Source organism: Solanum dulcamara, chromosome 10 (genome assembly GCF_947179165.1).
Source record: "Solanum dulcamara chromosome 10, daSolDulc1.2, whole genome shotgun sequence".
Lineage (NCBI taxonomy): Eukaryota > Viridiplantae > Streptophyta > Magnoliopsida > Solanales > Solanaceae > Solanum > Solanum dulcamara.
Window position 1 is genome coordinate 6,954,028 of NC_077246.1, and position 72,089 is coordinate 7,026,116.

The following is a 72,089-nucleotide window of genomic DNA, read 5'->3' on the forward strand; positions in this document are numbered from 1 at the left end:
TCTCTTTTCTTTTTCTCAATTTTTTCATTTCAATTTGATTGTGAAAATTATAAAAAAAAAAATTGATGAAAAGAGAAGGGAAGAAAGGAGAGGATAATGTTATTTATATAAACAGGAGTTGTTCAAGCAATCAAGAGGTGTTATTTAAACAATCCTAGGTTGTTTAAACAATCAAAATTGTTTAAACAATCAAAAGTTGTTTAGTTCAAACAATCAGAAGATATTTAAACAACTCAAAGTTGTTTAGTTGTTTTTTATGATTTTTTAGTTAAAACAATGAGAATATTTTAAATATCAGCTAGTTGTTTGGAGAAATATGAAAATATTTGTTAATTGTTTTGAAGATCGAGATGTGAAAACATTTGTTAGTTATTTAGGCAAATATTTAAACATCTACTAGTTGTTTGGAGGCGATGATGACATGGAGGAAGGGAGGTTGGGGGAGGATGGGGCTGAGGGGTGGATGAGGGGCAGAAAAAAAGAGGGAATCTTTTGTAAATTAAAAAAATTATGAATCTTAAAATATGTGTCATTATCACTAATTAATGAAAAGTCTTTTTTATCTAATTTTTAAAACTTGTGTCCTAAATTTTTAAATAGATAACTCAAAAGTCTCTTGTGTCCTTTCCTCAGCTTTCCACAAAACAAAACAATCGAGCATTTGGGCTAATCTTTTAAACTAAAGGAATCCGTCAGTTATGACCCCTTAAGTTTAGGGATTGGATTTATTTATCCATTTTTACATGACAATGAACAAGTATGATCCTTTAAATGAACAAAGAGGGACGTTTTTGGTCCAACATAATGAAAATACATAAAATTCCTTTTTAACTTATACTATCTTTAATTAAGTAGGTGTTTTGACTTGCTATTTTATTACGTACTTCAAAATTAAGAGATGAAATTAATTTTTAGACATGCAATTTTATCTCATGAGATTAAATTTTAAATTCTCCAAAAAAATTGATTTGAGAATTTCATATTATTCAAATATAAAAATTGCCTAACAAGTTTATATATTATAAAAAGTAACACATCATCGTATATCTACCAACCTAAGATATGAAGACTAAGTGCACCATGAGGGCTAATACTTATCATGCAACTATTTCAACCAGTGCACCCAATCTACTTTGGTGTCTTAAGGTGCCAAAGAAAAATATATGTTCATATCTCAAGGTATATATACATAATTTTTTCGAAGTTAATGAATGCACGTGCACCCACACACTTTCGCGGGAAAATGAGGTAAAAGGGATTTTTGAGAGTGGAACAGGGGATTTCTATTTCTTTTTTCTTTTCTTTTGTTATAAATATTTAATTAGAGGTTAATTATGAAGAGATGGGGTTGAATTAGAATATTTAAAAGTTTAGGGTAAAAATTAAAAGATTAAAAACTTTTAATAAAACCCTAAATTCCATTCATTTACTCCATTTTTTTAAACTTTTGTTCTCCATTTCCCTCCTCTCTTCTCTTCTCATTTATTTTCTCCATTTTTTTAAACGCTCTTGTTCCTTTTTCCTTTCATCTTCTTCTTCCTTAACTTCTTTACCTTTTTTCTTCTCCGTTTTTCCCTTTCTTTTCAAACTTTTTGTTTTTTCATCTTCTTCTTCTTCGGATGTTGTCATTCTCATTTTTTTCTTCACTCCGATTTGATTGTGAAAATTATAAAAAAAAAATTGATGAAAAGAGAAGAGAAAAGAAGAGAGGATATGTTGTTTATATAAACAGAAGTTGTTCAAGCAACCAAGAGATGTTGTTTAAACAACCCTAAGTTGTTTAGTTCCAACAACATAAGTTGTTTAAACAATCAAAAGTTGTTTAGTTCAAACAATCAGAAGATATTTAAACAACTCAAAGTTGTTTAGGTGTTTCTTATGATTTTTTAATTAAAACAATGAGAATATTTTAAATATCAGGTAGTTGTTTGGAGAAATATGAAAATATTTGCTAGCTGTTTTGGAGATCGAGATATGAAAATATTTGTTAGTTATTTAGATAAATGTTTAAACATCTGCTAGTTGTTTGGAGGTGATGATGACGTGGAGGAGGGGAGGTTGGGGGAGGTTGGGGCTGAGGGGTGGATGAGGGGCAGAAAAAAAAAAGAGGGGGTATTTTGTAAATTAAAAAAACTTATGAATTTTTAAAATATGTGTCATTATCACTAATTAAAAAAGAGTCCCTTTTATTTCATTTTCAAGACCTGTGTCCTATTTTTTTTATTTACACTCTCAAAAGTCTCTTTTAATTCAATCTCCCCACTTTCGTCTCTGTCTATAACCTCATTAATTTAAAAATTATTTGCACATTACATTCACGGGGGATTAAATTAAAAGAGACTTTTGAAAGTGTAAATAAAAAAAGTAGGACACAAGTCTTAAAAATGAAGTAAAAGGGACTCTTTTTTAATTAGTGATAATGACACATATTTTAAGAATCCACAAATTTTTTTAATTTACAAAAAAAAACCTCTCTTTTTTTCCCTGCCCCTCAGCCCCATCCTTCCCCAACCTCCCCTCATCCACGCCATCATCACCTCCAAACAACTGGCAGATGTTTAAACATTTGTCTAAACAACTAACAAATGTTTTCATATCTCGATCTCCAAAACAATTAGCAAATATTTTCATATCTCTTCAAACAACTAACTGATATTTAAAATATTCTCATTGTTTTAACTAAAGAATCATAAAAAACACCTAAACAACTTAGGGTTGTTTAAATATCTTCTGGTTGTTTGAACTAAACAACTTCTGGTTGTTTAAACATTTTTTGGTTGTTTAAACAACTTTTGTTGTTTGAACTAAACAATTTAGGGTTGTTTAAACAATTTTTGGTTGCTTGAACGACTCTAGTTTATATAAACAACATATCAATTTTTTTATAATTTTCACAATCAAATCGGAGTGAGGAAAAAAATGAGGATGACAACATCCGAAGAAGAAGAAGATGAAAACACAAAAAGTTTGAAAAGAAAGGAAAAACGGAGAAGAAAAAAGGCAAAGAAGTTAAGGAAGAAGAAGATGAAAGGGAAAAGGAAGAAGAAAAGAAGAAAAAGAGAGATGAGTAAAAAAAAAGAGATGGAAGGAATAAGAAATTTTGAATTTTGAAATATGAAAGGAACAAGAAAAGAAGAAAAAGAGAGATTAGTAAAAAAAAGATGGAGGGAATATAAAACTTTGAATTTTGAAATATCAAAGAGGAGACTTTTTGGGGTTGCGCTTTTGATCTTTTAATTTTTTACCCTAAGTTTATAAATATTTTAAATCAATCCCACTTCTTCATAATTAACCCCTAATTAAATGTTTATAACATAAGAAAAGAAAAAAGAAATAGAAATCTCCTATTCTTCATTTCACTCTCAAAAAGTCTCTTTTAGCTCATTTTCCATACATTCACTGTGTGTATGGATATGTAAGGATCCCGGATTTCTTGGGACCGGACCTACCCGACACTCGACTCTTGAGCAAGATCATCCGTTATAAAGGCATTAATACATCCAACTTTCCATTTTGAATGAACTTTGGACTTGTTGACTCACAATGTTTGTGAAGATTGTGTTGAATAGTGGACATTTGGACATACATTTATATAGTAGTAGAATCAGATCAGGTCCTCAGTAGCATCAAAGCACAACATGTTTAAGCCATAACAAGCAAAATGATCATCATTTCCATTTGTGATGGCAACTAATACAACCATTTACTATGGATGAAAATTTTCTCTGTCAAATGCAAACCTTTTGCTTGTTTAAAACACATGTCCAACTTTGCATAAAATGAGTAATAGTACACCAAATAAACACTAGTCCCAATTTGAATTAGCCTTCTATCGCGGTGAACAATGTTCCATTAATTAAAGCATAAACAAGATTCAAACATGCAATCTGCAGGTCATGAACCTAAATGAGTCAAACAAATTTGTCCACCTAGTATTCGCTTTCTTTGATGACAAAGACACCACGCACTTCTGCGAATAAATTCCTTGAAAAATCGAACACATTGTCATTCCATGCACAAAGCAACTCAAATGATCAACAATATGGGCTAACATGTATCATTTGTGTTGCCATTTTATGAAGAAACAATACTGTTTTGCCAAGAGAGGCATTAAGAGAAGGAAATGAAGCAACCTTTACATGGTGTATAAAGCTATTTCTGTTAAATCTCTTACAAGTCTATATTTTTCTACTATGAACTACTACCTGACTGTTGTAAGCAAAAGCACATATTTCTACAAATTAGGATAAGATAGAACATTATATGAACCTCAAAACAGGAGTAGGCACAAGATGAAGCAGCAGAAAAGAAAGATGGACAATCTGTTAAGAAATTTGTCCACCTGGATTTCTTCCCTTCTCATTCTAAGACCACTGTGTCCTCGGATGAGGTAAGATCTAGGATGAGGATAAGCAATTCCAAACATTCTTGAAGAAAACATTTCTCCAAACACACCAACCACTGGGCTGAACAAACTGGTCATTGCGGTGCTCCCAAAGCTAGATGGAGCCATAGCTGCATAGCTACCAAGGGCTTGGGGCAAGTATTGTTGGTGATGTTGAAATGTGGAGGGTCGTGGAGGGTAGAGAGAAGTTTGACGAAGTCGCTGATGTATGCGAGGAATTGGAGACACTGAATTACGCGGTGTGATTGTCCCAATCGCTCGAGGCCTATGAGGTATGTCCACATCTACCTCAGCCTTTTTGGGTTCAGACTCCAATGATGATATCCCACGACCATAGAGAGGCACCAACGAGGAGTTTGAAATGTGAGCTTTACAGACCGGACATTTAGATTTTTCTACTGATCCTGGTCCACCAGACCTCTCAACCTGGAGCCACTTGTAAATACAAGACCAGCAGTAGAGGTGACCGCAGAGGGTGACTACAGGATCATGTGCTGAGTCAAGGCAAATGTTGCAATCAAAACAGGAAGTTTCATTTTCAGAGGTTGCTGTTGGAAAAGGAACTGAGTTTCTCTTATCAACAGAAATATCTTCATCAGACCCAACGCGGATGATAGTCATTAAATCTGTCAAAGATGAAATTCAGAAATAATCACGGACATCACAATCACAAAATGCACCATAGAAATGAAACATCTGAGTATGAGCAAGCGAAACTACGTGAAATGGACAAATAGGACTAACAAACTTTTGATGAATGATAATTAGTGTGGTCTTCGTGAATTAATCAGTAATTCACTTGGGGTGCAAACTTAAAAAGATAATTAGGAAAGAGTCTCACTGTTTTCCTCCTTCTTTCTGTTTAAGATTCAAATGGGAATAAGAGTATGAAAGCAAGTAGTATGGATTGGATGCAAAACCATGTCCCATTTAAACACCTCTTTGTTCAGGCACTAAAACAATGCCCTACAAAGTTCCATTTCATTAGCTTGAGTCTGTCCTTTCTCGAAAACCATTCGGTGAAAAATTTAATAGTACAAGTTATTAAAGAAAATAAGAAACTTAAGATTGCTTCCCAAAATTTGAATAAATAAACCTGGATTAGTAATTGGGTTAAAACACTCCAACATCCATTTGGATCCATGGATTTGGAAACTTGCCTGAATAAAATAATTAACATGTAGTACCAGTCATTTTCTCAATATCATTTAGTCCGATGTAATAATGAAAAATATCAGATGGAAATATAACATGTCAGATAACATAAAACCAGTCTTCAACCCCAACCCCCCAAAGCTCATACCCAAGTACCAATGCTGTTTTCATTTGTGTGTTCCCTAAGGGATCATTTCGTACGGATATCCCAAGATTAAGCTTGACATAAAATTTATACCACATTTGGTTTAATCCTACGACATCCCACCTTATCCCATCCAACGTTGGCTTATTTTATTCCATCTCCCAGGTGGGATAAATTAGTCCCGGGATTATGATCCCACGATAATTTAGTCCGCATACCAAACCACCCCTAAATACACAAGGGTATACACTTTAACACCATAACTGAAGCTTCTACACAAATGCTTTAGACTATCACAATTTTACAACTGTTACCTTTCAATCCCAAGCTAGTTGCAGTCAACTGAATGGAACTGATGTATTAAACCTTTAAAATATCACAATTTTACAGGTAACTCAATCACAACTTAGTAACAGAATCTAAAGTTTGGTTTCAAAAATGACATGAACACCAGTAAGTTCTCCCAACCTATGCTTCTCAGATTCTTCAAAAATGCTAACGGGTGATTGTTGGATCCTCAAAAAGTAATGCACTTTTGGAGGATCTGACACGGATACGAGCAACATAGCTCCCAAGTGATAAATAAGAAACTGAAACAGCAAAACAGTAACATCTTGAACACCATTTTCTAAAGTTTGGTTTCAAAAATGACATGAACATCAGTAATGACTCCCAATGTATGTTGCTCGAACTCTTCAAAAATGTTGATGGTTGCGTGTCGGATCCTCCAAAAGTGATTCAACACAGGTACAGCAACATCTTTTTAAGAGTACGAGCAACATAGCTCCGAAGTGATAAGCAAGAAACTGAAACAGTAAAACAGCAACATCTTGAACACCATTTTCTAATGGAAACCAAAATAGCAGCAACACAAGATTCCATAAAAAACCATGACAATTAAAACCCATCAAAGAAAAATCATACAAACTGTGAAGAACCAAATTTTAATCACATAAAAGAGAGACTAGAACAAATATCAAACACCCAAATCTCAATTTTTCAAAATCCTCCAGAAACTTTTCAAAAAAACTGTTTCTTTGAGTGCTTCTTCCTTATTTCTCATCCCCTTTTTATGCTGATCAAATTACAATTCCACATTTTTCTATTTTGTAAAAGGTAAAAACAAAAACATTAACAAATCAAGAATACTAAAACCCCTTTTCATTGAAATTAAAGGCCTATAATCAATCTCAAACATCCAAAAAAAATCATACCCATCGGCAAAAAGTAATCTAGTGATAGAAAAAATACATTGAAAAAGATAGAGAAGAAAGAGAGAGAAAAATCATACCGACAAAAATCCAAAAGGAGACGAATGGAAGAACCGCTAGAGAAGAAAAAGGGCAATGAAATGAGTACAAAAAATACTGAAATCAGATAGGGTGTGATTTATAGCGTGAACCCCAAAAAGGATAAAAGAAACTCTTGAAGGCAAATATGACCAAAAAAAGCAAAAAATAAATAAATGTTTTATAGTGATGAAATATTTTATTCAAAAAATTGAATTCATTTTATATTAATTGGGGGAATAAGTTACTTCCTTCCTCCATTTTAATTTGTTTGTTCGATTTTAACATGACACAGAGTTTAACAAACTAAAAAAAACAAAATTTTAAGGTGTTAAACTAAAAATACATTAAAGTAACATAATATCATTTAATTTTGTGATATTAAATATGTCACATGAAAAGTTAAAATTAAAGAGCAGTAAAAAAGAGGAAGAGACAATTTTTTTAAAACAAAGTAAGAGTAAAAGTATGGCAAACAAATTGAAACGAGGGAAGAGTACTAGTTGTATACAAGATGGGTCGGAGTACTACACTCAAACCACTCTGAAATGACATGTATTTTAGCAGGCTCGTTGAACTTGATTATGAAATTTTGTTACGATAATATACGATAGGAATAGAGAAAAAGTCGATCATGATTGGTGTGGAGGGAAAGATGAAATTTGTTTGGCTCCCCTACAGACTTTCACTACGTTCATTGAGATATCGCGTGATTAAACTTCCTAAAAGCGTATGTTGATAGCTTCAGTCAATTCAATTCAAGGGGGAGTACTTTCTCTGCAAGTCAATATTTCATAACATAAATCTGTGCATTACAGGCCATTTATACAACGTAAATATTGAAACTATGTTATAACGAGTTAAAAGTTGTTCGAGAGTAGAACCATTTTAGTCAAAGTTATAATACTTTCATTCAGTTTTAATTTGTTTGTCATATTTTAATTTGTTACAGATCCTTTTAATCAAAGTAAAAAAAAATATTGAATCATATGATTTTAAATTAAAGATATGTCAAATGTATCAAAACATTTTTTAATCTAATGATCTTAAACATGTCACCTAAAAAACTAATATTGAAAAAATTTTGCGAAAGAAAATTAAAAAGGTTAAATGTGCTGTTACTATAGTGGGTGAATACAAAATTTAATGTTTATTAATTTCTGCAACTACCTATAAGTTAATACTTATAACGAACAATCAAATACTTTTGTAGATATTTAAAAGTCTTACCTAACAATTAACATCACCCTGTAGGGCTCCTAAAACTTATGGCTGAGATTAGAAGCTAAAATATTTTTCTTTTTTGCTTATACATATTCAAAATATTAGTTTAGTTTGTAACTGAGGCTGTGTAAGGTAAGCCATAAATTTTACGTGAAAGATTAATATGTGGATGTTGGTTGGTTAAACTAGAGCTCACAGAGAGGGGAATCCACATGTATATATTCTATACGTTCTCAGGCATGTTAAGAGTGAATCTGTGATGGGTAGTTAGAGGATCAAAAAAATAATCAATAGAGTTGAGAAGTGAGTTCTGATACCATATAACTAATTGAGCAAGATGAAGCAAAAGATACTTTGATGATGAATTGATATAATATATTATATATACGAAAAAAAAAAAGGAAGTGTCTTCATCAGAAACCTCGTCCTATGGTAGAAACTAACCAGAAATCAAGAAAAACAAAATATTAAACTTCTAAAATAATGGAAACAAAATAACAGCCAATGCAATAAAATAAAGTAGTAACAATAAGGAATAAGTATTCAAAAAGAATGATCTAATTTGACTTGGCACGAAGTTTAAAATAATAAAGAAGATTTTTCTAATTTGTGGTTTTAAATTAAAATTATGTCAAATGTTCTAATACACCCTTTAGTCTTGTGGCCTTAAATATGTCACGTGAAAAGTTGATATTAAAGTTTTACCAAAAAAAGAAAGGAGAGGAGACCATTCTTTTTGAAACAGAGAGCAAGTAATTAACAATGTTCTTATAATGCGAGTCTTTCATAACACGCAAGCATCCTTCGAGAGCGTTAATAACACTCAAAGGATCCTTCGGAGGGGAAAAGGCTCTAGAGAGCATTAATAACACGCAAGGACCCTTTGTATGGGAAAAGGCTCGAGAGAGAATCCTTATAAGGCGAAATATCTAAAAAAGTGTTAGTGGGGAGACCATCATATATCGGTAGGATATTGCTTCATTGATGGTGAATGAATGAAGCCAATATAGACACAAATTTACCACTGAAATTTGAACTTCAGAAACATAATGCCAAAAGAGGAAACGTAGCATATGACACAACTATACAGACGAATCTCAGGTTCATCAAGTTATAATTCTTGCAGTGCCATAGGCAAAGAGGGAAAATATAAAAGAGCTAAATTCTCATACAACATATCTACATATGTACCATTTTACAAGAATTTTTCTATGGAGGCCGTCAACGTTGTTTTGGGGACTGCACCAATGACTGCATCTTTCTTCTCTCCATCCTTGAAAATTATGACGGTTGGGATACTTCGAATCCCATATCTGGTCGCTATGCCAGGACTTTCATCCGTGTTCACCTTGAAGAATTTAAACTTGCCAGCAAATTCCTGTGATAGTTCATCAATAACAGGGTGAATCATTCGGCATGGACCACACCATGGAGCCCAAAATTCAACCAGAACGGGTAGATCAGACCCCATAACAAGAGTCTCCCATGTTTGATCATTAACACCAGGCACTGCATTGTACAACAAACATGTTAAATAAACTAAGAAGCTGATCAAATTGTTGGAGATACTACTAAAGCAATGGTTTTAGCTGTGTACTTCATGCTAATGCCTCAGCCATGAAATATTAGAACATAAGAAACTGATGCATCATATTTGTTATTACTCTTTGTAATTAGACAGAGGGCTGGCAATGAATATTTAACAAGAAGGAATATCATTTTTCTAACTAGGAGTAGGATGATTCATATTACAATTCCAACACTCGCATTCTCACACAATAAGTATGAGCCATTCATCCCCTTTTTGGTGAAGAATGAAAGGAAGGATGGCATGAAACAAACCATACTGATTCCTATGATCTGAAATTAGTTCCACAATGTTAGGGAGAAAGCAGATATTAGAACGTATATGGAATAATTGCTTTTACTAGAATAGTAATGTACCTCATAGGAGTTCAAATATTTAACAGCAAATGAAGTTCAAAGCAATACTAGCTTGGGTAGGTTTTACTCGCCTTTACCTTCTCCACAAATATGTACCCATTCCACGTTAATGGATTTACTTCAATTCTTTTACAAGCATCAGGTAATTCTAGTTTATGTTGCTTGGATTCTTCAAAAATATCGACAAGTGTGTGTCAGATCCTCCAAAAGTAGTAGCATTGTTGAAGGATTTGACACAGGTACGACAACAATTTTAGAGAGTTTGAACAACATGGATTCCAGTTGTCTTTCCACTCATTTGATTTCCGCATTGTTCATGAAAACTTGATTTACTCTTTAATGTGCAGTTGAATAATCAACTTGAATGTCCTGGAACTGACTGTTCGCTCAAATTTAAAATTGCATGATAATCTAGTTGACAATCGCAGCAGTAGATGGCTGAATTTCTTTGAATGGTGAAAGCAAGACTACTCTGCCACATGGGTGGATCATATGTAAAGGGGTACAAAGTACAAGGGTCAAAACATTTGATTTTAACTATGAATTCACTTAAAAAATTTTAAAAGAAAAATTTATTTATGAGAAAACTACACAAAGAAAACTATAAGTAAACATAGCTAACAATTTAAAACAACAAACAATAACACCATGCCCAATGTAGGAGGATAAAGTGTCCGCTACCATATCCCTACAACATGTTGGAGGTAGAGAGGTTGGTTCCGAAAGATCGTTTGCTCAAGTAATGCACATGAAAAGCAGTTTAAAAAGATAAATACAGAAGTAAAAAGGACATCAAATATTAGGGAAACATTCAGAAACAACGAATAATAACAATAGTCAAATAATGCAATAAGTGAAGCACAGAAAATAACGGAGAGTAACAGCAATCACAGAACAAGAAACTACGAGAATAATGCTACTACGACTGGTATTAACGTAGAAAAACAGGTATAGTACACCAAGCCCATCCAGCTGGAAAGCTGGACAATACTCAACTTGAATTCGTAAAGTTCAAATCCTGAATTAATTTTGCTTTGCCACTTGCAATTGAGTGTTTTAATCATTTTTTTGGCTCATCATTTAAGCTTAAGAAAAAAGACCCAAATATCTCAAACTATAGGCAACTCAAGTAGCTAAATATGAAATAATCACCTAGAACGGCAGTATCCTGAGCTTCACAGACGATTCTTCCTCCTCTACGTTGAACAGATTTTGTAAATGAGTTAAAGGACACTGATGAACGAGTCGATTGGATCTTAAGACCATTGAATACAGAGAATTTAATAGAGGACCGGCGACCGGAAACAGGAGCTAACGATGCTGACGACGGCAAAGCAGCAGCAGCAGTGGCGGCGGCGGCACGAGGAACGGCGATAGTTTCCAGCAAACCAGCCATGGCAGAGTGGATAGATTTGTGTGGCTGAATCTGAGTGGAGTGAAGTTTGTGTGATTTTTTTCAGAGTATTCGTTTTGGGTTATTGTTGATAAAATGGATGAGGTGATAAATGTGTGTTTGTTGATGATTGTATGAGGAGCTGGTGTTCAAGCAGTACACGTGTCACTTTCACTTCACTTTTGGACTTCTAAACTAAGATAAGAATATTTTTGGGGAAAATTTCATAAATAGTGGAATTATTGTCTATTTTTATATATAAAAAAATCTTCAAAATAGTTTTACCAAACTAAAGTTGACTAATATTTAAAGTTAAATTGAATTAGAATAATTCAAAATTTTAATGCTCGAAAATTATATGAAAATTATTATAAATTATAATTTTTTAATTATAAAGAAAAAATATATCAAAATTCATGTACTTTGTCTTTTGAAAAGTCGAAATGATATATATTTAATTTTGTGTTATAATTATATCGATAACTTATCCGATTTTAATATTATATTGTGAAATTTTTTTTATAAGAATAGATGATTTAATAGTATACAACATAACAATCTTTACATGAAGTGGGTAAACATTAGAAGTATATTGGATTTAAATCCGTAAATTAATTTAGACTATATTAAATTCTAGAAAATAGTCTAAATGATGTGGCAATCCAAGTCAAATAAATGATCCACTAAAAGCACATCATTGGAGGAGTGAAAGCCACTTGACTGGTTGGAGAGGAGCGAAAAGCCAGGATGGCACGCCCCCTCGGGACTACCAGTAGCTTCGGTTGTTGAATCGCTGCTGAGTCGTCGGACTTATCCACCAAGGGATTAGTCCGTTAGGTCTTTTCGGTCCGGAGCCTGTCAAAGTTATGTGGCAATCCAAGTCAAATTAAATGAGCCAGTAAAATCACACCACGTGTCAAAGTTATATGACAATCCAAGTCAAATTAAATGAGCCATTAGAATAATGTCATGTGCCAAAATTATGTGGCAATCCAAGTCAAATTAAATAAGCCACTAAAATCATGTCACGTGTCGAAGTTATATGGCAATCTAAGTCAAATTAAATGAGCCACTAGAATAATGTCACGTGTATATGTGACATGTTCTGACCAATCAAATTAAAGTTCTTGATCAAAGAAATCTGATTGGTCAGTTCAAATCAACGAATCAAATCACACCCTCATACCACTCTCTACAACTATAAATAGGGGCCCTCATTATTCTCAGAGGACAGTTTGAAAAGAACAAGAAGCAAGAAGAGAGCTCGTGGATCAAAGGCCACAAATTTTCTACAAAGCTACAAAGTTCAAGTAATCAAATTCAAGCTCAAGTTCAAGATCAAGAACGAAGAAAAATATCAAGAAGTTCAAGATCAAGTTACTTGTTCATATTTATTATTCGTCATAACCATACAAGTGTTCGTGAAGAATAATTCAAATCCAAATTTGAAGACGAAGATTCAAGATCAAGTTATTCAATCCCTTGACTCTAAATCAAATTCAAGTTCAACATATTCCATATTATTTGAAGAATCGGAGGATTATCATAGAGATTGTAACTTGCATACATTTTGAAATCAAATATTATTCTTTGTTACTCCAATTTTTCGGTCTTGATTATTTATTTTTCTCGGCCCAAAAATTTGTTGTTTACAGAGTGCAAAAACGATGATGGGTAATTTTTCACTTGCAAATTCACTATGTCGATACTTGTAGAATCATCGGTCTTGAATTTTTAGCATTCGAAACTAAAGATTTCAACTCACTCTATTCACAAAAGACTAACATAATTCTTAAACTTCTCTCTTTCCTTTTTCTCCTTTGTGCTCAAATTGGGTATATTCACTTGTAATTGTTGAAGGTGGAAGCCCATGTCATACCTATAAGGTGGGTGCATTGTCGAGGTTAGTGACGCACTGAAAAATTCTGTCATATCTTCTGACTTCATAGGCATTCAGATTTCTGCTAAGAATAATATAGCGTGAGTTATTGCTTCTGTTATGATCTTCAGATTAATTTCTGCCTATTCAAGAATGAGAGAATAATTAGACTAAATAAGTGTCTAGCAATACAGAGAACTTAAGACCATTAATGATATTTATGATAAGAAAAATATCATAAATTTGCAATTCCTCTAATTATGATGAAAAGATATATCAAAGTTCATGCAATTTGACTCTCAAAAAAGCGAAATGTGATAATTGTTTTGATGAATTTAATTGAAATAAGATAGTATTCCTTTTAGTTAAAATAAGTGCAAATTATTTCTAATTTTATTTGATTTCCTTTTCTTATAAAGTTAAGTAAATATGTGCATATATAGTTTGCAACCTCTATTCATAAGGAGATCAAAAATTTACTTCGAAATTATATTAACGCGATTCACTTTTGATGGTTTGTCTGTCATATCATATAAATGTGTGTTTTTGTTTTGTAGTAACATAACTTTTTCTTTTATATTTTAATGAAAATGTTCGAATTCTAATATTTTTGGTGATAACTATATATTGAATTCTAAAATGGTTATAAGCTTACCAACATGGGTTGTGGTGTAGTGATGAGACTGTTTTACCCTTAATGATAGGTTTCGTGTTCGAGTCCTAAGTATGGAGAAAATCATGTTCGGAGCACCACCCCTGAATAGGCCCTGCAATGTTTGATCAGAATTTAGTCGGAGCAGTATAGACGCCAAACACAATATGGAAAACCAAAAAAAAATAAAAATCAAAGCTTACATTAAGACAATTGATTAAAAAAAATTGTAAGCTTTGACAAGACATTAGCCAACACCCTTACGAAGAGGCTTTCAAGTATGACTTTCGATAGAAGTCATATAGTACATGAACACATTATAGAGATTTTGAATCATTTCTTATGCATTTTATTATTAAGTTCTTTTATGCGGAATATGAGCCGTTCAAGATATCTTACAATGATAAGTGATCAATCAATTAACTTTTGACTATGTGTGTTCATGAAGAGGAGAGGTTAAAGCATGAAATGCCTAAAACTATTTATTTGGTGACTCGTCGATTATGAAATGCAAAGAAGGGTAGAAGTTTTCCTATGAAAATAAACATGTTAGGAAAAAAAATGACAACGGGATTTTTTTTTAATCTGAAATACAAAAAAAAAAAAAAAAACTTTGGAGAATTATGTTTTACTATCTTCATTATATCAAATACTAAACGGAAAAGGGCCTAAAATACTTCCGAACAATTGAAACTTGTACAAAAATGCCCATCAACCATCTATTGGGCCTAAAATGCCCTTAACATCCATCCACCTTTAAGTCCAAAAATGACATTTTCTTTAATGGAAAAGGATATTTTTGGTCCAATAGATGGATGAGGGCATTTTTGTACCATTTCCAATAGTTCGAGGGCATTTTAGGCCCTTTCAACAGAATTTTAATTAAATAATTTGAATAATTTTTTTAAACATGTGACGGTCATCTATTTGTTACTATTTAATTATTTAAAATTAATTATAAATTGAAATTTATTTAACAGAATTTTAATTAAATAATTTGAATAATTTTTTAAATACGTGGCGGTCATCTATTGGTTAAAAATTTAATTATTTAAAATTAATTATAAATCAAAATTTATTTAACAGAATTTTAATTAAATAATTTGAATAATTTTTTAAAATACGTGGCGGTCATCTATTGGTTACAATTTAATTATTTAAAATTAACTAATCTATTGGTTATAATTTAATTATTTAAAATTAATTATAAATCAAAATTTATTTAACAGAATTTTAATTAAATAATTTTTTAAACACGTGGTGGTCATCTATTGGTTACAATTTAATTATTTAAAATTAATTATAAATTAAAATTTATTTAACAGAAATTTAATTAAATAATTTGAATAATTTTTTTTTTAAATACGTGGCAATCATCTATTAGTTACAATTTTATTATTTAAAATTAATTATAAATCAAAATTTATTTAGCATAATTTTAATTATGGAAAAGGGCCTAAAAGGCCCTCGAATTATTGAAAATGGTACAAAAATACCTTCATCCATTTATTGGGCCTAAAATATCTTTTTTCGTTAAAGAAAAGGTTGTTTTTGGACTTAAAGGCGGATGTTAAGAGCATTTTAGGCCCAATAGATGGATGAGGGACATTTTTATACTATTTCCAATAGTTCGGGGGTATTTTAGGCTCTTTTCTAAATACTAAAATCATATTTGATATTATGCTATGTATAACTAATACATGATAAGTTATGATATTAGCAATACAATGGTTCTTAATGCATAAAATAACTGTCCTGAAAAACCTTCATTCACATCATTTCCATCGCATTTGTGGAAGATATTTTTAAACAAATTCAATAATGTATATGAAATAATCCCAGCATAATTAATACTTAGTTAACTAATATCAAGATCACCGATATACCTTATTAAACATTATTCTTATACACCGTAAGTTTTTTAGACACTCAGATTAGGACATTAATGTATACCGTTGCAAAGCTCCCCTTTTCCTTGCTTATAATGTCATTGTATAAACTGTTTGACCAAACTTTAAAATGGGAAAAATAAATGATTTTGAATAATAGCAAAACAGTTTTCCGAAGCTAAAACGTTCTTTTTTTCTCTAGAATTTTTTTTTTTTGAAAACGCACAAATTATTCTTATAATATTGATAAAGGTATTTCTCAAATTGATTAGTCAAATAGAAAATGCTGCTCTCCAAAGATTCTTTCCAAAAAACACTTCAAAATAATTTATTTTTTTTGAAAATTTAACCAAACAGGCTATATGTTGCTATTAAAATGCAGATACTTGGCTCTAGTGAGTTCTTATATTATGTCTGTAGACAAAGCCAGAAACAAAAGATGGAAATCTTGAACAAGCTAACAATCTTGATACCAACAGTTAACAAAAAGTTTACTTGATCAATTAGTTGAAATGAAAAACTATGTCATAGCAGCCATATACAAATTATCACCCAAAAACATGGGACACTCTGCTGCATGATACAAGTCTGAAAACTAGTTTGTCAACATTAGGTGTATAACAGTATTGAAGTCTATATATGGTCAGCAGTCTATCTCAACAGAAGTTACTCCGGTTGACGCCTTTTCTGCCAAGGGAAGAAACTTATCGCAATCCTTGGAACCAATCTTTGTAAATGCATCTACGAGTATCTGGATGAATCCCGCCAACATGGTTTTGAAACTCTTAGAACAACTTTTGTCACCACCCTCACCACCATCCTCAAGAGCACACCCTCTAACAAGGCTACCTACACGAGCACCTTCCATATAAGCTTTACATGCCACAAGAATATCTTGACAACCCTGAAAGTAATGCCCTACAACAAAATCCTCGAAGTGCTGTAGCAAGAAAGCAGGATGTTCAAATTAGTAGTAGTTGATTTAGAACCAAAAGCACAAGAGAACCAGTGTCGCATCAAGAAAATGGGGAGAACTTCCCCTAGGGTCACTGAACTTTATAACTTTATCCACTAGAACAGTAAAGTCAAAAAAGTACTTCTTTGTCACATTAAAGGAACTAAATTTTACTCACTAAAACCGTGTGAACACAAAACTTTACGAAGTATAACATTAAAGTCACCTTGACGACTAAGTTTTGTTGTTATAAGGAAAAGTCTAATGACTAGAGTGTTATAATGGTGAAGTTCAGCATCTCTATTGACAAAATAGTCGTGACTTCATTATTGTTATAGGGGATAAAGTTTAGTCACTTTGTTGTTACAATGTTAAAGGTTCAGTTACTTTAATCAGACGTTAAAATTTAGTTTTGTAACTTAAATGTTCCAACAGATAAATCCCCATGAAAAAAACATCGCAAAGCATAATTGAGAAGTTAATTCAGTTATAGATGGTCATGAACGACATACCTGTGGTGGTCGCCTCATACAATAGACCATTGTCTTTAGATTAAAAATGTAAGTGTCCTCATTATAGTGCAGTGAGCTTTGTTCCCCTATGGCTGAGCCACTCATCTTAGCATATCCAGGCTCATTGAAATAGGGCTTTGCATTCAATATTAGCCCTTGTATGGAAACCAAAACTTGCAGCATAGTTGATTCACCAGGGATCCATTTCTCCTTCCCTCTACCACCCCAAGTGTTAAGAAGGCTCAGGCATACTTTTCCACACTCATACAAGTTTGGATTGATACGAAGGCCAAAAGAATGGTAGTGTACATGCTGGCAGCAATAATTAGCAACGTGTTAGGCTTGAGGTTAGAAAAGGGAAAAAATAGAACAGTTCCACAGATAAATTGAGGCATCTTAGGAGAAAAAGAAGGCAAAAGTAAAGTAGTCAGAGAAGAAATGAGACGCATACCGGTGGAACATTGGGATAGTTGCTAGGGAAGAAAACGTCAAAAAAGAAAAGGCCATCATGGTACGGAGTTCCATCAGCTCCAATAATCACTGCCCTCAACAGATCCATTCTTGTTTCATACACCCGGACAAATATGGTATCTGCTCATGAACAGGCACTCAGATGAGTATGGTTATATAAAATAACAAGCAGGTTTTTATCGCTAATCACATTATGAGCTCCTCAGAAATTCATTACTTGAACAAATTTTGTAAGCATGTATGTCAAATTTCAATAACTTGATGACAAAGACAAGCATCACAGATCAGGTAGGAATGCTATGAAAGACTGGAAAATTTGCTCATGTTACCAGGAAGATCTTTCTCCAGTATCTTCCATTCCTCCTGTATCCTCTTGGCACAACTCTTAGAGGCCTAGATAAAGTAACAAACATTTAGGAATAAGATAATGAACAACTAATCAAAACTATCAACCACCTACTTTCAGTTAAACCAACCTGGTTGTCATGAGGTGCAAGTTTAGAAAAATAATGGCCTGAATGATCTTGAACAGTATCAAATTTTTTGAAAAGACGGAAATTCTTCAGGCTTTCACCTAAATCTCTATGCTGTTCCTTACTAGAAGCTGATTCACATTGGAGGGATAGACTTGCACTGTTATGCGGGCCATGTGTCCAGAGTTCATGATCCATTTCCTGATGGAAAAAGTGCATAGCACCTGGTGCAAGAACAGATCCCGAAGAAAGCTGTTCCTGAGGAAAAAAGTTCATAGCATCTGGTGGGAGAATATATCCTGGATGAACCTGTTCCAGTGGAAGAGAGTTCATACCACCTGGTGCAAGCATAAACCCTGGATGAACCTGATGCAGAGGGAGAGGGTTCATAGCACCTGGTGCAAGCATAAACCCTGAAGAAGCTTGAGCAGTTGGCATATTGAGGGGTAAATTCATCCAACCAGGCATTGGTGCAGGTACAAAGTGAGCTGTAGGGAAATAAGATGCACCAGGAATAGATGGAGTATGCCAACTATGAGAGACTGTTCCAGGGGATAAATGGATCTTCCTTCTAAGACGAGGCCCTTGAAAGTTAAAAGATTTTTCTGCCCCGGGTGATACGTTTGCAGAACCATTCTGTTCTTTAAAACTTATCCCCTTTGAGTTTCCTTTGGCAGAAAATTTGCTCTTGACAACAGCAGGTCCCAGAGTTGACGAAGATAGCTGAAACGGTGTAGGCTTAAAAACATGATTTAAGTCATACCATGAAGGGGACTGGTACATGAGTACCTCAGGGGTTTCTCTTCCAAAAGGAGAACTTGGAGCTTTCGAAGTGGACGATGTGCTTGTAGTGGTTGATGCCATTTTAGCTTTAGCAAAACCAGACATCCATGGGATTGGAACCTCAACTCCAGGTGGAATATCCATATGATCAAAATGTGATTGCAAAATGGCGCAGTCGTTATGCGCTAGGTCATTAAAATACATGTCCATAGACAGATCATCTTCATAAAATAAGTCCGCAGGCACTTCATCTAATTCTGAAGGGCAGTGCTTCTTCGAAGACTGAACTTTACTCGGTCCAACACTATTTGCTGAACCACCACAACCAAGGGATAGCTCGAGAAAAATTTCCTGTGAAACAGGCAAGAATTCACAAAATAGCCCCCAACAGAAAACACATAAACCATAGAGATAATCAGTACTTCAGTAGTATGCTAAGAACTTTGTAATAACAATCGGTAAATTCTGATTACCTTTCCTTTGCCACTAGATTCACTATTCCCATCAATAAATATCACATCATTATCACCTCCTTTCATGTCAAGATCTATTACTTCATGGTGAATAGGCTACAAAATGAACACGCTTCATCATGTTAGAACCATGTCTACAATAAAGTGTTACCCCTGCAAGCTATAACCTCAACAATCAAAACATCTACGCAAGTCCTGTATAAAAAATTTTAAAAATAAAGAAACAATCTTGCACATAGCATGTTGTGTGTATTTTTAACGAACTTCCCACTTAACTAAAGGCTAGTAGGCCACATTGCACGCTACAAGTAACGAAAAGATGATTTCATGACTATATAAAGCTAGGTTTAAAATGTTAGCATCAACAATGTGCATTTGTTTTTAGGTGAATAAACGATAATTATGCTTCTCATTTGTTTATATTGGAGCCCTAACATTAGTTTATCGGTTGAAGGAATACACCCGTGCACCATTCACGCAAAAACTTGAGAAGCCTGATTCTTGTGTTTCTTTTACAAGGTTGTGTGTATATTTACCAGTTTAAAGAGAACGATAAGTGAAAACCAACAGCATCAAAATTTTATCTCTTACAACCTCCTAAACTCCCTTACCCATATTCTCAACAGATTTGAAACTCATTACCGCATACTTCACACTAACTAGTGAATCTTAGGAAACCTATGATGTTAATCAACTTGACAGTATTTCCAAAGAAGAGACAGAACTTTTGCATTACATAATCTAACTTTTATTATGATTAAGAAACTATACATCTTACAGAAAATTATTGGGATCTTCACACAAATAGCCGGACAGATTTATTGTTTACTTTTTCTAGCCGGTATACATAGATTATACATGATCATACACATATTATACATATATTATACGTCCACCGGCTATTTTTAGTTTAATCAGTTGGTTGGACGGCTATTTAGGTTATTAATGGTGAAAGGTTCTACCGTACAATCAATCTTAGAGAAGGAACCAAATAAAAGAATCTTATACCTCCTTCTGTTTAGCGCTCTCTGATTTCGAAATCCAATTGATAGGGGGCGAGACTTCCTCCACCTGCGCATCAATTGAGCTTCCACCAGGGAACACTCTTTTCCTGTGCATTAATTCCATCAGAATCACACAGACCAGCACAATGAAAGCAAAAATAAAAGAAAAGAAAAGAAAATTGGTCTGTTTTACTTGGAATTATGGGGAAACTCTCTTTACCCTGTGCATTAATACCCTCAGAATCATACAGAACCCCACAATAAAAACAAAGAAAATCAAATGGATACGCGTTTTACATAAAACTCTGGTGAAACACTCTTTCCCTGTGCATCAATAACATCAGAATCACACACACACACAAAATGAAAACAAAAATAAAAAGAAAAGAGAATCAAATTAGTATGTGTTTTACTTGAAGTTCTTTGGAAACACTCTTTCCCTGTGCATCAATAACATTAAAATCTCAGACACAAAATGAAAACAAAAAGTTAAAGTAAAGAAAAGAAAATTAGTGTGTAAGTTCTTTGGAAACACTCTTTTCCTGTGCATCAATAACATCAGAATAACACAAAATTGAAGAAGAAGGAGAATATAAATCAAATTGGTATGTGTTTTACTTGAAGTTTTGTTGAAACACTCTTTTTCCTGTGCATTAGCAACATCAGAATAACACAAACAAGTCGTGGAGCCAGAATTTTTACTAAGGGGTTCAATTAAACACACGAAAAAGTACAAAGGGTTCAACGTCTACTATATATATAGATAAAAAAAAAATTAACCATGTATAAACAATGTAATTTTCTATCAAAAGGGTTCCGGATGAACCCCTCGCTCCTACCTGGCTCTGCCCCTGACACAAACCAACATAAGGTGAATAAAAAATAAAAGAATAACAGTATCAGCAGAATCAGATAAGAAAAAAAAGAACCAAATTAAATGAAAAGCATCAAATGGTTCTGTGTTTTGCTCCAAATTCTGGTGAAACAAACTTTAATTAAAGCATCAGAATCACAAATAAATCAAATAAAATAAAAAGATTCAATCTTTTTGCTCTGACTTCAGGTAGAGCACTCATTTCGTGTGCATAAACACCATTAAGAAAACAGTGAAAAAAACATCAAATGACCCTTTTCTAATGCACTAATATCATCAAAATCACAGCTACCAGGCAAAAAAAATAGTAAAAAACAAAAGGAAAACATCAAATGTGCATTCTTTTTTACTCAGAATTCTGGTGAAACACTCTCTTTTCTGTTAGAAATCACATAAACAAAATACAAAGAAAAGAAGAACATCAAATGGGTATGTGTTATAAATCAGAATTCTCTACTTACATACAAACCAAGAAAAAAAAAATTCTATGTAACATTTTTAGAATTAGGGACCACATAAAGGAGTTAAAAAAAACAGAAAGTCAAATGGGTTTGTGTTTTTTTGGAATACCCTTTTCCTATGCATCAACATAGTCAAAAAAAAAATGAACTTTTTCTTCAAATGGGTCCTCACAAAGAAAGGGGGTCCGTACTTTTTACTCGGAATTCTCTTTCTCTATACATGATTAAAATAAAAATCGCCCAAATCAGAACGACCCAGATTAAAATAAAAATGGAATTACAAAAAAAATACCAAATGTGTGTGTTTTTTATTCAAAAATCACTTCATCTACGCATCAACATCATCAAAATTAACAAAACCCAGATAAAAAAAAAATTCCAAATGGGTATGTGTTTTTTACTGAAAAAAAAAAGAACTCTTTTTATCTATGCATCAAAATCAACAAAACCCAGATAAGGAAACCCCCCAAAAAACAGATAAAAGAAGGAAAAAAAAGTATTTTTACTTGGAATTCTGAGAGATGTATCGAGACGGCGGCAACTCCATAAATGGACTGCTCTTTAGACGAAGAAGAAATGTGAAGAGAAGGAGAAGGCAGCTAGGGCTTTAACTATTTTAGTGATCAAAAATTCCTTAAAATTGTTGTGAAGTAACGTTATTGCAATCTCCTTTCTACAAAAAAAAAAAAAAAAACCAAACAAACTCTTTTATTTTTGCCGATTTGACAATTTTAAGTGCTTACTGTTTACTTCCTTTTTCAACGTGTCTTCCCCCTTTTGACACGCCTTCGCGCCTAGTTAGAATACAACGTCGACCTCCTCGATTTCAATGTTTCATACTTCTCATAGACAAAATGACCAAATTACCCCTTATATTTATAAAAAATAAAATAAAATAAATCCCTTAAATATGTACCCAGTAATTTTAACGTGGAATAACATATTCGGGGTCTGTTCGAAAAGCCATCTGATAATGCAATTACTAGGATAGTTAGTGATTACCAATTATATAATCACACAATCTGATAATTATGATAGACTTATTTGTTTGTCATAGTGTAATTATACGTGTATTATTTGATTGCACAAATATAATTCTAAGATTATATTAAATTTTAAAAATAAAAATTAATTACTGTCTCAATCTCATTCTTCGGACTCTCCGACCTCTGTAGTTTCATGCTCGTAAGTTCTCTTTCTCTGTCCTACATTTGATTGGGTTTTTTTTTCTTTCAACCTGAAAGCAAGTTTTTCTTGGGTTTATTGATCATTGCATTGTCTAATTTTTTTGGGTTAGAAGTTAGAGAGTTGCTTATTTGGATTTCATCTCTTCTAAACTGAACTATTCTAGATTTGCTTATTTGGATTTCATCTAAATTACTTAGCCTTATCTTTCTTTACTTTTTGTGCATCTTCGGTAACTGAATTTGGGGATTTTTGGTTCTTATTTTTTGGGGCCTAAAGATTACTAAACATCATTACTGTGACTAGCTTTTGTTCTGTTTCTTTTTTCCTTTCTATAAGAATCAACTGAACTCACTGTTGTTATCATTCATTCACCATTGATTTGAAAGAAGAAGCTCAAATCAGTTCATATGAATCTTCAAATTATCGCCTTGCACATAAAGTGTTTGATGAAAAACCTCAGAGATTTTCTTTGAACAATCACTTGCTATTTGAGTATTCCCGTAATGTTTACTTTTCACTTTCAATGTTTTTCGGCAGCAACCAAGTTCATTTCAATTGGAGTTGGTACCTCCGATTTCCATATTTTTTCATATTTATTCTTTGCTCATATAGTTGTAGTTACATTTTGCTAACTTTAGACCTTTGAATAATTTATTAGTTCATACACATTTTCGTGGCTTTGGGTAGTGATGGTAGACTAGGGTCTTGTTCTCGCTCATGGAGGGGGACAGAGACAAGGGTAAGGAGGGGTAAGTGGGTTAAAGAAGCGTCTAGACTGAGAGTAGGTTCTTGAAACATTGGGACGTTAACAGAAAAATCCATAGAGTTAGTTAAGATTCTAAAGAAGAGGAAGATTAACATAACTTGTGTCCAAGAGACCAAATGGGTAGGTTCTAAAGCTAAGGAGGTAGACGGGTATAAGCTTTGGTCGAAGTATAGGAACAAGGTAGGCATTTTAGTAGACAGTGATTTAAGGGATCAGGTGGTGGAGGTTAGGAGAGTCACTGATAGGATGATGTCGATTAAGATGATCGCTAAAGGGATCACATTGAACATTATTAGTGTTTATGCGCCCCAAGAGGGCTTAGGTGAAGAGGATAAAAGGCGTTTTTGGGAGGATCTGGACGAGTTAGTGGGAGGCATACCGCGGGCTTAGGCGAAGAAGATAAAAAACATTTTTGGGAGGATCTAGACGAGTTAGTGGGAGGCATATCGCCTACTGAGAAGCTTTTCATTGGAGGGGATTTCAATGGGCACATCGGGTCTATTTCGAGAGGGTATGATGATGTGCATGGAGGCTTTGTCTTCGGGGACAGAAATGGAGAAGGAGTTTCACTTTTGGATTTCGCAAGAGCTTTTGGGTTGGTGATAGCCAATTCAAATTTTCCAAAGAAGAAGGACCACTTGGTAACCTTCCGTAATTCGGTGGCTAAGACTCAGATAGATTTTTTACTCCTTAGGAAGGATGATAAAGGTTTGTACAAAAACTGTAAGGTCATTCCGATCGATAACCTTACGACTCGACATAAGCTCTTGGTGATGGATTTAGGGATCAAGATGACAAGGAAAAAGAGGGTCGGGGATGACCGACCTAGGATCAGATGGAGGAGTTTGACCATGGCTAATGCCCTGGAGATAGGAGAGAAATTGAAGGATATGGGGCCTGGGATAATAGTAGGGATGCGAACAGTATATGAGATAGGACGGCTAGTTGTATTAGGGTTGTAGAAAGGGAAGTGTTGGGAGTCTCGACAAGTAGCCGTGGTTGGCATCGACGGGACTGGTGGTGGAGTGGAGAAGTGCAAGGGAAGGTGGAAGCAAAGAAGATGGCGTATGCGAAGTTGATAGAAAGCAAGGATGAGGTAGAGAAGTGGACGAATAGGGAACTTTATAAGATAGCGAGAAAGTAGGCGAAGTCAGCGATTTCGACGGCAAAAATGGCAGCTTTTGAACGCCTCTATGCTGAACTAGAAGAGAAAGGCGGGGATAAAAAATTATTCAGGCTAGCCAGGGCGCAGGAAAGAAGGGCACGCGATGTGGATCAAGTGAAGTGCATTAAGGACGAGAATGGAAAAGTATTGGTAGAGGAGACCCTCATTAAACAGAGATGGCAGTCATACTTTCAGAAATTCTTGAATGAAGAAAGGGACAGAGAGATTGTGTTGGGATATTTGGAACAAAGAGGGAGGCGTTACGATTTTGGGTGTTGCAGAAGTATTACGGTCGAAGAGGTTAAGGGTGTTGTGCGTAGGATGTGCTGGGGAAGAGCGACCAAACTTGATGAGATTTCTAGGGAATTTTGGAAGAGTACGAGCTCGGTAGGTTTGGAGTGGCTGACTAAGTTATTTAATGTCATTTTTAAGACGACAACGATGCCCGAAGAATGGAGGTCGAGCGTAATGATCCCTTTATACAAAAACAAGGGGGATATCCAGAGCTGCAACAAATATAGAGGTATCAAGCTTCTAAGTCATACTATGAAAGTGTTGGAAAAAGTGGTGGAGATGAGGGTGAGGAGAGGCGTTTCTATTTCAGAGAACCAATTCGGATTTATGTCGAGACGCTCAACTATAGAAGCCATTCATCTTATGAGGAGACTAGTGGAGCAGTATAGGGAGAGGAAGAGGGACTTGCATATGGCATTCATCGACCTAGAAAAGGCTTACGATAAAGTTCCACGAGAGATACTATGAAGATGTTTGGAGGCTAAAGGTGTACCTGTGGCGTACATTAGAGTGATCAAAGACATGTATGAGGGTGCCAAAACTAGGGTAAGGACAGTAGGAGGGGACTCATAGCACTTTCCAGTTGTGATGGGGTTGCATCAAGGATCGGCTCTTAGTTCATTTTTATTTGCATTGGTGATGGATGGATTAACGCGACAAATTCAAGGTGAGGTGCCATGGTGTATGCTTTTTGCGGACGACATAGTCTTGATCGATGAGACTCGTAGTGGAGTTAACGCTAAGCTGGAGGATTGAAGACATACCTTAGAGTTTAAAGGGTTTAAGCTGAGTAGGACCAAGACAGAGTACTTAGAATGCAAGTTCAGTGAGACACTTCAGGAGGTTGGCGCGAAAGTTAGGCTAGGTGACTAGGCTATCCAAAAGAAAAATAGTTTCAAGTACCTTGGGTCTATCATGCAAGGCAGCGGGGAGATTGACGATGATGTCACATATCGTGTTGGGGAAGGGTGGATGAAATGGAGGCTCGCTTCCGGTGTGTTATGTGACAAGAAGGTGCCACCACGACTTAAGGACAAGTTCTACAACATGGTGGTTAGACCGGCTATATTATATGGGGTTGTCGAGATGAGAATGTTGAGATAGATGTGTGGGCATACCAGGAGTGATAGGATTGAAAATAAGGTTATTCGGGACAAGGTAGGAATGGCCTCGGTGGAAGATAAGATAAGGAAAATGTGACTGAGATGGTTTGGGCATGTGAAGAGCAAAGACACATATGCCTCAGTGCGGAGGTATGAGAGGTTGGCCATGGATGGTTTAAGAAGAGGTAGGGGTAGGCCGAAGAAATATTGGGGAGAGGTGATTAAACAGGACATGGCGCAGTTACAGCTTATCGAGGACATGACCTTAGATAGAAGGGTGTAGAGGACCCATATTAGGGTAGAAGGCTAGTACATAGTCTTGTTATTCTTCCGTATTAGTAGACTCATTAGTGCACTGTAATTTCTTGTGCTCTGATTTATATTATTATCTATTACTTTCTATACTTCGATTACTATATTTTATCTGTGTCGCTTTCGTTATTTGCTTTTTCATATCAATTTGAACTTCTTAGCCTTATCTGACCTCTTTTTATGCTTCTATTGAGCTGAGAGTCTCTTGGAAACAGCCGTCCTACCTTGGTAGGAGTAATGTCTGTGTACACTCTACCCTCTCAGATCCCACGTTGTGGGATTTCACTGGGTTGTTATTGTTGTTGTATCTAAAATTAAAATTTTATATTAGATAAATAAGGACTTTTATAAATGATAATTAAATTAAAAAATTTAAGATTATATTATCTTTTAAAAATATATTAATTAATAAATATTTTTTCTTAACTAATATTATAAAAAAATGATTTATATTTTTTAAATTAGTATATTTTAATTAAAATAATCATAAAAATTAAAAGTACAAATATTTCTATGAACATCATGTAATGCATGTTTGACAAAAAGATTAATATTATAAATATATGTCATAAAATTATTAAAATATCTGATAAAAAAATAATCTATCAATTCTAGCTAAAACAAATAGTTTGCAATGTGAAATATCGAATCAATACTCCTAAAATAAATGAAACTGAAAATATAACATAAGTTCTAAATTCAAAACGAAAAATTTAACATAATGCTCTTATATCAAATTTCAACATAATGTATATAAATATCATTTAAAAGAAAAGGAAACATGTAAGTCTATAACCTTATTCAACAATGAATTGTACTTTAATTTAAAAACTAGAATACTAACAAAATTATGTTAGTGAAAAAATAAACATAAATAAATAACAAAAATAGATAATACGAAAAATTGCATGAAATCACATGAAGTATAGATTGCGAACGAGAATGTAATGAAATATAAATTAAAAAATATTTTTAGAAAATATTAGAACAATAAAAATAAAAAATAAATTAAAACGAAAAAAATAAAAATAGAAATAAAGGGAAGAAATTAAACAGTAACCAACTTGTAATTATACAATGCAATTATTAGCAATTTACAGCCTGCCCCCCCCCCCCCCCCCCGTGCGCGCGAATGAATTGAAGAGTGTAATTATTCCTTGTCAATTACATTTAATCACCCGCTGAACAAGTAACTACATGGCAATTGAATATGTCAGATAGTGTAATTACACCAAATTCAATTACTAGGGTGTCTTTTTTCAAATACGCCCTCAGTGTAGTTTCATAAAGTGAGGTCTGTTGTGCGCAGATTTTACATCTACCTTGGAGGTAGAAAAGTTATTTTCAATGGACCATCGGCTCAAGGCAAAAATAATCTAGAAACAAATAATAAAAGTAGAAATAACAGACAATAACAAAATATCAAATAATAGCAGAACAATACTATAACAAAATAATCAAACTAAACGCGAAACAACAGATAGCAATAGGAATTGAAATATAATAAACTACAAGAGTAATGTTATGATTGCTAGTATGGACAACAAGACAATACCTCCTACCTACTAGTATGGACGATTTCTTACTTACTACCTTTTTACTCTAATCAGTGCTCTCCACAGCTTTCTATCTAGGATCATTTCCTTGATAGGTTATAAATGTATCATATCTTGTCTAATCATCTCTCGTCGATAATTATTTAATCTATATCTATATTTTCTGAATCTATCGATAAACAACCCGCACACCTCTACACTAAGGCATGTGTGCATCTCCTCATTACATGTCTGAACTATTTCAATCTCGCTTCCTACATCTTGTATTTCATCGAAGTTATCCTCACCTTATCTCAGATTTTCTCATTTTTAATCCTATCTTTTTTAGTATGTTCATACATCCAACGCAACATCCTTATCTCTACCACTTTTATTTTCTGAATGCGAGAGTTCTTGACTGGCAAACACTTTACATACAACAAAGTCTGTCTAACCACCACTTTGTAGAACTACCTTTAAATTTTGGTGGCACCTTCTTATAACATAAAGTGTCGGATATGAGGCTCCATTTTATCACACTGCACTAATACAATAAATGACATCCTCGTTAATCTCTCAATTTTCGTGGATAATAGACCAAACATACTTGAAATTGCCTCTCTTCTGGATGACTTGTGTATCAAATCTCACTTCCACGTTAACCTCATGTGTCACATCATTGAACTTGCACTCCAAGTTTTTTGTCTTGGTTCTACTCAACCCGAAGTCTTTAGACTCTATGGTTTATCTCCACCATTCTAGCTTAGCGTTAATTTCATCGTAAGTCTCGTCAATCAAAACTACATCATCCCCAAATAACATACACCATGACACACCACCTTAAATTTGTCCCATCAATTTATCCATCACCAAGACCAATAAAGATACGCTAAGGATTGATCTCTAGTGCAACCCTATCAAACGGAAAAAATACTCTGAATATCCTCCTACTTTCTGTACTTAGGTCTTGGCTCCATAGTACATGTTCTCAATCGATCTAGTGTAGCCTTCAAGTACCTCCATAGAATTTTCTTGGAATTTCATCGTTCTTTTCAAGTCAATGAACAGGCCTATGGTTAAATTTAAAATAGTCTCTTAAGTAGTGAATAATATTAATTGTTTAAATTTATCAAATTAGGAATCGTTTGATACGCGAATGAGATAAAGGTAATATCAAATTTTATTTTGAGATTTTTTTTTTCACGTACCAAATGACCCCTTAATCTCCATTAAACATTTCTCAAGTTCTGCTTTTAAAATTTGACGACAACTATCATATTTAGAGGTATAATTTCTGTATTTTCTCTTCTTATTATAAAATATTTGGTACCACTTTTTGAGATTTAATTTCAGTTATATATTGTTATATCTTTTTAGTGGCTAGTATAGTTATTTGTGTCGAATATTTTTGGATTTGATAAGCCTTTTATTGTATCTATGATAAAAAAAAATTGTACTTTTTAAAATAAATTTGATGAATATACATTGTTAAATATTTGACGGAAATTAGAAGTATTAATTTTTGGACGAACTTAGGGTTCCTTTGGTATGATGGATAGGAGAAATTAATCCAGGGTAATTTTTGAGTGACCTTTAATTCCTTGTTTGGTTGCAAATGATCGAATAACTTATCCAGGATTAACAATTAGTATGTGATAAGTTATTCCTCTTTTGGGATGGAATAGTAATTCTAGGGATAAAGATGTAAAATAACAAAAGTATCCCATTAAACTCTCTTTTATACACCACTTTTACATTCATGTATATTAACATAATTTTTAACAACATTTATAATAATATTCATATCAATTAATAATTATTTTTATGATAATATATATTTCTATTAAAACAATACATTTTATAAATACAATTTCTATTTATGAATATATTATTAATTGAATTTATTTGTCTAATTCTTATGTTTATTTATATTTTGATTTCTCTTAAAATGTTCACTCCACTACTAAATTACACATTTTTAATCAAATAGTTTATTACTAATTTAAAAATTATATTTTATATATCAATTAAAATTTAGATAACTTTAAAATGTAGATAATTTTAATAATAAAATTTCTTTTACTTTAATAAACTTAGAATGAAAGTTTTATTTTGAAGCTAAATAAGATGGAAGTTTTATTTTTAAGCTAAATAAGATGAAAGTTTTATTTTTAAGTTAAATAATATGAAAGTTTGATTTTAAAAACACATGGTACAATCATGGAAATGCATAAATAAAAATATTTAAGTTAAAATAAGATGAAAATTTATTTTTAGAAATGAATAACTAAAGCTTGCAAAGAAAATGTAAAAAAAATAAATAAGGTGGAAGGTATTTTTGTAAACAAATAACTTAATTTACTTCAGCATAACTTATCCAACATAATTAATTCCAATATAACGTGTATCTAAACCAAACAACCCCCAAAAGTTTAAATTGCCAAGACTATTTTAAATTTATTACTATCAAACATGAGGGATATTTTTGTCATTTTCTCTAATTTCTTGCTAAGGTTACCAATTTCTTAGATGCCCCTGAATTTTCAATTTGTTACGATTTTATCATCCTTGGAGTCAAAGGAATATGTGGGTCCCAGCTTGCACTATCCAGCCACGTAGGATAAAGTTACAAACCATTTGGAACTTCAAGGAGAAAAAAGATGTCCGGCAGAATCCCATTGAATTAATACTTGATAAACTAGAACATTTTTTTAATTTTATTTTTTTTATCTCAGGTCAGTGGAAAAAATTATCAATTTTGATAATATAATAAGACAATATATTTTCAAAAGATCATCATATAATATATGGTCCATTAATATTATAAATTAATAATTTTTTAAAATTATAAAAATACTTGAGACAATTTAGTGAAATATGATTCTAGTGTTTTTTTGTTTTTTTTGATTAAAATTTAAATCAAGTTGAAGCTCATCTCTAATATTTCTTATTGCAGCCAAAGTTTCGATATTTTCTTCTCGGACTACACCAAACAATTGTGAAAATTTTTAGACGCGATATATGCTTCCTTAACTGTAACTAGGTCCAAAGATATTGTATTGTTTGCAACTTCATTATCAATATTTTTTTTCTAATGGTATTTCATAATTTCTTTTAAGCCCTTGTAACGATCTACTTCAATCGTTATGGATAAGCCAATGTGAAGGAATTTGGACGTCAGGTGAGGCTAGGGCAATTCAGTAATGGATTGAGGTTGATTTTTAAGTTTTGATCTGAGATAGTAGCCCAGACATTAAGGAGTCCTTACGGATTTACCGAATGAATTCGGGCGAGTAGAATTTCCGAAATTGATCTTAGTGTGAAAGAGTTGTTTTAGAATGTCAATATTTAAGGTTGTACTGCGAAATGGGGACTTAGAGCATGAATTCCGTGATTCTGTCTTCGTGCAAGCTGTCATAGTGGGCGAAATCCCACTAGGCGGGGCAGCTATAGCTGGCTGGAAGCCATCATTGCGGGTCAATCATGAATTTAATAGGAAAAAGTCCTAAAAACGATATTATTTCTGCAATTTCATTCTTTAGGAGTAAGGGACTACTTAATCATTATTCTAACTGGTAATTCGATTCTTAGACCTTAAATTATTCTCTTAGGGGGAGATTTTGACCTGAAATTAATGGTGAAAAAAATCCTAGTTTGGGGATGACCATGAAATTGGTTGAGGATTAGGATTTTGATACAATTTAGGTAATTTAGGCCATTGTTCATTGATTCTTTGGATTCTTTATTTGTTTTAGAACGAGAACAAGTAAAGACACTTCAGAAAGGAAAAACTCAGGTTCTGTAGAGTATTCATGCTTAATTCGATATAGGTGATGGTTGTGTTTTACTTGTTTGTGTTATATATGTCTATTAACTACTTCGTTAGAATTGCATGCATGATATATGATTAGGAAAAAAGAAAAAACATGAATTAAAATGATATTTATGATCAAATTGCATGCAATGAATGTATAACTTAGTTGTACAAGTGTGTGTGCTATTCATTGTGGTTGTAATTGTGATATGTGATTTCATGTTGATTCGGGTACCGCGTCGGTATATTTGGATCGGATACCACATCGGTATAATTGAATCGAGTGTCACGCTAGTAGATTTGGAACAGGTACCACATCGGTGTACTAACTATTGGAATGGGTACCACGCTGCTACACTAACAGTTTTGGATATGAATTTCATGAGAAGACCGTGTTTGATTATTGTGATATGACCAATCATGTTCATTGTGTATATTGATTTAAATGTAAGGACTGGAGTCCGATGTTATTAATTGTGATGTGATTGTGTATTATTTACTTTACTAAATTATAATTTCTTGTTCATATATCATTTAGTGGAATGACCGCGTAATTCTGCCAATACACTATAGTTATGTACTAATACTGCATTTGCTTTTTCTTTGTTGAGTATAGGTCATATTCAGGCGGCTGTTGAGAGACCTCAGATAGGAGATTCCTGATCATTCGAATTCAAGGATGAACCCGTTCTTTCAGGCTGACGTGAATTCCTCACTGTTCTTAATCCTTCCATTTCAGACTTCGAGATAATTATTTTTATATTTATTATTTTCGGGATTTTATCCCCTTATTCTAGAATTTTATAGAGTTTTGGTACAACGACTTTCAGGTTTTAACGAGTTAATTTTCGCGTATTTTTGATAAATTACCCGAGTTTATGGGAACTCAACTTTAAACTATATTTAAATTATTTACATTTGTTGAAATTTATGTTTTAGTGGGTTAGTATTGGTTCTCCCATCAGAGGGTTAGTGTGGGTGACACTTACGGTGGGTCAGGGTCGTGACAATCCTCGAGCTCTGAACATGTATAATTTTCACTTGGGTAATCCAATAGGCTAGTGACATCCATTTTATCCGAGATCATTAATTATGACTTCAAGTTCATGAATGTTGTTTTCACAAGTAGGCTCATTTAAATTCCTTGGTCCTTCATCCCTTGAACGATATAATCAAAATTAACCTTCATTGAATCTCAAAAATACTATTTAAATTAATAAATATATACCTCTACAAAATATATTTCATGGTCTCGACAATATTAATTTAGAGAGGTTTTACTGTACGTTGAACTGATGCAAATACTAAAGTTTTGATGAAAAAGGATAAAAAATGCTCTTAAATTATGTGAAATGAATAAAAATGTCCTCTGTTTATAATTTGGTCCAAAAATATCATTTTCATCAATATTTTGATCCAAAAGTGTCTTTATTGTTACTTAATTGGTCAAAATGTCATTTTTCTAAATAAATATATTATTTATTTTCTTTTTAAACACATTTTTTCCTAATAATTTTTTTTATTAGCAAATGTTTATCCTACTTTAATTCAAAAAATATAAAAATTAAAAATATTTCTTATTAATTGTATTTTTTATCTTTATTTAAATAAAAATTAATAATGAGTTTACTATGATTTTATATATATATATATATATGGCATAGATTGTCCGTTAAAAAGGTACATGAAGTTATTCTATTTTAATTGTTAAGATAAGATTAATAAGAAGAAAATTATATTTACTACATTTTTATTAGTTAAAGTGATTTTGAAAGAAAGAAATCAAGAATAGAGTTCTTGAAAAGCAATATTTTTATTATGAATAAGTACGTGTCTAAAAAAGATAAATTAATATATTTATTCAAAAAGATATTTTTGACTCATTTAGTAACAATAGGGACATTTTGAACCAAATTATAAATTGAAGGAATTTTTATTCATTTCACATAGTTTAGGGACATTTCTAATTTTTTTCTCAAGTTTTAATCGAGGCAATCAATTTGAAGCGGATTTACGATTCCTCTTACGAATTTTGTAGAATTCAATATTTTTGATTTTGATTTTTGTATTTGTATATATCACTATATATATATATATATATATATATATTTATAAATATTTTATACAAAACCTAATAATCATCATTTTCTAAAATTCAAAAATTATAAGTTCAAAATTTTAACTCTAGATTTAATAAATCTACTTTAACGTTAATTTCAAATCTCAGACAGTTTGCGATGTTGATCAAATATAAACTTTCAGACATTTACTGCCACTAAATCCCTCAACCCAAAGCTTTTTCTCTTCAACTAATATGGAAAACTTGCAGGGAGTATAGGAAATTTTTAATTTTTTGAACATGATTTTCAAATTGAATACATAGAAGAAAGAAATTCAAGAACCAAAAGAAAAATACAAAATGGAAATAAAATATGATTAAAAAACACAATTAAAAAATTTTCAACTAAAAATAAGAGTAGGAGTGAGAAATCATAAAAAATGAGAGTGATGGAGATCCGTACGATAGTCATGAAATGAGATCTTCTGGAGAAGAAAGTGAAGAGAAATTTGGGTGATTAAATACTATGTTATCCACCAAGAGTATATAACATAACATTATTGGATATATATGTTGCGTCAATTTATCTATCATCAAAACAGATAAAAACATGTTAAGAGGGCTGAATTATGTCACAATACAATCTCGACTTGAAAGTGCTCTGAATTTCTTCCTACAATATTCATCCGAGTCTTGGCTTCATCATATATATTTGTCCTTAATTGTCCTAATGTAAGCTATAAATACACCTTTAGCCTCTAAACATCTTCATAAAATTCCTAGGGACTTTGTCGGTTGTCTTTTCTAGGTCAATAAACACCATATGTTAATTAGTCTTTCTTTCTCTCCCTATAGTGCTCCAATATCAATCTCCAAATGAGATGAATGACTTCTATAGTAGAACACCCAACATGAATCCAAATTAGTTCTCGGTAATAGAAACACTCGGCCTCATCCTTATCTCCATCAAAAAATGGCTTTTTCCAAACTTTCATGTGTGGCTAGTAATTTGATACCCTTATGATTATTACAATCCCAAATATCACCCTAATTTTTATACAACGAAACCATTATACTCAACCTTCATTTTTCAAATATTTTTAACATATTAAAAATAGCATTAACCAACTCAGTCAACCACCTCATAATTTTTACATATTTTTGATTCCCCTCTAAATTTAACTACTGCTGGCTAGAGATGAAAAACTTTATTATCAAATGACAAATAGAAAATATTTTGATTTTTTATTTTTTTTTGGTAACTTGAATATTGGAATTTTTCATATGTCCTTAATTTCGCTTCCAAAAATATTTCAGTGGATGATTGAGGACCATCGAATAAATTACTTTTCCTTTAAATAGATTAAAAAGTAAAGGCATTTTTCACAAAGAGTTCCAAGAATCTGGATGACTAAGAAAAATAAGAAGAAATAAATAAAGAAATAATAGGAGAGCAACTATCTAACCATGTTTTAAGCTATAGGTGCATCATAATATTTCGTAAGGAAAAAATTCAAATATTTCACCGGACTTTACAAGAATACTTATTTATATCATTCTTAATAGTTGGGTTTATTCCTCGGAAACAACCGAAGATCTCTTGAAAACAGTCGTTCTACCTTGATAAGAGTAAGGTCTGCGTACACTTTACCCTCTCTAGATCCCACGTTGTACGTTGTGGAATTTCACTGAATTGTTGTTGTTGTTAATAGTTGGGTTCATTCCTGTCAAGTGACTAAAAGGTTGGAGTAAATTAAATGTGCCAATCAATTCTAACATTAACCAAGCATAATCTATTTTAATCATTGTAAATATATACTCATTGTATAATGTATATAATGAATATATAATAAATATACTATGAATTTCATTGGGCTGATAGATAAGGTAAAAATTCCTAAACTCATGCCATATCTAAAAAGAATCAGTAGTCTTTTGAGTTGTAAATTCGATCACGAAAAGGGTAATGGAGACCATGAAGGTGACATGAGAGGATGATAAAACCACGGCCTGATTAATGTAGATTTGCGTTGGAAAATTCTACTTCGAGATCAAATAAAATGCTCTCTATTAAAGATGATTCCTTATCTGATGCATGAATTTGAAACTTTTGATTTAGGATGGAGGGGTCACAACTGAAAACAAAAAAAAAATCCACCATGAATCAATGAAAAAATTTGTGCTCTAAAACATGATTTTCCAACTGAATCAACTCGATGGAAAAATGTATAGTGGAAAACAAATCCTCGCTGAAATAGTGAGAAACTTCCTAATTTTTTCATATGAAAATATTACTATTTTTTTTCCTTACCAATTCAATCAAAATAACAATAGCCACTTAACATTCTTCCGTGAAAAATCTAATGATTTTTAGTAATCGTACTTACTAGTTACCAATTACGTATATCCACTTCACCACAAACTTTGATTAGATAAGGCCCTCCCCTTTTAAAGATTCCTTTTGCCAACTTTTTTCCTAGAAGCTTTGTGCTCTTCCTTCTAACCTTATTGCAACTTGTCCTTATTTCCCATCAATAAATAGCAGCTCAATCTCATAGTTTTATTTCAAGGCATAGCAAATTTACAATATACATTTTATCTCTCATACATACCAAAAACTCTATTTCATCCCCCTTAACTTCAATCTCCTAAACATGTCGGACAAGTGTGGCAGCTGCGACTGCGCTGATGTCAGCCAATGCGTGTAAGTACTTACTTGCCTCTTAATTTATGTGACGTAGTTTAATTAAACACTCAATTCAACAAACAAAAAGAATAGTACTTTTTAAACTTGTGAACGGATGGAAAGTATTATCAATTTGCTTCCAATATTAGTTAAGTTTACTTTTATAATCATGTCTAAGGAAAAAATATCTTCCCACTTTCAAAATAGCGATAGAGGTGAATCTAATATTTTTAGTTGATTGATATGTAATATTGTTACGCTAAAAAATAATTAGGTGTCATACTGAAACTAGCAAAGTAAACTTTTGAAAACAATAAATTAGAAGATAAAAAGGAAATATATCAAAAGAGAAATAAATATTTAACATAGTTCAGTCAATCGACCTAATCCACAAAAAAAAATATGAGTAATCCATTATATAAAAGAGAGTACACAATATCGAGAAAAATAACCTAACAAAAATTACTCAGAATAAAAAGAAGTTCTCACAAGTGATAACGTAACACTTGTGTTGAAAGACATGACTACCATGCATGTCCACTAATTCTTTATCGCAATTTATGTGAATCTATATAACTATATGTTTTAAAAATTTAAATTTTATTAGCTATATATAGTTCAAATCGAAAATAACATATATTGATGTTGAAGTAATATGTCTGTAAATATTGCAGGAGGAAGGACAGCCAATATGATCTGGTCATCGTTGAGAAGAGGTAATTAACTCTCCAAAAACAAGATTATAATTAAATTGAAATAAACAAAATTAGCCCCATATATTGATTAATTTCTTCTAGACAAAAAGATAAAAATTATGTATTGATATATATATATATATATATATATATATATATATATATATATATATATATATATATATTTGCTAGTGTTGTGAAATTTGTGATGTAATTTATTTCATTAAAAAGGAAGCAAGAAAAAAAATTAGGTTGACCCAAGAGGTTCAATTTAATCTTTTTTCGTAAGAAAATAATATGATATAAAGAAAATAATATCATATCGTAATATGATATATAGATCAAAATGGTAAGTACATATATAAATTGTGGGATTTCTTTAATATAAAGAAAACTTCTAGCACAGTACTCCTTTTTAAAAAAATAAATAAATTATGTGTTCTAGCTCCTATTTAAATATTTTGAATTGTTAATTATTGTGACTTCTAGAATTTTTAAGTTTCGAAATATGTAAATTTTATTTTAAGATATTTTTTTGTAAAAAACTTGTCCGAATTCATACTCAAATTAAGTTAATTTGACTCTCGTATTCCGAATTGGAACACATAACACACCTAAAAATCACTATTTTTTCATTGAAAATTTTCACTGAAAAATATTCATTGGCTATAGATATTTTTTCAATATTTCAATGAAAATCCATTTTTCATTCTGTGTTTTTACAGTGAGCTAGTTCGATGAAAAATTTTTTGGAAAAAACAAGCTTTATAACAGATATTTTTTATTAATTTGCAATGAGAAAACCTTTGTTTTTAATGGTGTAAATTGAACGGAGGGAGAGCAAAGTAGATTTTAAAAAAAAATACTATAGCGTATAGGTTCATAAATTTGACTCCTAACATGTGGCATATATTAATGATTTTCTGAATTCCAAGAAAATCTTGCCTCTTAATTGCCATTAGAATACAGTTATTATTAACGCTTGAAATAGTCGTTATAAAATTTAAAATTCTGACTTCGCCTCTCTTGCAGCTACACTGAGACGATGGTGATGATGGACGTTGGAGAGGAAGAACATGATGGAAAATGCAAATGCGGCAGTAGCTGCGCCTGTGTGAACTGCACTTGTGGTCATTAAGAGCTGTTTGTCTAAAACTATATATGAATGATATATGTGTGTTTTAATGAATAACAGTATGGTGAAATAAGAATTATTGTGCTAATCAGAAAATGTAAAGGAGTCAGTACTCTAGTCTGTCTCTTTGGTCAAATTTGTAGCACAAGTTTGCATTGTTAAATAGACTACTATTACTTACTTATCTAGTTTCAATTTGGTTAATCTATTTTTTTGTTGTTGAAAAACTATATAATTAGACATATTTGACTACCATATATATTATTATTATTATTTATACTTTCAAATATTACGTATTTTATCACTAATTAATAGTTTTCTGCTATATATTGAGTTAGATACATGTATTTTTGTTATAAAATACACTACAATAGCGAGAGAGGCAAGCGAGATGGAGAGGGAGGCGAGCGAGATTCGTTATGTATCACAGATATATGCAAATCACACTATATACACACTAGATACATGTATCTAATGTGATTCGCATGTATCTGAGATACCAAATACATAGGAGAGTGGCAAGCGAGATGGCGAGAGGTGAGGGAGGCGAGCTAAATTTATTATGTATCCCAGATATATAAATGTGAATCCACTTGGATACAATGTATCTAGAACAAACTACATCTACTTTTGATCCCATTTATCTCCAGCTACATATATCTAAACGTTTATAAACACACCAAAATATGGTAAGATACATAATATTGCACATTAATAGGCTGTCAAACCGTGTGGCCGACCCAACTCAACTCTTGAATAAAGTGGGTTTGGGCTAAAAAATTTTAACCTATTTAGGAACGAGACTTTTTAGTCCAGCCTCATTTGGCATGTCAGCTTCATGGGCTCAACCCGCGAGCCTCAGAGGTCAGCCCGTGGGTCATGAATTTTAAGAATATTTATTAATATATTTTAAGTAGTGTTTTATTTTGTCAAATCTTCAGCAACTATGCAATTGAAGTTATTATAACTATGAATTTTTGACATCTTTTACTTTTATGTTTATGCCTAATTTCTCGTTTCTCATTTCTTGTCTGGATTATGAAAAAATGATCATGTAATGTATGTTGTTATTATGAATCTTATGATTGTTGACTGTTGTATCTTGCATATTCTATTGTTTTGTAAGTATTCTACTAAAGTGTGTGAAATTCATGGACTTGTGAATTTTCGACGTATTGGTATTGTGTTGATCAATGTTCGATAATCTTTCTAAGAGGCCAATGTTGTCCATCTTTTGATTGAAGGGTCAATCCGTCCCAACCTGTAGCCCGCTTAAGGCTGGGTTGGACTGATATTTTATAGGCCCTTTAGTTAAAAGGTCCAGCCCGTCCTAACCCTTTTAACTCGCTAGCCCTTTAGGGTTGGGCCAACCCATTTTGACAACTCTACATACTAGAGTGTATGTAGGTAATTAACTTTTAAACTAGTGAGATTTATGTAAGTTTTTCTTCCATTTTTTTAGTCTGTTTAAAAATGAATGACAATTTCTTTTTTTGTCATTATTTAATTTTAACTTTTCACGTGATATGTTTAAGATCACAAGTTTAAAGAACATTTTGGTATAATTGACCTATCCTTAATTTAAAAATCATAAAATTCAAAAATCTTTTTTATTTTTTAAATTTATGTGTTAAGTCAAAATAAGACTAAACAAATTAAAACGGGAAAAGTATCATAATACAACGTATTTCTTTGGTCAAGTTTGTAGCACAAATTTTCATATATTTCTGTAACATACCCAATCAGCCAATCTCTTCACCGTATTAATATATAAGAACTAGAACACCTTTACAATTTTGGCATAGTAATTTCTAACACTTAGATTACTGAATTATAATTAAAAAAAATACTAGAATAACAAGTAATTAATGATAGAGATAGGAAAGAATTGAGAGAGGAATTAGTGCATGTTTGGCTTAATTCTCAATTTATTTATTTTGGCTTATAAGTTGTTTTCATCTTATAAGTTGCTTTAAATAAGCTAAGCCAAACAGACCAAATTATTTTGTTTAGCTTATGTTAAGCATAAAATGGCTTTAAGTTGACCAGTCAAACACTTAGAAAAACTGAAAACAGTTTATAAGCAACTTATAAGCCAATCCAAACAGACTTTTTACTCAGTAGTACACAAATTTATTTGTAGGCCACAATTCTTTTATGAAAAAATTACTTGAGTGAATACTTTTTAATAAATAATTATTAATTTTAGCCGCACTTTTTATTTATTACCATTTATAACAATACATAGCAATATAATGACAAATCTGCAGTTTGTATTAAAACTGAATTATGCATATGATATAAATGTATTATAAGTGTTTTAAAAATATATTATGTTTGCTTAATAAGAAATTGACACAATATATTATAAGTGTATTAAAGTGTGTGATAAATGCATTATTCATCAATAAAATTTATATTTTAGGTGTTTTATAAATTGCTCTCTGTAATATGTATTAAAACTTTATTATAAATGTATTATAAGTGTTTACTGAAAATAAAAATATTATTACTATAAATAATAAATATTTTCTTAATATAGTATATCTATGTAAGTTTCTCATTCTTTTATTCTCTTTAATTTGTCATGTGCTTCGTTATTTAACCCAGATCCTAAGAAAATCTATTACTTGAACCTATAATTCTTTAATCTCCTTGTGGTTTAGCTTTTGACCAGATAATTGGCCCATAGGCCATAAGCATTATGTGAGTTATCCATGTTTACAACAATTTTTATGCGTGGAAACAACATGAAGTCACTGGTCTTATACATGTTATATACCTACATAACATAACAATGACAAAACAAACTGGGAAAAAAAGAGACTACTTAGGCTGAACTTAAGATTTATTATGGCTTTCAGAATTGAAATAAAAACCATAAAAAATATTACTTTAAAAATATTCAAAACATTTTAAGCATCAAACATGAAAAAATTGAAAAATATTTTCTTTCATACCAAACACAATTTTTGTGGTATGTTTGGTCTGAATTCTGAAAACTAATGAAAGGTGCTTAGTCTATAAAATTTTCTAAACATCTTTCACTAGTTTCGTGGAGCTCGTTGTTTAGAGCTAACAACGACAACAATGACAATATATTCAGTGAAATTCCATCAAGTGGGGTTTGAGGAGGGTACTTAGTGAGGTATGGAAAGAGTAGAGTGTACACGGATCTTATCACTATCTCGTAGAGGTAGCGATGCTATTTCGAAAGATCATACGCTCAAGTGCATCAAACCCAAGTAAAAGAAGAAGAAAACCATGGAATAAGCATAGTGGTCAATAAAAAAAGTGTAAAGTCTACAAGAAAGAAACAATAATGACAACAAATGGTGTGATAATCGAAATACAATAAACAAAATGACAAGAACTACAAGGGTATGACTAGTCCTACGACAAGCACTAACCTTCACAAGCAAGAAATCACTCTATCCCTACCAACCTTCTAGGTACCCTAATACGCGACCTCCTATTCTAATTTTCTATCTACAGTCATGTCTTCGATAATATAAAGTTACGTCATGTCATATCTGATCATCTCTTTTCAATACTTTTTCGCCTACGCACCCCTATCCCCCCGCGTACTCCCTAGGGCTGGGCGTTCGGTATTCGGTTCGGTATTTTCAAAATTTAGATTCGATAATTAGGTAATCGGTAATTCAAAGTATATACCAAATACCAAACTTTCAAACTTCGGTTCGGTAATTCGGTAATCGGTAAATAAAAATTCGGTTCGGTACGGTATTCGGTAATACCCAAATTTCTGCATTTTATAAGATCAACACAAATGCAAGCACTTTTTTACAAGATAAGTAGCCACAAACCATCTTAAAATAAAACCTAAAACTAAAAGGCAACAACAGCAACAAAGTGCTTCAGCTGCAACACACAACAACAACAAACATAAGATGCAACACTACACCTGCTGCATGCTGCAACAGCAGCACACTACACACAAAAACACCACCACCTGCAGCAGCTTCCTACAACAGCCACCAAAACAGCAACAACCTGCAACAACAACACGGCAACACCTGCAGCAGCACAAAATTGGCAGGAGCAACACAACAACAGCACCTGCAACAGCATACAACATGCAACAACAACAATAAAATACTTCAGCTGCAACACTAGCACCTTATTCACCAAAACAGAGTACTTGGCTCTTGCAGTTGAGATACAAAATTTAATCGATCTTAACCATCTCTCCTCAAATCCTGTGTGTCTCAACATATTGATCAAATAGGACCAACTCACTTTGTCAAAAGCTTTTTCAATAACCAATTTAAACAGCACCCCTGGCTTTCCAACTTTGAGTCTCCAGTCCACTGCCTCGTTAGCAATAAGGATTGCATCAGTGATTTGACTTCCCTTGACAAAGGCGTTCTGGCTACCAGAGACTAGCTTCAAATAGCAGTTTTAAGTCTTTTTGCCAAAAGCTTAGAAGCAATTTTATAAACACTGCTAATAAGGCTGATTTCTCTGTAATCCTTGAGCTCAACTGCCCCAATCTTTTTAGGAATCAAAGCAATGAATGAGGTATTAACATATTTAACCATATGATAGTTGTGGTGAAAATGAATCATAGCCTCAATGACCTCCTTTTTAATTATTTCCCAAGCCTCTTGAAAGAAGGCCATAGTGAATCCATTAGTTCCAGGGGCTTTGTCGGCAGTGCACATTTTGATGGTATCATAGAATTCCTCCTCTTCACTTATAGTATATAAAAAATGAAACCTGCTCAATCTTAAGACATAAATTAACAATCATTCAAAACAGACAAAAAATATGCAGAATCACAAAAATAAAATAAAAAATTCACATTCCCATATACAAAAATTAAGAGTAGTTATTAGAAGGAGGGATGGCATGACTTACAGTTAGGAGGCAAGTGTTGTGTCTTGTGTGAGTCTTGGTTCAGAAAATGTCAATACAACAAATATGTGAGTCTTGGTTCAGAAAATGTCAATACAACAAATATGTGAGTCTTGGTTCAGAACACACAAGTCAGTGTGGTATTTTGCTGAGTGAGAAGCAATTCGTATATGGGTTCAGATTTCAGAACACACAAGTCAGAAATCGTGGTGTATAGATATATTTGTCCACTTTTTTCAACTAAACTCAAAAAAGGACAAAAACTTCATAATCTATTTGAAATGGAATTTAGGGTACGCGTATTATTTGGGGGAAAATAGAGACAGAATGTGAAGGAAGACTGGAAGAGGAAGAGGAAGAGAAGAAGCAAAGAGAACTTACCTTCAAGTGAAGCGGATGGCGGCGTGAAGCGGTGAAGGTGAAGCTGAAGGGCTGAGTTGGAAAGTCGTCGTGCTGTTACTCTCAACTTGCAATGGAAGCAACTTGAAGAACACTTTCACGGGCTTCAGAAGTCCTTGAAGAGGCGTTTCACTGAACTGGAAGACCAAGAGAAGGAGTTTGAGACAAAAATTGTTCAATCTACAGAGATGTTGGAGAAGCATCAAGCAACTGTTATTGCTAAAGAGCATGCTTCACTTCAGAGGCTCCAGGAGAAAAGAGATGCAGCCGTTTCTGCCATTTCTATTGCTGTAGAGAAGCATAGGAAGTTAGGAACCCTTGTTCAATTGGGCTAGATGTAGTGAATGAAAAACTACTTAATTGGGCTGTTAAACTAGGCTGGACTTCAAGTTAAATTATAGGAATGGGCCTGTAGCCATTATGTTTAAGAGTCATCTTTTAAGGGGCCCAACAGAAATAATTTCGGTATTCGGTAAATACCGAATACCGAACGGGAAAATTATAAATATCGAAACCGAAACCGAAATACCAAAATATTAAATTTCGGTACCGAATACCGAATCAAAGTATCGAATACCGAATACCGAAATACCGAAATCGTCGGTTCGGTTCGGTAATTCGGTTTCCGGTATTTTATGCCCACCCCTAGTACTCCCTATAACCTGTTATGCCCGATAAAATTATCAAAATATCCCTGGACGAAAGAACGCTCGCACAATGCATCCTCCTTAACTTTTTCGGCCAATCCGAGGTCGGAATGTCGATCAAGGGGAAAAATCATGTAGGAAAGTGATCTCGATTGAATTTTAGGCTAACCGGATCAAAAGATAATTTTTAGGGAAAAAATTTCAATTCTAGAGAAGTGCGCGATCAGTCCGCGTCGCGGACTTGCTCCCCCGCAGGGCAATTTTTCCCAAAATCGAGCCAAAAATCTTTTTCACGTAAATAAGCCATAAAACGCATTCAGCAAATGCGATTTAGCCTTTATTCATAAAACACATTTCTCAAATGCGATTTATGTGTAATTGTTTTTTCCTATATTTTTCGTTTCAGTGAGGGGAATTCCAGTCCTTTTCCCACCCCTCCTATACTTAACCTATGACTTATATAGACCGTCTTCGACCTTAGAAGGGTTTCTAAATCCATTCCTTAGACTTTTTACGTATTCAAGCCAAAGAAACCAGGCTAAGAAGAGAAGAAAGAGTTAGGGTTCTCTATCAAGATAAGTTCTTCTTCATAGATTTCAAGCTTTCCAACCCAAATTCCTCTATATGTACATGAATCGCTAAGAGAAATCTTAAATCCTAACCATAGGGTTTACAAGAAAATAAATCCAAGAATTTCAAGAAAGGGGCTCTTGATTGTTCTTCTTCAAGTTAAGATTTTTCATCAAGATTTGTGGAGTTTTTAAGGTATGTAAAGCTAATCATAGCATTCGATTGAGTTCGTCCACGCGCCCTACATCTAAATTCTAACGTTAAATAATTGAGTTGAGTTTTAGCCCTAGATTCTTGAGTTCTTGAATCAATTATAATCCCCATTGCGTTTTGCATATAAATTTCATTGTATTTTTTTTATATACTACAATATTTGTTGATGAGTTTCTTGAGTTGATTCTTGTTGAGATTATGTATTTGTGTTTGTATTCACATGAAACCTAATTGAGATTTCATTTGTATTTTATACATTGATGGAGTTTTTTTTTGAATGATTTGTGAACATTTTTCATTAGTTAAATTATGCACTATTTTGAATTTAAAGAATGACTATTTTCATCTTTGACTGAGAAAGAGTTTGAACATGAGTTGAGTTGAGTTTGAGAAGTCTCTTAATTATTATTTTGATCATGAGTTTGAGAAATCTCTTAATTATTATCTTGAGCATGAGTATTTTAAGTATAAACGAGTTATGTATTATTACATTAAAACATCTATTTTGAGATTGAATTGAGATTAAATTATATTTTTATTTTAAATGCATTCACTGAGTTAAGATTATGTCTATTTTAAAGAGAAGAGATGAGTTGAGTTTTGAGCTAAGTCCTAAAGTGACTAAATGATGTATTTTGAGTATTTTCTCACTTGAAGTATATGAGCATAATATAATATTTTGGGAGTAGTATTGAGCACTGTTATGGGGTGAGCCCATAAACTACGTAGCCAGCGTAGGATAAAGGCTATGCCTTTTTAAGTTCCAAAACGATGGACTTTGAGTAATTTTGGATCCATTGAGTTTGCGTCCCTTATCCTGGCAAAGTAATGGGCTGTTGTGGCAATGACAACAATTCGTATCATCACAAGTTCATAAGTGATGGTTGTCGATTAGAGAAACACCTAAGAGTAAAGCATTATATTTTTGTATACTTAGTTGCATTCACTTACTTATGTTTTATAAAACATTCTTTTACACATATTGCATGTTTTATTGAGTTGAGCTATTTTCAGAGTTGAGTCCTATGAGTTGAGTAACTTTGAGTAAGTTTCCTTTCAGTTATTTTACATATCTTACATTCCATGTACTGACACCATTTGACACAGGTATTAGAGATCCTCGACAGAAGTACCGTTGAAGATTCATTTCCTTCCTGATAGTGGTGAGACCTCCTTACTTTCGGAGGAATCATAATTATTTCATTCATTGCTCATGAGTTATTTCTTCTTAGGTAGTCGTGGGCTTGTCTCGAAACCTTATTGATAGTTGATAGATGTTTCATAGACATAGACTGAGTAGATTGGAGTTGATGTTCCTTTTGAGTTTGTTTTTGCAAATACTATTATTTATGAGATTGAGTTGACTTTTAAAATTGCTTACTTAAAAACTATTCCTTTATTGAGTTGTTAAGCTGTTAGCTTACTTGAATGTCTTATTTTATATATCTAAGTCTTCCTCTGAGTGATTGAATGATTGATCAGACTAAGTGGTTCTCTTGGAACCAACAATGGTCTCCGAGTGCCGACCACGCCTAAGGTCCCCTCTCGGGGCGTGACAAACTTAGTATCAAAGTACAGAATTCAAAAGTCCTAGGGTGTCTATGAAGCTGTGTCTATTAGAGTCATGCTTATGGGTATGTCATACACCACACTTATAATTAGGAGGATATAGGACATTAGTAATTGTTTCACTTCTTTCATATTATGAGCTAGTGCGATAGAGTTTAACTCTATGAAAGTTTTCTACTAATTCGTGCGTTGCTCAAATCATTTGACTACCCCCCATACTCAAGGTGGTTGGAACAGTAAAGCTCAAATTCTTATTGATGAGTTACTTTCAGATAAAATATTCAGAGGTTAAAGACACTACACCAGGCTTGAAAGGAGCCGATTAGTGTGCACAAGCCTATTGATTTGAAAGAATACACTCTTATTCACTTGAATCGTGCATTGAGCCCTAATACGATGTACTTCCAGACTCTCTTCCTTAAACCTTGCTTTAGATGTTATCTTTGAGAGGGAAGTTAGGTCCCAAATTGCTTAATGTTACCACCCGAGAGAATATGATTTTAAGTATTGTAAGCTATATTTGGTAGAATTATCCCGGAGCTAGAAAGATGGAGTTAGAGGAGTAGAAACCAAATAGTGAGAAGGATGGTTGGTTGAGGCATGTTATCGTAGTTATATATTTATAAGGTAAGTAATGAGGTCGTGAGTGAAGTCCTTTTTGGTTTTGACTAAAAAGTAGCAAGTATTATCTAACTTTCATAATAAAAGGTAGAGCAAGAGTAGTTAGTTAGGATGAGTTAGAGTATACTCGAACCAAGAAAGGAGTTTTTTGATGATGTGTCTTTGTGATTGTAAAGACCTTGTATCGGTGGTGGATGGAATGGAGGAGTAGTCATGAGATGACAGATGTAAGTTAGGCTTATGAGTTTGAAAAGAGAGCCCTATGTTATTTAGAGGGATATGAATATAACTAGGCTATGAGGTGTAACAAATGGGTAAATAGTACTTAGTTTTAAAAGGATATGTGATGATAGATTATACTTAGACAAACTGTGAGACGAAGATTGTTTACTTGTCATTGGGTCCTGACAGATGAGTGTTTCTTAATTTTATCTAGCAGTTATAAGTTAGTATAGTATGCGAGAAGTGTGTGATAGATATGTTTAGTACTAGTGCCTAAGCTTGAATTTTGATGAGCATTTTGAAAAAAAGGATAGCATTATGAGAGTGATAGTGATAGTTTTAAGATTTGATTTAGTAGGCTTGACATGACGTATACGAGAGATTAAGATATTAACTTGAAAGGAGTGTGATGTCCCAAATATGGTATGGGTGACCCTTAGATGAAACAGTGAATTGTGGCTACGTCATTGAATAAGAAGAGGCTTAAGATGTGTATTTGAGATAGTATATATAGTTGTATGAGGCTCTAAGTTTATAATTTGTTATATGTGCCTAGTTAGTATCTTTCAATTGCCAATGTGGAGAAGGCTGAAGTAAGTAATTATAGTAACCCTAATTAGGTTGAATGAGTTATATATAGATGATGACGAGTCTCCTATGATAGTTCAAGTTTCCTTCAACTAAGTTAGGAATATATGAACTTAGAAGATGAGTGTTAGCAGGCTAAAAAGAAGAGGTTAGATCATAAGAGTTAGAGAAAGTGGTTGTGTATGACAATAAGAGCAACAAGTATAGAAAAATGCCTAAAAGATAGAACAAAATTAAGAGAAGTATCTTAGAATGAGGCCCTAGTAGCGGTTTGGTATCTTCGGGTATAGTATAATTAGAGAGATTAAGTATTCTTGTGAATAGTGATACTTTGTCGTATGGATCAATGTGCTTATAGCTAAGTATAGAGAATCGGTCTATATCTTAGAGTAGTGACCTTCAAGCTAAGGGGGATATGATGAGGTAATGAACCAAAGTGGGTCTTAAGTTGTAAGAAGTGGTGAGTTGAGTTGACTAGGATGAGATTTCAGTGTGTTTTCACCTCTTACATTCTCTATACTGCACTCGAGGTGATATTCTACACCTTCCCTATGTATAAGAGCCTTACCCGTGGCCCAGACCCATGTACTTCATGTTGATTCGTGTTCATGCTCAGTTTCTAAAGTGAGAAGTGGTAACTTCCTTCAGCATTCCCGATCTTATTCCTTGAATCTATGAATTTTCATCCATATGTTATATGAGACAAGATATATGATTTTATGTTTTGGAGTATGCTCAGTTTCATTAACCTATGATAGGGCTTAAAATGCTAGTGAGATCATGTTACATTATGAATATTCTCTTATTAGATTTCCTGAATGAATCATGCTTATCATCTTTCGCTCTAAGCCTTCCAGTGATGCTTTTTGATAGCGATGTTGATGATAGTAAATGAGTAAGAGCGAGATGGGATCTTATTGTGTGAAATAGATAGGTAAGAGTATTTTGATGTACCTCTTGGTAGAAGTTAATGCAATTGTCAGTGTAGAGATGCCAAGATTGGCATGAGAATTCTTAAGAGATATTAACTTTAAATAATCCATAAAGTGGTTAGAATGATAGGCTTGCATGTGTGGTGGTCATTATGTGAGTGATTGCAGTAGGCTATTGATGATTTTCTGTTGAGGGTTTTAAGTAAATATATTGGGATGGTTATAGAACTAGGCTTGAATGTGGTATTGATGGCATGTGGATGAATACACGTTGCATTAGGTGCTTCTTGATTTGCACTCGAGGTTGGTTGAATGTAATGGAAAGAAGTAGTACTCTTGAGATAAGGTTCTCTATAAAAGTATGTGTCATGACCCAAAAATCGAAGTCACGATGGCACACATCCCAAAACTCAACCTGATGTGTAAGCCTAAAAATAAAACTCATACAAGACTCCTAAAGGGAAAATCATGTCATGATTTAAGTGAAAAGAAAAACAATGAAGAAAATATACCAAAACCTGGTGTCATAAGTATAAAGAGCATCTAATACAAGGTTTGAATCTGAAGATACAACATAAGTCTCTGAATGATACAAAAGACTGAAAAATAAAGACAGACTAGTGACGATCCGAATTTTGGGACCTCACCACTAATTTGAGAATACACAATCCGCTAGAATATTAACTGCCACATGAGGTACCCCGACTAGTATCTGCATCAAAAAGGGACACAGAAGTAGGGGTGAGTATAATTTATATGTACTCAGTAGGTTTTAGCTGACTGAGTATAAGAAATTAATCAAACCTATGAAATAAACTAAGGAACGCTTCCACCTGCATACAAAAAAGTCCCACTTCGGTATCGGTGTCGCCAGTTTATATATATATTGGCGCGAGTAAAGTAAACCCATAATAACAGTTCATAATCACAATTAATCAGATAATTCAAGCAGCATAGATATTAATGCAATGTAATGTAATATGATGATACAATGATGTGGTGGTACAGTGAAATCAAGACTATCGCACAGCCTGTCGTATACACCTGCCGAGCTGTGCTACCAAGCAGGACCCATGGGGGTCTCGCAGACCATATACCTCAATCACAATATCTTATTATCCTTACCACCTTTTCGTGGTCAAGGGATCACAATGCATCCACTACCCTGCCGAAAAACTGCCTCGGTCAGGGACTCAAGATACAAAGGTTAGGATCACAATGCATTCACTACCCTACCGGAAAACTGCCTCGATCAGGGACTCAAGATACAAAGGTTGGGATCACAATACATCCACTACCCTGCCGAAAAACTGCCTCGGTCAAGGGCTCAAGATACAAAGGTTTAAAGGTGTTTCATTTTCTTTCTCAAAAAGAATTTCCATATTTCTCAACTTCCCATGTTTCATGATATGATGAATGAGGATGAATGCATCAAAACACATATGCATGGAAGTAATAATCAACTCACATGTGGTATAAGGTTCAAAGTTCTCAAAACTTAACCTACACATGATATTCACCCTCAATAAATAGTAACGGGAAGAACACACTTTCATTTAAATATTCACCCCTTTCTCAACAATATTTCAATACTCAAGTATGCTCAAAACCCCCAACTCAATCTCTCAGGCGGCATCACAAGTCAAATAATATACTCAAGCCTCTCTCTTAGGCAAATCATAATTCATATGCTCTCAAAGCAAATAAGATAATAAATAAGGCCCCCACACGGGCTATGTAATACAAATAAACCCCGTTACGGCAACACATTAATAAATAAGCCTCCATACGGACATCACAATATATATAACATTCTCAACTCATACTACAACCTCATCCCAAAGTCTATAACATATGAATGACTAATTACCCCATCTCAATCTCAAAGAAAGATAGCCAAACCTACCTCAATTGCCGAAACCGCACCCGAATACCTCCACCGGACAAGCAACTCTCGAATTCAGCGCCCGGAATGACAATCCACTATCAACAATGAAACATACATATCACAAGGAGTCCAATGACACCCATATTGATAGGTTTTGAAATCAGGGGTAAAATTGTCCAAAAAAAATATTTATTTTTGAAAAGGGTCAAATCTAGAATTTTATTTGAAAATTATGTTCTACACATCGAGTAGGATTCTTGGCTGAAAATCCCAATAAAATCGAGCAAGAATCGAGTTCCAAATCATGAAAATACAATTTTCTAAAAATCACCACAATTTCATTACGAAAATGGCAAAAGACAGCAACTTTGAACAACGATTTATCAAAAATGAAGCCTCTACAGCTAAAACTGATCACACCACAACGATCCTTACGAAAAACTCAGCAATTTAGCCTCAAGAATCACTGAAAAAGAACCCAAAATGCTCAAGATATCAAATCTCAAAGTTCATCAAAACTCTAATTCAAAAATAAAAAGGGCAGCTGCTATAACGCGAATCTTACCTAAAAAAATCTTCTCCATCACTTTATGATTACACCACTGTATTCCTATGTAAAAACTACACAATTTAGAGCTTTGAATCATTGAATTCGGATCTAAGATGACCAAGAAATCATCTTCCAAAGTTTATAAAAATCTGAATCCAAAAATGGTCGAGGCAGCATCTAAAATATTAAATCTTACCTAAAACGAAGCTTCTAATCAAGATTCCGAGCTCACCAATGGATTCTTCGCGAAAATTTCTTGAAGATAGACTCTTGAATCACTAGATTTGGACTTGAAATGCTCAAGAAATGAGGGTTCAAAGTTGAGAGAAAAGTCTGAAAAATCTGGTGCAAAATCTGCACTTTTGCACCAGATTTTTCTGGTTTTGCATTATTTAAAGTCTCCGAACGGACCCTCGGAATTCGTTCGGAACCCGATAAAAATAAACCAGATATGCTATCCCACTAAATTTGATATTCCGGACTCAATAGCGCATTTAAAATTATCATACGAGATCATTTTAATAAAAAGTGAATCTCACATCAAGGTATCATTTTAAGGCAAATTCCACAATCGGCCTCGGGATTAGACTGGAAACTTCGGGAAGCAAACAAAGGATCGTTCTAGACCAAACTCGACATTTCTAAACTAACCGCGCTATCAGAATTTTCATCCGAGTGCATTTTCCAAGAATGTTGACCAAAGTCAACCATAGACTAACTTTCAAAGTCAAAAGCGCCAAATGACCCCAAACTCGTATCGATTGTCTCGATAGTCATGCCGACAATACTACTAGCCTAATTTGGACATTACGGAGCTGATGGAATCATAAAAATATGAATTCGAGGTCTCCTTGACCCAAAACTCAAAAAGTCGCAACTAAACCAACTTAGGTCTTCAAAATATCAAAATGGACTCGGGACCTCTAAAAATTCAGCCAATACTTATTCTGGATCAAAAACCATCCCCCGAATCTAACGGAGTCATCGGAATTCCATTCTAAGTATCGAAACTCCAAAAGTTGACCAAAGTCAAATCTTGGCCTAAAATTCCTTAAATTCCCAACTCAAGACCTCAAATCTTCGTTACAACTCCAAAACTAATTTCGTAAACTCTCCTAGATCAATTTCCACATTTCGGAGTTGCTAGAATTGATAAAATTCAGTTTCGATACCCGTAGCTCTGGTTGGTCCCAAAAATCACTTTTTCACCTCTTAACTCTATAAAACTCAAGAATTTGCACAATTTACAAACCATTAAGATTTTGACACTTTCAACTAAACAAACCAATCAAATAATACTCGGGGGAACTAATGATAAGGGTAAAATGGTAATTTCACACAAATTTTTAAAAAATAACTCTCAAGGTCATTATAGTATGGAACATGAAGCTTGTGGTCTAGATTATCATAACTATGCTATGAGTAGTACCTTGTGACTTAACATTAGGCTTGAACATAATAAGAGCATGTAGTTAAACTTGGAGTCCTAGACCTTAGTGATGGTAGTCATATTTATCCTTATGGGAGTTATGAGTTGCATCTGAGAAAGAGTTGTATGTAGAAAGAAGAGTATTTAAGTTCGAAAGCTATTGGTCATGTCACTTAATTCATAGTGGTCATATTCTTATATCAGGTTCGTAATCCTCTTTCCCTGAGAAGTTCCGATGAGAACGTTGGAGATTATAGCCCTCCTCTCATTTTTGCTTCAATGTCAATGTTGAAAGTAATGTTCTTATTCCTATCTCTAAGATAGTACCTTCTTGAGTTTGAGTAATTGAGTGAATTATTCACAAGCTTGAGTCTTTGAGTTCTTGTATTGCATTCGTGCCTTTCAATGATGATATTGATGGTACTATTTATTTTTCCTATCTTATAGTTAATGTTCATTCTGAGTTTAAGTATACGATGAGTATTCTTGAGTCTGAGTAATGATGGGTTGATTGTTTGAGTGTTTGAATATCTGAGTCCTTGATTGCGCTCGTGCCTTGTGCAATTTCTTAGCTTGGTCATCATTCGAGGATGAGTGATCCCAAGGGGAAGATATTGTTATGTCCGATAAAATTACCAAAATACCCTTAGACGAAAGAATGCTCGCACAACGCATCATCAGTAACTTTTTCTGTCAATTCAAGATCGAAATATTGATCAGAGAGAAAAATCATGTAAGAAAGTGGTCTCGATTGAATTTTAGGCCAACCAGATCAAAGGATAATTTTTGAGGGCAAAAATTTCAATTTCAGAGAAGTGCGCGACTTGTCCGTATTGCGGACTCGCTCCCCCGTAGTGCAATTTTTTTCTAAAAATTGGGTCAGAAATCTTTTTCACGAAGATAAGCCATAAAACATATTAATCAAATGCGATTTACCTTTTATTCATAAACACATTCCTGGAATGTGATTTATATGTAATTGTTTTCCTATTTTTTTTAGGGGCATTTTTGTCTTTTATCCACCCTTCCTATACTTAACCTATGACTGATATAGGCCATTTTCGACTTTATAAGGATTTCTAAACTCATTCCTTAGATTTTTTACTCATTCAAGAAAAAGAAACCAGGGCTAAGAAGAGGAGAGAGAGTTAGGGTTCTCTTTCAAGGTTCTTCATCAAAGTAAGTTTTTCTTCATAGATTTCATGCTTTCCAACTTTTCTTCATATATTTCATGCTTTCCAACCCAAATTCCTTCATATATACATGAATCGCTAAGATAAATCTTAAATTCTAACCATAGGATTTCCAAGAAAGCAAAACTCAGAATTTCAAGAAAGGGGCTCTTGATTGTTCTTCTTCAAGTTAAGATATTTCATCAAGATTTGTGGAGATTTTAAGGTATGTAAGGCTAATCATAGCATTGGATTGAGTTCGGTCATGCACCCTACATCTAAATTCTATCGTTAAATAGTTGAGTAGAGTTTTAGCCCTAGTTTCTTGAGTTCTTGAATCAATTATAATCCTCATTGAGTTTTGCATATAAATTTTATTGTGTTTTTGTATATACTACAATATTTCTTGATGAGTTTCTTGAGTTGAGTCTTGTTGAAAGTATGGATTTGTGTTTGTATTCACATGAAACCTAATTGATATTTCATTTGTATTTTATGCATTGATGGAGTTTTTTTTTGAATGATTTGTGAACGTTTTACATTAGTTAAATTATGCACTATTTTGAGTTTAAAGAATGACTATTTTCATCTTTGATTGAGAAGAGTTTGAGCATGAGTTGAGTTTGAGAAGTCTCTTAATTATTATTTTGATCATGAGTTTGAGAAATCTCTTAATTATTATCTTGAGCATGAGTATTTTAAGTATAAACGAGTTATGTATTATTACATTAAAACATCTATTTTGAGATTGAGTTGAGATTAAATTATATTTTTATTTTAAATGCATTCACTGAGTTGAGATTTGTCTATTTTAAAGAGAAGAGATGAGTTGAGTTTTGAGCTAGGTCCCAAAGAGACTAAATAATGTATTTTGAGTATTTTCTCACTTGAAGTATATAAGCATAATATAATATTTTGGGAGTAGTATTGAGCACTGATATGGGGTGAGCCCATAAACTACGTAGCCAGCGTAGGATAAAGGCTATGCCTTTCTAAGTCCCAAAACGATGGACTTTGAGTAATTTTGGATTCATTGAGTTTGCGTCCCTTATCCTGGCAAAGTAATCGGCTGTTGTGGCAACGACAACAGTTCGTATCATCACAAGTTCATAAGTGATGGTTGTCGATTAGAGAAACACCCAAGAAGTAAAGCATTATATTTTTATATACTCAGTTGCATTCACTTACTTATGTTTTATAAAACATTCTTTTACACATACTGCATGTTTTATTGAGTTGAGCTATTTTCAGAGTTGAGTCCTATAATTGAGTTGAGTTATGTTGAGTATTTTTGAGTAAGTTTCCTTTCAACTATTTTACATACCGTACATTCCATGTACTGACGCTATTTGATCTGCATCATTTTATGATGCAAACACGGGTATTAGATATCCTCGACAGAAGTACCGTTGAAGATTCATTTCCTTCCTGATAGTGGTGGGACCTTTTTACTTTCGGAGGAATCATAATTATTTCATTCATTTCTCATGAGTTGTTTCCTTTTAGGTAGTCGTGGGCTTGTCTCGACACATTCTTGATAGTTGATAGAGGCTTCATAGATATAGATTGAGTAGATTGGAGTTGATGTTCGTTTTGAGTCTGTTTTTGCAAATACTATTATTTATAAGATTGAGTTGACTTTTAAAATTGTTTACTTAAAAACTATTCCCTTATTGAGATGTTGAGCTGTTAGCCTACTTGAGTGTCTTATTTTGTATATCTAAGTCTTCCGTTGAGTGATTGAATGAGTGGTCAAACTAAGTGGTTCGCTTGGGGCCAGCAATGGTCTCCGAGTGTCGGCCACGCCTAGAATACCCTTTCGGGGCGTGACATAAACAGTCTCTCACACTTCTTCACTGGAGCATCGACCTTCCTCCTTTGCACGTGCTTAAACCATCTTAGTCTCTCTTTCCTCATCTTATTTGCCACAGAGGCCACTCTCACTTTCTCCCGGATAACCTCATTTATGATTTTGTCACTCCTAGCATGCCCACACATCCATATCAACATCCTCATCTCCACAAGATGCATTTTTTGAGTATGTGAGTTCTTAACTGGTCAGCACTCCATCCCATACAAAAATGGTCTGACCACCACTCCACATAACCTATCTTTTAGTTTAGGTGGTAGCTTATCATTACACAAGGTTCTACAGACAAGCCACATTTCATCCACGCCGTCCTAATGCGATGTGTGACATCGTCATTGATGTCTCCACTACCTTGAATGACGGACCTAAGATATTTAAAACTTTCTTTCACTCTTTGACAATAGTCTGCGTGGCAAGCCTTACTTCCATGTGTGCATTTTACGATTAAATTTAACCACCCCTTTTGACAAAAGACCAAAATGAACAAGTTTTGTTATACATTAAAGATCATCTCCGTTAATTAAGGAGAATTCATTAAAGACCAAAATAAAGTAACCTATATATTATCTTGGGTAGCTGGATAAAAAAGAAATTATTCATGTATTAATTTTCGTATAACTTATACGACGTTTGGTGGGTAGATAGAAAATAAGTTAGTTATATATAAAATTAGTATGACGTTTGATTGACAATTTAGAAACCCGCATAAGTAATACATGTATAAGTTATGATGAAATTTATGTATTATTTTATGCAAGATAAAAGATGGAATAACTAATACATAAATAACTAAATACTGCATAACTAATACCTACATAAAATAATGCATAGATTTTCCTTATGACTAATCCTTACATTACTAATATGTGCATAACTCTAACAGCTACCAAACAACCCTATATTATAATATTGTGTTGCTAGTTTAAATATAATATTTGTTAATTTTTATTTTTATTTTTATTTATTTATTCATTATGATATATATATATATATATATATATATATATATATATTATTTTTTTCTCTCGTACTTGAAACTGTGACTTTTGAGCTGAGAGTCTTTCAAAAATAACCTCTCTACCTCAATGAGGTAGTGGTAAGGTCTGCGCACATCTTACCCTCCCCAGACCACACTTGTGGGATTTCACTAAGTATGTTTGTCGTTGTTGTTGTAGTATCGTTAAATTCATTGTTATAAGGTAGTGGTGAAAAATCTCATTTTGTGTAATGATCACATTGGTGAGATTGCATCGCTACTTATTATTTAATAATCCTATTTATCCTTTGTCCTACCTTTTTAAAATAGCTCTTCCATATAACTCTATTTTTCTTGTAGATTTATTATTCAAATTGTTGACATTATGTAACGACAAAAAATGATAAAATCTTTTCAAACATTGTATTCTTTAAAACAATACATATAATACAATATAAAACAATACAATATACTTTCTCTAGTTTAATTTATCTGTCCTACTTTTTTTCAGCCCATTTTAAAAAATGATGACTCTTTTCTTTTTTACTTACTCTTTACTTTCAACTTTCCACATGACATGTTTAAGACCACAAGTTTAAATGACATTTTGCTACATTTAACATATATTTAAATTAAAATCACAAATTCAAAAGTCTTTCTTGATTTTCTTAAACTTTATATACATCAAAATATAATAAACAAATTGAATTAAAAAATAATATAATATTATTTATATTAATAAACAATACCTAACAACCATACAAACAATACCTAACAACCATATTTTGACCATTTTCTCTTTAAAAAGAATCCTCAGCAGTAGAGTTTTGAAAGTAGATTGATGCAAGTAAGAGTATACAATTAAGAGTAGTTTCCCAACACTTACTAGCGGAATCAGAATTTTCGCTAATACTTTCTAAAATTTAAAGAAGTAAATACATAATTGAAGGATGCTCAATATTTACTATATATACAAAAATAATTTTAACTATAATTAAATAGAATAATTTTTCGCTGAAAGAGATGCAAATGAACCCTTGATCACAATCTGGCTCCGCTTCTGACTCCAAAATGTATGATGTCTTCAACTTTCTTTTATCCCATCTCCATGTAATCTTCGTGACCATGTTTGACCATATTTTCTTGTGAAATTTTTAAAAATAGTTTTTATTTTTAAAATAAAAAGTTACATTGAAAATTAAAGTTATTTTTAACTATGAATATATAGAATAAAAAGTTATATTGAAAATTAGAGTTATTTTTAACTATGAATATATAGATTGAAATTATTTCTGATATTTTATGAATAATTTTTAAAAAATAAAAATATCTTCTTTTGTTTTTTTAAATTCTTAAAAATTCTAAAATTTTCTAATCAAACGCCCTTTCTATGAAAACGTGTTCATACATGGAAAAAAAATCTAGTAGTGGTATTACAATTCCCTCTTCTACACGATTGTTAGAAATTTATTTAATTTGGCCAAATTTAGGGTTCAAACTTGAGAAACCCACTAACTCCAAATTCAATTTTTTTGGTTGAAATTCTGTAAACATTCTAAATGCCCAATTTGCTGCACTTTTCCAGTTTAAATTAATGATAATTCAATTCCGGATTCACGTCACCTAGGGATTTTTTTCAAGTGGCTATAAAGTTCCCATCTTGAAATGATGTAAAGGTTGGTCCTTTATTTCTAATTTTTTAATTCAATATTAGTATATTACTATCTGCACGTTTATTTTAAGATATAATGCTCAAAAACATATCTGAATGTCACTTTTTTTTCTTCTTGAAATTTACATCCTTCTCTTAGCTAGTTGTTTCATCTCTATCTAAATTATCATAGCTTTTTTTGTTTTTATTTGCCCCCAAGAATGAATTGGATCGAAACATCATTTATGTGTTAAAATTCATCTAGTTTTGTAATAGTAACAGTTCAAATAGAAGAAAGAAAATAATTGATAGTTAACTTAGAGCCTGCTTTGATTGATTTATTTTAAGTGTTTTAAAACATTTTTAAAGCGTTTGGATAAAATTTTAAAAGCGTTTTTGATGATGATATTTATTTTAAAGTTGCTTGGTATGTTGCAATATGACTACAAGATTTTTTGTATTTAATAAAATACTAAACTAGAAAAGTATAGTCAAGGTAATAAGGGGTTGTTTGGTTACTGGTTAGAGTTATGCAAGTATTAGTTATGTAGGAGTAAGTTCTACAGGTATTAGTTATGTAGAAATAAGGTATGTGGGTATTACTTATGTAATAATAAGTTATGTGGGTAGTAGTTATGTAGGAACAAGTTATGCAGATATTAATTATGTACGTATTAATTATGAAGGTATTACTTATGCATGTATTATTTATATAGGATGTAGTTATATAGAGGATATAATTCATGAATTATTGATTCGTTATCTTCATACACACCCATATATATGGGCACATGAAACATTTTTATTTAATAAAAAAAGTAACAAATCCATCTGGTAAAAAAAAAGCACTTAAAAGTTAATTATTGGTTGAGAGTAAAAGAAAAGGTTTTAAACTAATTAAGACATAAACTAAAATATTGAGTTATAAACTAATTCGAAGGTCTTGATAAATGATGAAAAATATTGAGTTGAAAGATTTAAAAGTAAATTGATAGGGGTAAATATGTAATTTACTATTTTAATCCACGTATAACTAATATTTTCATAACTTATTCCACTTTCTACCCCACATAAAATTATACATAAATTTTCTCAAAAGTTATGTGAGTATTAGTTATGTAGAATTACAAAAATACAATCAAACACCATATAAAATCAATACAAGAATAACTTTTATACAACATTTCAAAACACACCAACCAAACATTATATAAATTAAAAACATGAAAACCAAACATAATATAAAATTAATACACGAATAATCAATAACTTTGCCCTAATACAGGCCCCTAAATGAATAGTTTGTCATCTTGGAATTCAATGGTCCTTGTTCAAAGCACTATTATAATCTGTTGATGTTTTATTTTTCCTAAGAATTATTTATTCAATATTTCTTGATGTTTGGTCCACAGGAAGATGAGCTACATTGCTAGTGAGTATTTGGCATCTTTGCTAACTCTCAGAACTTTGAGGATATGAATGTGCCACGTACGTGGGATGTAATAGAAGCTAAAAATCAGTGAGTTGTAGATAATGGGTGGACCCCTTTTTATGCAATAGAAAAATCCATTGACATCATTAAATTAATGGATAGTTGTAACTCTTTTTTTCCTAAGGAATTGTTTGAAACTTTTATTTTATTTTATTTTCTTGTTTTTCTGTTCACACATCCTGTTTAAAGAAGAAAAAGATTTGATTTTTATAGCAATTTTGAGAGGTTATACTTGTTTACAATATAAAATATAATAGTAGTACTATTGTCTTGTATATTCTAAAGCTGCAGTATCTGTTGTGTGGTTCTTGTATTTTTTGCTCGAGCTGATATACAAGCTCAAACTAAATGTTTTTTCTCTGTTGATATTATTTTGAACGGTGCTGTTAGTCTTGCTCAGATATCTTATGTTTGTTTAGTTTGGTGTTTTGAAAGACAGATAACTGATACTAATAGAGTTGTCTGAGGTGATGTATTGACATTTTTGTGTGGTAAAAATGAGTTCTTGATTCAACATGGCTATGTCGGAAGTAAAGGGATGTGTTAGGAGTTTGAGGATTTTCCAGTTTGATTGTGTGGGTATTATGTGCATTGTCCTATGTGGATAGCAATGGAGGGTTCATCTCAGTCTGGTAGGGAGAGGTATGAGAGTTCAAGGGGTTTGGATTCTTCAGGTGTTGTGGATTGGAATTCAAGATTTCGTGCTGCAAGTACCATTAGGTTGTCTAGTGATGCATATCATGATTCTGGATTTGTTTCAAAAGGGTGGGAGAGAATTGAGTCATCTGATGTTAATTGCCTTGACGATCAAGGGGGTCGAGGAATCGATTGTAAAGATGTTAGTTTGAGACATTGGTTGGATAGTCCAGAGAGAACTGTCGATGCTCTTGAATGTTTGCATATATTTACTCAAATTGTAGAGATTGTAAAACTGGCACATACTCAGGGGATAGCTGTTCATAATGTTAGGCCATCATGTTTTGTCATGTCTTCTTTTAACCGTGTTGCGTTTATTGAGTCTGCTTCCTGCTCCGATTCGGGATCGGATTCATGTGAAGATGAGCCAAACAGTTCATCTTCACCTATGCAAGTTGAGATGATTCAAGGGAAGGACTCTGCTATAGCATCTGAAAGCAGTTGCTTGCAGTCAAGTTCAGGTCATATGGTGCAGACTCTGGAAGCTATTAAGAATAGACAAGTGGAAGAAAACAACAACAAGCATACTTTCCCAATGAAACAGATATTGCACCTGGAAACTAATTGGTATACAAGTCCAGAAGAGGTTAATGGTGCTCCAGGCACTTGTGCTTCAGACATTTATCAACTTGGAGTGCTTCTATTTGAGGTTAGTAGCAATTAGTTAGAAACTCCGTGGCGCTGAGGTGTGTGCTTAGTTAAATTTTACTGTCTCCTCCATGATGATGTTTTATCTTAATGATGCTTATAATTTGTGAGCAGCTATATTGCACCTTCAAGTCATCAGATGAGAAAATTGCAAATATGTCATGTCTAAGACATCGTGTCCTGCCCCCACAGTTGTTGTTGAAATGGCCTAAGGAGGCTTCATTTTGCTTATGGTTACTACACCCGGAACCAAGTAGTCGGCCAAAAGTGGGGTGAGCATTCCTTTTTTTTTTTTTTGCGTTCACTTGGTTTATTTGTTTTTGCCAAAGAAAGTTTTGCTTAATGAATGCCATTTTTTATTTGTTTTCTATCAGATCAGGTTGTTGTTGAAGTCTTCTAGGAGTAATATTTACTGATAGATAACATTATCCTTGAGAGCCTTGATTGTGGTTCTGTAATTCTTGATTTCCGAACTTTTTACTTATTAAGGTTTATGTTAGAGTATCTATTTCCCTATGTGGCAGAAAACTCAAAGGGAAGAATCATGAGTTTTAGCTTTTCCAGGAATGAAGATTCTAGCCGCAGGAAATAAAGGCAAATGCAGCAATGCGAACTTATCTTTTTTGCTTTTAAACTAGAAAAAATTTATTACACATCTTGCAACAGCAGTATCCTTTTTTGCTTAATTAAGAATTGGTCAATACAATGGATCTAGTCAGTGTCTTGGGAGTAAGAACATTTACATTGTGAGAAGTAAACTAATTACACCCACCGAGAGGAGGGTATCTATATATAAAGATATGACAGTACTAGATTTCATGCATAATTAGCTAACCAATCAGCAGCTCTATCGTCCTCTGTGGACGGCTTGATTCTGCAGTTTTATGGTTGCCTCTTCAGCATATTGCAATCTGTTCTAAAGGCATTGTCTCAGTACAATCTGCAAAATCATTGCCAATTTCCTTGCCAATTTCCATATTTGAACCTTATTAATTATTGAAAAGACGTCCTTTGTTTCATCTGTAGTAGAAAGGAGGGTAAGGGAAAAGAATTCTAATATTGATGGTAAAATGAAATAGATAATAATGACATAAAAGTTATCTTCGAATGAGTACTATCTGACTGAATGAGTCCCTTTTATGTAATCATGAAATGCATTTCAGACATCTCACTGTTCTCCTGAGCTTTCTACTATCTCTGCTGCTTTCTGCAGATTTTCACTAAGATGAATATTATGAATTGATCATCTCAACATCCATATACTTGAACTCTTTGTCACTCTTTCCTTATTTTCATTCCTTTAAATTGATGACAGTGAGTTGCTAGAAAGTGAATTCCTTAAAACTCCAAGACATGACTTGGAAGAACGTGAAGCAGCAATAGAGCTTAGAGAAAAAATAGATGAGCAGGAATTATTGCTGGAGTTCCTTTTGCTAATCCAACAGAAAAAGCAGGAGGCTATGGAAAATTTGCAGGAAATCGTGTCTTTCTTATCGTCTGATGTAGAAGAGGCCACTAAGATGCAGACAACCCTTAAGTTAAAAGGTGGCTCAAGCTTAGAACCAGCAGAAGAGGCCACTAAGATGCAAACACCCCTTAAGATGAAAGGAGGTGCAAGCTTAGAACCAGCTAAGCATTTGAATTCTCGGAGGACAAATGTTACTGAAGATCATGATTCAGGGAGCTCTGGATCTAGAAAGAGGTCTAAGCTCAGCATAGATGAGGAATCTGATGGTCATCCAGATGAAATCCAGAAATCCGAAAGGAATATTGAATGTAAAGGCAGCATTTCGGCAAAAAGTTCCCGGTTGATGAAGAACTTCAGAAAATTGGAGGCAGCTTATTTCATGACAAGACGCAGGGTTATTAAAAGGGACAAATCTATGAGTAGAAACTGTCAAACAAGTCAGGAATGTAAAAGTTCCGCTACAGCTACTGAAAGGAGTTCTCTGAGTAATTTGTCATCAAAGGGAGGGTTCAATGGCGATAGACAGCGGGGATGGATCAATTCGTACTTGGAGGGTCTGTGCAAGTACTTTTCTTTTAGCAAGTTAGAAGTGAAGGCAGATTTAAAGCAAGGAGATCTTCTAAACTCGTCCAATCTCGTATGTTCTCTCAGCTTTGATCGTGATGGTGAATTTTTTGCAACTGCTGGTGTAAATAAGAAGATCAAAGTTTTTGAATATAACTCAATTCTGAATGCGGATCGTGATATACACTATCCAGTCATTGAAATGGCTAATAGATCAAAGTTAAGCAGTATATGTTGGAATGGCTATATCAAAAGCCAGCTTGCCTCAAGTAACTTTGAAGGTGTGGTGCAGGTACGTCAAATTCATGATCATTAAATCTTGTTTATTTAGCAGAATCAGAAAGACGCTTGCTTAGAAATGTATACAGGTATGGGATGTCACAAGAAGTCAGCTTTTCATGGAGATGAGAGAGCATGAGAAACGCGTCTGGTCTGTTGACTTTTCAATAGCAGATCCAACCATGTTGGCAAGCGGGAGCGATGATGGTTCTGTGAAGCTTTGGAATATCAATCAGGCAATTCTACTTTTGCACTTGGTGGATGTCAGCTTTAAAACTAAATGTACTACAGTCATCTAGTTATTGTTGCTGTGTTAATTGAATGTGGATGTGTAATAAGTTGGTTTGTCTTACCTGTTTGCCACAGGGAGTAAGTGTTGGAACCATAAAAACAAAAGCCAATGTCTGCTGTGTTCAGTTCCCTGTTGATTCTGGACGGGCCCTTGCTTTTGGTTCAGCAGATCATAAGATATATTACTATGACCTACGAAACTCAAAGTTACCTCTATGCACATTAAATGGGCACAACAAGACAGTTAGCTATGTCAAGTTCATAGATTCAACAACTCTTGTGTCTGCATCTACGGATAATACAATAAAGCTGTGGGATCTGTCAACATGCACGTCTCGTATTCTTGATTCTCCTCTTCAGTCATTTACTGGACATATGAATGTAAAGGTATCATACTTTGATCCTATCACTTGAATAAAGATCTTGTTTCTGTGATGTCATTGAATAGTATGTTGTCTTGTAACGTTCTCTGTGATAAAGTTAGAGAGATCTAAGTTGCCCATACAGTTTAAGTTAAATCCATTATTCTAAAATCCTATCTGATAATCGTCCTCCGGGAGTTCAATTTTCTCTTAATTTTTCTTTCTTTCTTCTTAAAAAAAGGGAAAAAGTAGGTGAGACCCCTGATATCCCAAAAAATGTTATATCTTCTTTGTTTTGTGAATTTTATTACCTGACATGTGAAATCAAGATTGAGTGCAGATGAATTTGCCAATTTCCCAACCATGGACTTATAACTTTCTTGATAAGACCAATAGGTAGGTTTGGGTCTTTACTATAGCTAATCTAGAATATTTTCTATCCGAGATGGACTGAAATTGGATATTTGCTTGTGAGTAGTACAAGTTCCAGATTCAGCAAATCACAACTTTTTGTTGTTAAAAAGTTCAAAAATTCGTAGTTGGAGTTTGAACTGTTTGATTCCTCTGCATATCATCTACTCCAAACTACACTACAGGCATATCCGCTTACTCCAACCCCTGCTAGCCGCCTGTCATTCCCCAAACCTGAATGACTGCATGATGAGCCCCTGGCGCCCTAACTTTCATCGAGAGAGCCAACTGAACATGTCATACCCATTCTTAGACTCTGTATATATCATGAACTAAAGCATTCATAATCTTTAAAGGTAACATATGGCTCATTCGTCTCCAAAACATTTAGAAATTTATACATAAACATAAAAAGTGGTGAACACTACCCTAACGTATATAGATACATCAATCCAAATTGCAAATGAGCTTCTAACTGACTACATAATGCATAATTGCGCGGGTCCTAACCCGGCAAGACAAAAGACTAAACATGACGACTCCCATTAGTACTGTAGTAAGACTCATCATAATAAAGCTAGATGAGTTGAATGCCTACCTCAAACTGCTATATTTGCTCATACTTGCGCCTAAAATGGATAACAACAAAATTTCCCTTGAGCGTGAGTGCAATTGCACTAAGTATCCAACTCCCTCACTCAATGTTAGGACAAAACTTCTAAAATCCAAAGATGCAATATATAAAAATTGAAATCGTTCTACAACATTTCAAAATCACGAGAAAAACCCTCGGCTTAAGTGCATCAAACCCAAGTAAAAGAAGAAGAAAACAATGAAGAAACCATAGCCGTTAATAAGAAAACCAGTGTAAAGTCTACAAGAAAGAAACAATAGCAACAACAAAATAGTGTGATAATTGGAACACAATAAACAATCTATGGCAAGAATTACAAGGGTACAACATGCACTAACAAGATGTACTTTTAGAATGTGAACATGTGCCAATTGGCCTTTTTCCATGACATATATAAGTGTACTCTTACTACGGAGTACCTATAGACACTAACATGTTTTAATTACCATGTGTATATCATGCCGTCTAATCTATGCCAGATCCCACTATAATGTTGTATCTTTTCACATGGAAATTCTAGAAATAACCCCATGGCCCTATTGGGTGATTCACCATAGTTGCCGTTCAATGATGGTCTCAACTATGATCCCGCGCCTGTACTTGTGGTTGCTAGGCATTCTATCCATGCTTCCAAATCTCCTCTCAGTTACCTAAGGTTACTTCCAAAACATTTGACTTTGAATATATGCCCCTTTTGGTATTCTATACTTTAAAAGCTTTGACATCATGATCCATGTGTTAATCAATGCATGTCTTGGCTCCTATGGCCCTTAAACCTCATCTATGTGCGAAATAATAACATGGAGTTCGTAAGCATATTATAAGTAGAAATCATGTTTTCTAAAATAAACATATTTATCGCACTTGAAAACATATTCATAAACAATTATGAAACATAACACAGTGCACTATTTTCACATTTCAAAATATAAACTAGCATATTTCATAAAACATATCATTCTCAAGATAGCACAAAACATAGTTTTCATGAAAAACATGGAGAATTATTGCTCGCTCACACCTATGAACGCACATTCACGTTCTAAACCAGATTCATATACATTTGAAATCATGTCATTTGAGAAAATAGCATCAAGGAAGGTACGTCTTCACTTACCTTCAATTTTTCTATCCAGTTAACCAAACGACATCCAACATGTCCCATTACAATCAATCTACATAAACGTGATTGTATTTCTATCAATTCTAGGCACAACAATTTAACATAGCCCATCTAGGGTTCATCCATTGTCTCCCATCTCCCTCATTATTTCCCTAATTCATATCCATAAATTCAATTCATGGAATAAACAACTCACTGGAGTCATTAGACTAGTTATTCAACCCATTCTCTAATATACCAAATTAGTATTCATCACCTTCTTCCCCAAACACTTCCCTTCCTAGTGTTATTTCAATACTATATTTAAAGCCATAATTTCTATCCTCAACTATACTTGGCAAGCTTATTTAAACTTCATAGTCAAAGCTTGAGTTGTGGGATTACTTCTCGGAGACAGATCTTGAAGGTCTCTATTTTGAAGAATTCTTGGGAGACTCAGATTTCTAGAAAAAATCACATGTTTTGGGAGTTAAAGTTAGTGATATTGAACACAAAATAACATAAACAATACATATCTAACTCACCTTGATGTTTGGAAGTATCCTTAGGATGAAAATCATACAAAAAACCCAGCCCTAGCTCCCTTGTTCTTGGTTTTAACTCAAAATCCCGGTTCTGGAACTTATATAGGTGAGAGGGCTACAGTAACACTTGGTTCACTATCAAATTGCGAGCCCCCAAAATCCTTCTTCTCATGATGGGGCAGATTCTGCTGCCACCTTCGGTAAATAACTTTTTGTACATAACCTCGATTGGTAAACGGTTTGAACTGTTGTAAACTAGACTTCATGTTAGAATTTCTTAACGTTTGCATGATTTTCCAACTCCTCTTGCTCCCAAGCTTCATATTTAGCTTATAAATACTTACATTCTATTCCAATCTAAGTTGCTCAAACTCGGGTGCAGATGTCTGAAACGGGTGCATATCTAGAGGTCGGATCCTTCAAGATCTTAATTTTAAGATTCTGAGGTATGGATCATGTACGTATATGGGTGTGAGGATTCACTTAAAAATAATTCAAATATCTAAAATAGAGTTATATGTCTAAATTGTGAAACATTACGTGGAAAACTTGCAAGGTATCCCAAAGAGAATCCCAGGAGGAGATACAAGGAAAACGCCTGGCATAGAAATTTCTATATACGATATTCTGTTTCTTCAATTTCACCTTAGCTTTTGTTTTGATTATAGAAATCATTTTACATATCTATCTCGAATTTCTCCATTGATTTTGGTCAAAATACTCAAAATTGGTTGACCAAATCTGGTACGAATCCCCCACCCACACTCACCTCACGCGGTGTCGAGCATCGACACGGGTGTGGCACTAGAAGCGAAGAGTCCGAGTAACTTAGATCCAATCATCCACATAACGTATTACTCATTGTCCAATATATTATACCCTTCTATTCACTACAATTTACTCAGTATTTACACCATCAGGCACTCGCGATAGACTCTTGACGCGAGGCCATCGCCTAGCCAAATGACCTTCTTGCGGTCTGTTCACAGTTGGTCTAACTGTGATGTTGACTTCTCCCAGCTTTCTCGTGATAAACTCGTGTCACGAGGGTATCGCGAGAAGCCTCTGTAGGCTGTCCTCTTGTTGACTTTCTCGTTATTTTTTCTGTCTACATCTTCCAAATTATAGCAGGCATACATTATCATGTCCCAAACACTTCATGCTGGTCCATTCACACCTCAGGACTACCCGAATCATCCAATTAGGATTGTATTAGCCCAAATAATTGTTTAGAAGTTTCGGCGCTTTACACCGCCTAGTACCAAATGAGGCTCAACCCTTCCCTCTCTCAAAGATACCCAGTCCTCCAATTGATTGCAGCCCAGTTTTGATCCTCTTTAGAACCATGAGAAAAGTTGGGTTGTTGACTACCAACTTGATACTTTACAACCCTTGGTAGAATCTACCTATGGGCCCAATGGCAACATGTCTACCTAAGGCCTTTCCTGTTCCACTGTTATGGAAGGCTTTTAAATAGATGAATTGGAACAGAGATTTGAATAGCTTTTGTTGTGGGTCAAAGAAACGGAGAGGAGAGAGGCTTACAAAAGAAAGTAGGGTGGGAGCAGCAACAGGGACTAAACCAGAACGAGTAGATGAAAAAGAGGTGGACAGAGAAAGGAAGGGACTAAATATGTGTACATGTAGCATAAATTTAATAAATATGCTCTAACTAGACAATCAAGTTCCAGTCTAGCCTATAAGACACGTCTTCAAGCATTCTTATGTCCTATTGCACTCTCTCTATATTGTAATTATTCAAATGGTAGATTATTGACACGTAACTTGTATTAAGTACGTAGAGGCTTATGCATCTACGAGGTAATTCTCAGCCATTCCTTAAAAAATTAGTTGCTTTGTATCATCAACAATGCCACCAGTTTCTTCTTTTTGAGACATGAACAAAAGTAACCAAATCATGTCTCTAGTTTCTTCATACAATTTACTCCTGATTTGAACTTCGTATCTTCCCTTTCCCATGATAATTTAATTGTGCTTGAATGTGCTTTACTATTGATGAAAGCATTTCTTTATCGCAGAACTTTGTTGGCCTATCTGTATCTGATGGTTATATAGCAACTGGCTCAGAGACAAATGAGGTATCATTTATTACCACAAAGTTGAATCCTTACTTGCGTACTTGAGTGCATTTTAAATGAGTTTTGAGCAATACTTGCACAGAAAATGTTTGCTTACATCTAATATTAAAGGGAATAGTTTGACTAAAACTGGTTCCTTAAGCATCATATCTATGGCAAATACATTCAACTGCAATTTGTGTTCTTTTTTAAAAAAAAATTAAAAGCAATTTGCGTTTAAAGTTCCAGATAGCTGTTTATAATAAATGTACAGAAAGCAAGTATTTTATGCTAAAAATACAAAATGACTTTCATGAAATGAAATTTTTTACCAGAAGGCATACAAAATGACCAGTCATGCTGAAATACAAATATACAATATGACTATCAGTAGAGGAAAAGGGTACAAACTGGTCAAAACTCACTTCTGTGAAATGAAATTTGGCACCCTCAACACTAGGTGTAGTGTGCATGTTCTAGACGACACGTTGGGGCTTGTGCATGTTCAACCACGTGCCAATTGCCACTTGTGCAATATACTACATGTCTTTATTTAGATGTGTATAGATATGCCTATGGATTATATTGTGCATGTACAGCATTGAATTCCTGATTGTCATAGGCCATACATATCATTGAGTTGTGCACATCAATGTGATAACAGCTCTAATCAAACAATTACATCCTTGCATGTATCCTTGTGATGGCTATCATTTATTTTCCTCAGAGTTCCAGTTGGTACCTTAAGTTGATCTTTTGCTCAAGTAGGTTCATATACAGTCTGCTAAAAGATGTTCTCCTTGAGCTTCAAGAGGAGACCAAAGGATTTCAGTTACTTTTTATGGCTCTAAATTCACATAAATCAGCCAACTATAATCTGATTTTTGTTGGTCATTGACTTCCCGTAGTCACCTAATTTCATGTCCCTTTTATATCCCTAAGAGAAAAGCCATAGCGTTTGAAAGTCTCCTTCATCTGAACACATGCTAGCTAGAAACAATCCAAAAAGGTGCCAATGTAAGTATGGGAATATTGGTGGTCCTTAATGCAAAAGCAGGTTACAGTCTGACTAATTTATACATGTATTCGGCCAACAGAGATTGGTTAGGGCATTTGGGGAAAAGTAGTTACAGAGGAAGAGCCACTCTGTGGAGGAATTAAAATTTAATTTTTATATATATAATGAAAAGGAAGGACTAACATGTGATGAGAAGATACCTAACAAAGTGAAAGTCCATTTTTATAAAATGGTCACTGCAACATTGCTATTACATGGGAGTGCATGTTGTTCTGGACCCAACATAGATGAATCACATAAATGAATGTTTAAGGTGGATATGTGGGGTTACAAAGATTGAATAAGATTAGATAGGATCACATCCAACAGGGTGTACGTAGACCTCTATATTCACTAAACTGCAATTATTGGTTGAATGTGATAAATGAATCGAAGTAGGGTTGGAATCATGTAAAGCTAAGTTGTTTCAAAATAGCTAGCATCTCTTAGAATCTATGCAGACTTGTGGCCATTTGGCCAAGTTCTCAAAATCTTCTTATTTTGAGAAGCGCTATTGTCAACATAGATTTTCATAGAAGTACTTGGGAGCAAGGAACTTCATGTTTGGAAAATCCATTTGCATTTGGGAATGCTTGTCAGTACTAAAAAAAAAAGTTTTTGTTTGACCAATCTTTCGAACAAGACATTTTGAGTTTTCCTTCCTACAGCAGGGTGGTGGTACTGGGATAATTTAAGGGACTTAGATTGAGAAAAGAAGGCCGACTCTTGCAGTCTGGCTAACATGTTAAAGGCTTCTCATCTCAAAGCTCTCACTGAGCTGAGCTGAGCTGAGCTCTCGTTTCAGACCAGCGAGAAACCAACTAAATGCATAAGTGAGAGACAAGCAGCCAATCAAAATTACCATGATACTCGTAACATCTTCTATCTGGCTAAAATTCTACAATTAAGCCATAGGATCGTCACACTCTTGGCCAAGTCTCTCATTTAGGGCCAGTACATACTCATCCCAGGACAAATAAGCTAAATGTTGCCTTTCACGTATAAAAGCTACGTGCTACTGGATACTTCTCCCTCAAAGTGAACTAAAGCTGCCTTGACCCTCTGCTCTAATAGTACTTCATCAATTAAAAAGCACTGATCCACATTTATACAGCTCGGTCCTAAGATCAGACTCGTCAAACTCGGGAAATTTCGACTTTGACAAATGAGTGAAAGAAATCGACTGAAACGTTAATCTATTTGCTGGTGTGCCTAGAAATAGGGTTCTTCAAACTCATGGATGGTTGAAGAATTCCCTTCGAACTGCTGTAGAGTCTTCATTCTTATTTGTACGTCCATTCTATCCATTAACTCTACAATCGATTGCATATGCTCTAATTCTCAATTGATTTCCAAAGTATTTCTTCATTAATTCCATCTCTTTCATGTCCATTGTCCATCGTGTTTTTGTGGTAAAGGCCTGAGGTGAGGATCGAAAGTTTCTGATACTAATTGATACAAACGATTGAACTAAAACTGAAAAAAAACATACTTCAGGAAAGGGTAATTTCGGTAAGGGGTAAAACAATTCAGGGAAGGGGAAGATTCTGAGAA

General features: G+C 33.5%; 4 protein-coding genes across 10 annotated transcripts in view; 1 reads left to right on the plus strand and 3 right to left on the minus strand.

Moving 5' to 3' along the window:
• Window positions 1-4,008: 4,008 nt before the first annotated feature.
• Window positions 4,009-7,112, minus strand: LOC129871224 (E3 ubiquitin-protein ligase RMA3-like). Of its 4 annotated transcripts, XM_055946115.1 has the most exons (3): window positions 6,997-7,092; window positions 5,502-5,565; window positions 4,009-5,031 (listed from the first exon to the last, which is right to left on the minus strand). In XM_055946115.1, the coding sequence occupies exons 2-3, from the start codon at window positions 5,533-5,535 to the stop codon at window positions 4,271-4,273; spliced, it is 795 nt and encodes a 264-aa protein (XP_055802090.1). In that variant the 5' UTR covers window positions 5,536-5,565; window positions 6,997-7,092; the 3' UTR covers window positions 4,009-4,270. The 4 variants fall into 4 exon arrangements, 3 of the variants coding, with proteins under 3 accessions (XP_055802090.1, XP_055802092.1, XP_055802091.1); XM_055946117.1 differs by lacking the exon at window positions 5,502-5,565 and having other exon boundaries at window positions 6,997-7,075; XM_055946116.1 differs by lacking the exon at window positions 6,997-7,092 and having other exon boundaries at window positions 5,502-6,157.
• A 2,153-nt stretch (window positions 7,113-9,265) lies between these two features.
• On the minus strand, window positions 9,266-11,700 carry LOC129871094 (uncharacterized). Its single transcript, XM_055945966.1, has 2 exons — window positions 11,315-11,700; window positions 9,266-9,727 (listed from the first exon to the last, which is right to left on the minus strand). Exons 1-2 carry the CDS (start codon window positions 11,556-11,558, stop codon window positions 9,414-9,416), a joined length of 558 nt encoding a protein of 185 aa, XP_055801941.1. The 5' UTR covers window positions 11,559-11,700; the 3' UTR covers window positions 9,266-9,413.
• A 4,723-nt stretch (window positions 11,701-16,423) lies between these two features.
• On the minus strand, window positions 16,424-22,674 carry LOC129870854 (uncharacterized). 2 transcript variants are annotated; one of them, XM_055945727.1, is made up of 8 exons: window positions 22,488-22,674; window positions 20,651-20,753; window positions 19,643-19,738; window positions 18,390-19,520; window positions 18,243-18,306; window positions 17,894-18,033; window positions 17,443-17,754; window positions 16,424-16,915 (listed from the first exon to the last, which is right to left on the minus strand). In XM_055945727.1, the coding sequence occupies exons 1-8, from the start codon at window positions 22,526-22,528 to the stop codon at window positions 16,619-16,621; spliced, it is 2,184 nt and encodes a 727-aa protein (XP_055801702.1). In that variant the 5' UTR covers window positions 22,529-22,674; the 3' UTR covers window positions 16,424-16,618. The 2 variants fall into 2 exon arrangements, with proteins under 2 accessions (XP_055801702.1, XP_055801703.1); XM_055945728.1 differs by lacking the exon at window positions 22,488-22,674 and adding an exon at window positions 20,840-21,405.
• A 37,871-nt stretch (window positions 22,675-60,545) lies between these two features.
• Window positions 60,546-72,089, plus strand: part of LOC129870535 (protein SPA1-RELATED 4-like) — a 13,706-nt gene continuing 2,162 nt past the window's right edge. For 2 of the 3 annotated variants that reach the window (XR_008762095.1, XM_055945347.1), the window contains exons 1-6: window positions 60,568-61,745; window positions 61,859-62,016; window positions 63,060-64,068; window positions 64,145-64,291; window positions 64,422-64,733; window positions 69,440-69,499. Coding sequence is in view for 2 of the 3 variants with exons in the window: in XM_055945347.1 (XP_055801322.1) it covers window positions 60,999-61,745; window positions 61,859-62,016; window positions 63,060-64,068; window positions 64,145-64,291; window positions 64,422-64,733; window positions 69,440-69,499 (2,433 nt within the window). In the remaining variant the exon portion in view is untranslated. Of the gene's footprint in view, window positions 61,746-61,858; window positions 62,017-63,059; window positions 64,069-64,144; window positions 64,338-64,421; window positions 64,734-69,439; window positions 69,500-72,089 lie in introns of those variants that run through there. The other variant, XM_055945348.1, reaches the window with a different exon arrangement.

What these genes read in the sequence shown, in the direction of transcription:
- LOC129871224 (XM_055946115.1), bottom strand. Translation starts at nt 5,535, where the DNA reads ATGTTGGAGTGTTTTAACCCAATTACTAATCCAG. An exon ending in TAACCCAATTACTAATCCAG is followed by an intron (nt 5,032 to 5,501) that starts GTTTATTTATTC and finishes CATCTTTGACAG; the next exon opens with ATTTAATGACTATCATCCGC.
- LOC129871094 (XM_055945966.1), bottom strand. Translation starts at nt 11,558, where the DNA reads ATGGCTGGTTTGCTGGAAACTATCGCCGTTCCTCGTGCCGCCGCCGCC. An exon ending in TCAGGATACTGCCGTTCTAG is followed by an intron (nt 9,728 to 11,314) that starts GTGATTATTTCA and finishes TGTACAATGCAG; the next exon opens with TGCCTGGTGTTAATGATCAA.
- LOC129870854 (XM_055945727.1), bottom strand. Translation starts at nt 22,528, where the DNA reads ATGGAGTTGCCGCCGTCTCGATACATCTCTCAGAATTCCAA. An exon ending in AATCTAGTGGCAAAGGAAAG is followed by an intron (nt 19,521 to 19,642) that starts GTAATCAGAATT and finishes CCTGTTTCACAG; the next exon opens with GAAATTTTTCTCGAGCTATC. An exon ending in ACTGGAGAAAGATCTTCCTG is followed by an intron (nt 18,034 to 18,242) that starts GTAACATGAGCA and finishes GTTCATGAGCAG; the next exon opens with ATACCATATTTGTCCGGGTG.